The sequence below is a fragment of the Hypomesus transpacificus genome, chromosome 13, assembly GCF_021917145.1.
Source record: "Hypomesus transpacificus isolate Combined female chromosome 13, fHypTra1, whole genome shotgun sequence".
Taxonomy (NCBI): domain Eukaryota; kingdom Metazoa; phylum Chordata; class Actinopteri; order Osmeriformes; family Osmeridae; genus Hypomesus; species Hypomesus transpacificus.
In genome coordinates this window covers 5,488,897-5,560,985 of record NC_061072.1, presented here as the reverse complement: position 1 = coordinate 5,560,985, position 72,089 = coordinate 5,488,897, and the positions used below count along the sequence as shown (strand labels likewise).

General features: G+C 41.4%; 2 protein-coding genes across 3 annotated transcripts; both read right to left on the bottom strand.

The window, feature by feature from the left end:
• Nucleotides 1-20,583: 20,583 nt before the first annotated feature.
• Nucleotides 20,584-35,676, bottom strand: LOC124475812. The gene is made up of 4 exons (XM_047032647.1): nucleotides 35,052-35,676; nucleotides 25,293-25,446; nucleotides 23,091-23,202; nucleotides 20,584-21,088 (listed from the first exon to the last, which is right to left on the bottom strand). Exons 1-4 carry the CDS (start codon nucleotides 35,415-35,417, stop codon nucleotides 20,974-20,976), a joined length of 747 nt encoding a protein of 248 aa, XP_046888603.1. The 5' UTR covers nucleotides 35,418-35,676; the 3' UTR covers nucleotides 20,584-20,973.
• A 3,426-nt stretch (nucleotides 35,677-39,102) lies between these two features.
• Nucleotides 39,103-54,972, bottom strand: rnf157 (ring finger protein 157). Of its 2 annotated transcripts, XM_047032766.1 has the most exons (19): nucleotides 54,409-54,971; nucleotides 52,155-52,273; nucleotides 49,056-49,144; nucleotides 48,755-48,904; nucleotides 48,476-48,593; nucleotides 48,326-48,392; nucleotides 48,197-48,240; nucleotides 48,006-48,053; nucleotides 47,820-47,891; nucleotides 47,524-47,683; nucleotides 47,315-47,418; nucleotides 46,866-47,095; nucleotides 46,600-46,714; nucleotides 46,401-46,509; nucleotides 46,068-46,282; nucleotides 45,510-45,575; nucleotides 44,613-44,661; nucleotides 43,356-43,466; nucleotides 39,103-40,419 (listed from the first exon to the last, which is right to left on the bottom strand). In XM_047032766.1, the coding sequence occupies exons 1-19, from the start codon at nucleotides 54,494-54,496 to the stop codon at nucleotides 40,265-40,267; spliced, it is 2,109 nt and encodes a 702-aa protein (XP_046888722.1). In that variant the 5' UTR covers nucleotides 54,497-54,971; the 3' UTR covers nucleotides 39,103-40,264. The 2 variants fall into 2 exon arrangements, with proteins under 2 accessions (XP_046888722.1, XP_046888723.1); XM_047032767.1 differs by lacking the exons at nucleotides 39,103-40,419; nucleotides 43,356-43,466 and adding an exon at nucleotides 43,506-44,101 and having other exon boundaries at nucleotides 54,409-54,972.
• Nucleotides 54,973-72,089: the final 17,117 nt, after the last annotated feature.

The following is a 72,089-nucleotide window of genomic DNA, read 5'->3' as shown; positions in this document are numbered from 1 at the left end:
TAAACTGACTCGAAAGCCAAAGAATAAAAGAATGTGTTAAGACGAGACTTAAATGTCTCGGTGGTGGGTGGCTGATAAAAATTGGCAATAAAAGGGCATGATAAAGGGGCATGGAAGTGTGATACAGCATAAGAAGATCTGAGATATACAATAGAGCCAATCCATGTAAAGCTTTAAAAACAAGTAACATCACCTTAAAATCAATTCTATATTTGACTGGCAACCAGTGAAGAGAGGCCAATATCGGAGAGATATGGTCCTTCTTCCTGGTACCAGTTAACATTGTAGTGATCAGAATCACCTCCGTCCCTTTCCTGCCGGACCATTCAAATATGGGAAATAAAATTCCCATGGTTCCCGCCTTAATAACTTTGCCGTCCAATCACCGATTTTATTTCTGAACACTGCCAGATACTCATGACAACTTAAGCTCAAAGCACATATCATTGGTTAAGGGGTTAGTGGGAAGGGGAAATAAATGTATCGTCTGCAACGGCAGCCATTGTTTTCCGAGGCGGAGCCAGAGCGGAGACCATGGGAGATTGCCCACAGTGATAGATTTACAGCTTCGAATTGAAATCGGAGACGATATTATGAGTAAACACAAGTTCCTTAATATGTGTTGTCAATATTGTCAATTAAAAGTCTCAACTTTTTACTTACGAAGAATTTGTTCGTGGGAGTGACGCAAGTTTTCTCAGGAAAGAATGACGTGTCCGGCTTGGCCGTTTGTGACAGGCAGCTATGACGGTAGTAGCTCTGTTTAGCTTCGATTTGAGCAGATTTATAAAAAACTTGGAAAAACAACATTAACTAGCTAGAATATGTACACTGTAAGCTAAATGTACATGCCTTGTTTGGCCAATTTGGTCGATTGTGGAAGAAACTCGAACGTTTTTTTGTTATCAAGAGGATTATCCAGCCATAGCGCTAGCTACTTTTGGGACAGGATAATTCCGGTTTCCCCTATGTCTCCACTAGTCACTAGAATGGTCATAACTTTTAATCAAAATATGGTATTTCTAATCTGTCTTCTGTTCTACATTGCCCACAGACTTGTGGATATTCCACCTACTCAAAGTATTTCTCCATCTTGTAATTAAAGTGGTTAAAAATTCAGTTGTCTGATGAGGTATGGTGGATGGAGAAGTTTTTGTAAAAAATGGCTACCTGAAACCACTTTGATTAAATATGATTTGCCTTAAGTCATCATATATTTATTGACATGATAAAAATCCCCTAGTTCTCCTCTTCAAGATGGTATAAACAGTTAAGGTGTATGATTTAATATGAAAATTCATAAAATATGAATATTAATATGAATATCATATTTCAACAGCATATGGAATGTTCTGAATTTTGGCTCAGGCAGTAAAGGGTTGCAGAAAGTCATCCAGCACTTGATATCTTTAAGGTAATCAAAAACGGACATCAGAGTTGGTATCACCTGGTTTTAGTTTGATTAGAGCTAGCAACAATGAATTGCAGATTAAGGGGTCCCCTATTGTCCAGCTAGCTCTCAACGCTCAGCAAGAATTGCAGGCCCACTCATTAAAAACAAACTTGACCCTCTCACTGGACATATTGTATAATAAACTGTTTTATTGAATGCAATTGGTTGCCTTGAATATTCTGTTCTATTTACTCAACTCCTTGTCTTAAATTGAGCAGTTACTGGTGTGATTGCTATCTAGATTAGATTCAACTTGCATCAAGTAGGCCTACTACAAATATAAATGTTGGTAACGGAGTCAACTTTAAGTGGGCTGATGAATAAAAAAATGTGTTTAACTAGTCCCATTTCAGGGCTTGATATTAAGGCTTGTCCGCTTGTCCAGAACAAGTGGATTTTTTTTGTAGGGCAAGTGGAAGAGAAATGTACTTGTTCCACTCCGACAGGCCATTCCGGTGGCCTGTACTCTTTACGATTTACAAACACAAAGCTCCCATCCTGGTGGGATATGGCTTCCAAAAATGTGGCTTATTATCAAGAAAATACGGTAGGCTAGTTAGGCCAAACCGTCCTCTTGTCTTCAAGTCAGCCCTTTGTCATGAACATTGTTAACTATCTCGTGCTTTGAACATGTTTCATTGAAATCAGTCAAGATAGTAACAAGCACCAAACTGTGGCATACTGTCTCCCTTTAAGTAATTGATAGGCAGTGCATTATCTCTAAAACTTAGTTTCAACTAGTTTTTATTTATGTTAATGTGTGAAATCTGTCTGCTCTCTTAGGTGGATGCGTATGGATTTATTACTGAAGACCACAGTAAATACTCAAACTACTATTTTGAGAGACGTGAGAAAACCAGCATAATTTTCTTTTTGAATCATGACAACAACCTGGAGATGAAAACCTGGAAAAGACTCCATGACGCCAAAATAATCAGACTTTACCAAAGGAGAGAGGAATCTGGAAGAGGCACTGAAAAGTTAGTAACATAATTCTGATGCACTTATACTATGAGTTGGAGCTATTGAGGAAATATTGAAATGCAAATCTCCTTGCTTATCGGGTAAAGGGATTACCTTAATGGTCTGACTCAGACTTAACTTAACAAATTTAAATGTTCAATGTTTAATCAAATATAGTATTGAGAGATTGATATAAATTAAATGATCCCCGGTGGGAAACTAGTCTGAGTCACATCAGCATACAACCTTGGCATGAAAATGTCACTTTATGAGGTTATTGAAAATTTGTATATGATTTCCCCTAGCCTGGCTAGAAATGTTGATAGGTGTAAACCAAGCCCTGGGTATTCTTCTCTGCCTTCCGATCTGAAATTCTTCCCCTTATGTCGTCATAAGGGGAAAGGTTACCTCCCCTTTCTCTGCTTTGCCCGCACAGAGAATTTGGCCCACCAATGCAAAAATAAGCTACGGCCGTGCGAGCGCGACATTGGTTTTTCTTCAAGAGACATCATGGCTTGCAAATGACGGAAGCATTGCAGTTTGCCGGGGAGCAAGTGGTTGATGCTTGAACCGCTGTAATATATGCCATCAGGATAAAGGGTAAGTGGGTGTCCCAGTCCTTTTGGTGCTTTGAGTTGGCAATAGCCAGCTGCTGTGCTAAGGTTCGATGAAATCTCTCCACTAAGGGGAAAGGTTACCTCCCCTTTCTCTGCTTTGCCCGCACAGAGAATTTGGCCCACCAATGCGAAAATAAGCTACGGCCGTGCGAGCGCGACATTGGTTTTTCCTCAAGAGACATCATGGCTTGCAAATGACGGAAGCATTGCAGTTAGCCGGGGAGCAAGTGGTTGATGCTTGAACCGCTGTAATATATGCCATCAGGATAAAGGGTAAGTGGGTGTCCCAGTCCTTTTGGTGCTTTGAGTTGGCAATAGCCAGCTGCTGTGCTAAGGTTCGATGAAATCTCTCCACTAGTCCATTAGTTTGTGGGTGAAGGGGAGTAGTGCATGTTTTTTCAACCCCTAGCCGTCTACACAAGTCAAAGAACACACACAACTTAAAGTTTCTTCCCTGATCGGTGTGGATGGACTGTGGCACCCCAAACCGACTGACTATTCCCCCTATTTAAGCCTCCACTATTCTGCCTCCTGATCTGGGATAGCATAGGCCTCTGGCCACTTTGTAAAGTAGTCCATAGCAAGTCAGAATGAACCTGTTCCCCTTATCTGTGGTAGGGAACGGCCCCACTATATCCACCCCGAGTCTCTCCATGGGCTTCCCTACTGGGAACTGTTGTAAGAGACTGTGTGACCGGCCTGTGGGTCCTTTTTTATCAGCACACTTATCACACCTCCTACAAAAGTCCTCCACATCTCTGCTGTGCCTGGCACAATAGAAGCCTTGCCGAAGACGATTTAAAGTCTTGGAGACCCCAAAATGCCCGGCGCCTACCCCCCAATGTAGCTGCTGTAATACCTTCCCCTGCAGCCCTTTAGGCACCACTACTTGCCACGTCAATTCCCCGGTTGCTGGCTTTTTCCACCCCCTCTGAAGGACCCCCTCTGCTACTCTGAGGTTAGTACATTTTGCCCACAACCCTAAAGGTATCGGGGTCAAGCGACTTTTGTGGATGGACAAGTGAAACATAAATGTACTTGTCCAAAGGACAAGTGCCTCAAAAAGTTTATGTCAAGCCCTGCAATCCAGTGGCCAGAGATATATGATAACCTGATCGACACTCAAAGCAATTATACCTTGGAGAAGTTCGTCTTTTGCCATCGACATGCGCAGTTGATCCTGCTTGACAGTCGTGTGACAGGGTGAAAGTTGGTTTATAGTTCCAAACATTGTTTATTCCACCCTTCAACCCCATTAATTTTCAGTGTCTCCAAAACAAGTTAACTGGTAAATTTATGCAAATCCAGCTTTTTTTTGTATTTCTACCACCACATATCAATTGTTATTAGTAGTATTTTATATAGCCAGCTTTAGAAAAAGTTTATCATAAGATTATAACTCTTTAGATTCTAAATGCAGTTAGAGCTGTAGGTCTAGTATCTAACGTAAGCAACACTTTACTGAAGCTTGCTAGAGAGCACGTGTATCATAAAGTCAGTTGGTTTATAGTCTGTCAAATGAGTTCTAGTTATTGGTGTTTGTTGGCATACAAAGTTAGTCTTCTCTTATTAGCTTAGTACATCTGATTAGTCAAGTCAGTTTTATTTATAAAGCACATTTAAAAACAGCCAATGCCGACCAAAGTGCTTTACAAAATCATCAAATATGGCAGAACAACAATACATAAAAATAACAGACAAACATCACAATTACAGTGAGAACGAGTGACCCTAAACTGACTCGAAAGCCAAAGAATAAAAGAATGTGTTAAGACGAGACTTAAATGTCTCGGTGGTGGGTGGCTGATAAAAATTGGCAATAAAAGGGCATGATAAAGGGGCATGGAAGTGTGATACAGCATAAGAAGATCTGAGATATACAATAGAGCCAATCCATGTAAAGCTTTAAAAACAAGTAACATCACCTTAAAATCAATTCTATATTTGACTGGCAACCAGTGAAGAGAGGCCAATATCGGAGAGATATGGTCCTTCTTCCTGGTACCAGTTAACATTGTAGTGATCAGAATCACCTCCGTCCCTTTCCTGCCGGACCATTTAAATATGGGAAATAAAATTCCCATGGTTCCCGCCTTAATAACTTTGCCGTCCAATCACCGATTTTATTTCTGAAAACTGCCAGATACTCATGACAACTTAAGCTCAAAGCACATATCATTGGTTAAGGGGTTAGTGGGAAGGGGAAATAAATGTATCGTCTGCAACGGCAGCCATTGTTTTCCGAGGCGGAGCCAGAGCGGAGACCATGGGAGATTGCCCACAGTGATAGATTTACAGCTTCGAATTGAAATCGGAGACGATATTATGAGTAAACACAAGTTCCTTAATATGTGTTGTCAATATTGTCAATTAAAAGTCTCAACTTTTTACTTACGAAGAATTTGTTCGTGGGAGTGACGCAAGTTTTCTCAGGAAAGAATGACGTGTCCGGCTTGGCCGTTTGTGACAGGCAGCTATGACGGTAGTAGCTCTGTTTAGCTTCGATTTGAGCAGATTTATAAAAAACTTGGAAAAACAACATTAACTAGCTAGAATATGTACACTGTAAGCTAAATGTACATGCCTTGTTTGGCCAATTTGGTCGATTGTGGAAGAAACTCGAACGTTTTTTTGTTATCAAGAGGATTATCCAGCCATAGCGCTAGCTACTTTTGGGACAGGATAATTCCGGTTTCCCCTATGTCTCCACTAGTCACTAGAATGGTCATAACTTTTAATCAAAATATGGTATTTCTAATCTGTCTTCTGTTCTACATTGCCCACAGACTTGTGGATATTCCACCTACTCAAAGTATTTCTCCATCTTGTAATTAAAGTGGTTAAAAATTCAGTTGTCTGATGAGGTATGGTGGATGGAGAAGTTTTTGTAAAAAATGGCTGCCTGAAACCACTTTGATTAAATATGATTTGCCTTAAGTCATCATATATTTATTGACATGATAAAAATCCCCTAGTTCTCCTCTTCAAGATGGTATAAACAGTTAAGGTGTATGATTTAATATGAAAATTCATAAAATATGAATATTAATATGAATATCATATTTCAACAGCATATGGAATGTTCTGAATTTTGGCTCAGGCAGTAAAGGGTTGCAGAAAGTCATCCAGCACTTGATATCTTTAAGGTAATCAAAAACGGACATCAGAGTTGGTATCACCTGGTTTTAGTTTGATTAGAGCTAGCAACAATGAATTGCAGATTAAGGGGTCCCCTATTGTCCAGCTAGCTCTCAACGCTCAGCAAGAATTGCAGGCCCACTCATTAAAAACAAACTTGACCCTCTCACTGGACATATTGTATAATAAACTGTTTTATTGAATGCAATTGGTTGCCTTGAATATTCTGTTCTATTTACTCAACTCCTTGTCTTAAATTGAGCAGTTACTGGTGTGATTGCTATCTAGATTAGATTCAACTTGCATCAAGTAGGCCTACTACAAATATAAATGTTGGTAACGGAGTCAACTTTAAGTGGGCTGATGAATAAAAAAATGTGTTTAACTAGTCCCATTTCAGGGCTTGATATTAAGGCTTGTCCGCTTGTCCAGAACAAGTGGATTTTTTTTGTAGGGCAAGTGGAAGAGAAATGTACTTGTTCCACTCCGACAGGCCATTCCGGTGGCCTGTACTCTTTACGATTTACAAACACAAAGCTCCCATCCTGGTGGGATATGGCTTCCAAAAATGTGGCTTATTATCAAGAAAATACGGTAGGCTAGTTAGGCCAAACCGTCCTCTTGTCTTCAAGTCAGCCCTTTGTCATGAACATTGTTAACTATCTCGTGCTTTGAACATGTTTCATTGAAATCAGTCAAGATAGTAACAAGCACCAAACTGTGGCATACTGTCTCCCTTTAAGTAATTGATAGGCAGTGCATTATCTCTAAAACTTAGTTTCAACTAGTTTTTATTTATGTTAATGTGTGAAATCTGTCTGCTCTCTTAGGTGGATGCGTATGGATTTATTACTGAAGACCACAGTAAATACTCAAACTACTATTTTGAGAGACGTGAGAAAACCAGCATAATTTTCTTTTTGAATCATGACAACAACCTGGAGATGAAAACCTGGAAAAGACTCCATGACGCCAAAATAATCAGACTTTACCAAAGGAGAGAGGAATCTGGAAGAGGCACTGAAAAGTTAGTAACATAATTCTGATGCACTTATACTATGAGTTGGAGCTATTGAGGAAATATTGAAATGCAAATCTCCTTGCTTATCGGGTAAAGGGATTACCTTAATGGTCTGACTCAGACTTAACAAATTTAAATGTTCAATGTTTAATCAAATATAGTATTGAGAGATTGATATAAATTAAATGATCCCCTGTGGGAAACTAGTCTGAGTCACATCAGCATACAACCTTGGCATGAAAATGTCACTTTATGAGGTTATTGAAAATTTGTATATGATTTCCCCTAGCCTGGCTAGAAATGTTGATAGGTGTAAACCAAGCCCTGGGTATTCTTCTCTGCCTTCCGATCTGAAATTCTTCCCCTTATGTCGTCATAAGGGGAAAGGTTACCTCCCCTTTCTCTGCTTTGCCCGCACAGAGAATTTGGCCCACCAATGCAAAAATAAGCTACGGCCGTGCGAGCGCGACATTGGTTTTTCTTCAAGAGACATCATGGCTTGCAAATGACGGAAGCATTGCAGTTAGCCGGGGAGCAAGTGGTTGATGCTTGAACCGCTGTAATATATGCCATCAGGATAAAGGGTAAGTGGGTGTCCCAGTCCTTTTGGTGCTTTGAGTTGGCAATAGCCAGCTGCTGTGCTAAGGTTCGATGAAATCTCTCCACTAAGGGGAAAGGTTACCTCCCCTTTCTCTGCTTTGCCCGCACAGAGAATTTGGCCCACCAATGCGAAAATAAGCTACGGCCGTGCGAGCGCGACATTGGTTTTTCCTCAAGAGACATCATGGCTTGCAAATGACGGAAGCATTGCAGTTAGCCGGGGAGCAAGTGGTTGATGCTTGAACCGCTGTAATATATGCCATCAGGATAAAGGGTAAGTGGGTGTCCCAGTCCTTTTGGTGCTTTGAGTTGGCAATAGCCAGCTGCTGTGCTAAGGTTCGATGAAATCTCTCCACTAAGGGGAAAGGTTACCTCCCCTTTCTCTGCTTTGCCCGCACAGAGAATGTGGCCCACCAATGCGAAAATAAGCTACGGCCGTGCGAGCGCGACATTGGTTTTTCCTCAAGAGACATCATGGCTTGCAAATGACGGAAGCATTGCAGTTAGCCGGGGAGCAAGTGGTTGATGCTTGAACAACTGTAATATATGCCATCAGGATAAAGGGTAAGTGGGTGTCCCAGTCCTTTTGGTGCTTTGAGTTGGCAATAGCCAGCTGCTGTGCTAAGGTTCGATGAAATCTCTCCACTAGTCCATTAGTTTGTGGGTGAAGGGGAGTAGTGCATGTTTTTTCAACCCCTAGCCGTCTACACAAGTCAGAGAACACACACAACTTAAAGTTTCTTCCCTGATCGGTGTGGATGGACTGTGGCACCCCAAACCGACTGACTATTCCCCCTATTTAAGCCTCCACTATTCTGCCTCCTGATCTGGGATAGCATAGGCCTCTGGCCACTTTGTAAAGTAGTCCATAGCAAGTCAGAATGAACCTGTTCCCCTTATCTGTGGTAGGGAACGGCCCCACTATATCCACCCCGAGTCTCTCCATGGGCTTCCCTACTGGGAACTGTTGTAAGAGACTGTGTGACCGGCCTGTGGGTCCTTTTTTATCAGCACACTTATCACACCTCCTACAAAAGTCCTCCACATCTCTGCTGTGCCTGGCACAATAGAAGCCTTGCCGAAGACGATTTAAAGTCTTGGAGACCCCAAAATGCCCGGCGCCTACCCCCCAATGTAGCTGCTGTAATACCTTCCCCTGCAGCCCTTTAGGCACCACTACTTGCCACGTCAATTCCCCGGTTGCTGGCTTTTTCCACCCCCTCTGAAGGACCCCCTCTGCTACTCTGAGGTTAGTACATTTTGCCCACAACCCTTTGGTGACTGGTGAGAAAGGGGCCACCTTTCCCCACGGTGGTTGGTTTCCTTTTCCCACCCACTGTAGAATGGGGCGCTGATCAACGTTCTCCTCCTGGCGACATCTCCACTCCTGACGTCCAGTCTCAGGGCCCCAGCACTCTGCCACCACCAGCTGGCTCACCGTGGCAGTAACTCCTCCGTGCACAGCTCCCATTCCCACTTGACCCGTTTAGCATAGTACCCATGGCAGTCTTCAGCACACGGGTGACAAGACAAGGTGTCGGCATTACTGTGTCGACGGCCAGCTCTGTGATCTGGAAGTCGTAGGGCTGCAGCTCCTCTAGCCAGCTGGCAATTTCACCCTCTGGCTCCTTGAAGCGGAGAAGCCACTGCAGGGCAGAGTGATCTGTCCGGACCACGAACGGCAGTCCCCCCCGGTAATACTTGAAGTGGCGTACCGCTGCTACCACTGCCAACAGTTCCCTCCTGGTTACGCAATAGCATTTTTCAGCTTTTCAAAGGTTCTGCTGTAATACGCTACAAAGTGTTCCCCATCCGGCCCACGCTGGGCCAGCACAGCCCTCTACCCTTCAATGCTGGCGTCAGTGTCCATGATAAATGGGAGGTTTGGGTTAGGTGTGGCCAGGACAGGTGCCTCCGCCAGGCCGTGTTTGAGTGCTTCAAAAGACTGCTGGTGCTCCTCGGAAGCACTGGAAGACCGTATCCTTTTTGAGGAGGTGGTTTAGTGGAGCAGCTATTCCCGCAAACCCCTTCACAAACCTGCAGTAGTAACCCGCCAGCCCCAGAAAGCTTTTCACCTCTTTTTTTTGCCCCGGGGACTGGCCACCCCCTCACGGCCTCCACTTTGTTTGGCAGCGTGCTGACGCCCTCGCCCACAGTTGGTGACCCAGGAACGCCACCTCCCTTCGCATGAAGTTACACTTTTCTGGGTGTAGTTTTAGTCTTGCCCCCGAGATTCACACTAACACCCCCCTTAGTGCACCCAGGGCCTCCCCAAAAGAGGTGCCATGCACCAATACGTCATCCAGGTACACCACACACTTACATCTAGGAATCCCACCTAGCACACTGTCCATGAGTCTCTCAAAAGGTAGCAGGCGCGTTGCAGAGGCCGAAGCACCTTACACTGCCAATGCCCCCTATCTGCGGAGAAGGCAGCTTTTTCCAGTGACAACGGTAAGAGGGACACCTGCCAGTAGCCAGTCCAGCGTCTCGTCTACCCTTGGTATGGGGTAGGAGTCTTTGATGGTGACAGCATTTAACCCCCTGTAGTCGACACAGAACCTAAGTTTACCCCCTTTCTTAGGCACCATGACAACTGGTGCAGACCATGGGCTATCGGATAATTTGATGAAATCGTCCCGCAACATGTCAACGATGGCTTTGTCTGCTGTTTCCCTACGAGCCAGCGGGATACGACGGGGTCGTATTTTAATCGGTCGGGCATTCCCAGTGTCTATTTCGTGCCGAACCAAGTGTGTCTATCCCACCTCCTCCTCCCGCCATGCAAAGCTATCGCTAAACTCTAGTAGCAGCTGTTTCAACTGGCTCTGTTGGATCTTGTGTAGGCCCTGACAGTTTTTCAGCCACACAGCTTCGACAGCATTGATGGTTTCCTCTCCCCCGCTCCTGGTCAGCTGGGCTGAAGGGGCTTGTGTGTTTTGAGCCCCTAGGCTGCCCGTGCTTGTGCTGTTGTGAGGAGTGAAGGGCGTCGCCGCTGGAGACAGTGGCTGGAATGGCACGACCTCCCCAAGTTTGGAAGAAAACGGAGAGGCAGCCCTATCCCCTGTTAGCCCCTCTGACAGCAACATCCCCACTGTCAGCCCCCCTGACAGCCTTACAGTGCCTTCGGCTAAATCTAACTGAGCACCGCAGTTCTTCAAAAAATCCATCCCCAGTATACAGGGGTCCTGCACTGCCATCCAAACAAATGGATGAATGATAAATTTCTTAAATTAAATGAAAATAACTGTCTCCTACTATGAAGTCCTACAATGTGGCCCCAAATCCAAAAGAGAGATGCTTACTAAGAATCTAGGAGACTTAACACCCTGGTTTAACCTGGTGGTCAAAGTAAATTCCTTGTTTGTGCAAACATTCATGGCGAATAAAATCCCTTCTGATTCAGATTCTGGTTTAAACCAGAGGTGACGAGTCTCTGTGTAATCCTGGAAATTCAACTCTCAAATTAATAAAGTGACCAAAACAGCTTTATACAGTGCCCTCCAAAAGTATTGGAACAGTGAGGCCAATTCCTTTATTTTTGCTGTAGACTGAAAACATTTGGGCTTGACATCAAACGATGAATGTGAAACCAGAGATCAACGTTTCAGCTTTTATTTCCAGGTATTTACATCAGGATCTGATGCACAAATTAGAAAATATCACCTTTTTGTTCGAACCCACCCATTTGTCACGTGAGCAAAAGTATTGGAACATGTGACTGACAGGTGTGTTTTGTTGCCCAGGTGTGTCCTATTACATACATTATTCAATCAATAAATACCACTGAATGTCTACACTCAGGTTCAGATTGGGTAAGATAGGTTTTGTCTATGCAGACTGTATTCAGAGGTGAAAACAACATGAAAACCAGAGCGCTGTCTTTGGGTGAAAAACAAGCAATTGTGAGTCTTAGAGACGATGGAAAATCAATCAGAGCCATTGCAGAAACATTGGCCATAGCCAGTACAACCATTTGGAATGTCCTGAAGAAGAAGAAAACTACTGGTGTACTAAGTAACAGACGTCGAACAGGTAGACCAAGGAAAACATCAGCAGTTGATGACAGAAACATTGTGAGAGCTGTAAAGAAAGACCCTAAAACAACTGTTAGTGAGATCAGCAACAACCTCCAGATGGCAGGAGTGAAGGTATCACTATCTACTGTTCGCAGAAGACTTCATGAACAAAAGTACAAGGGCTACACCAGAAGATGCAAACCACTCATTAGCAAGAAGAATAGGAAGGCCAGGCTGGAATTTGCCAAAAAGTACAGAGATGAACCTCAAAAATTCTGGGACAAAGTTTTATGGACTGATGAGACAAAGATTAACTTTTACCAAAGTGATGGAAAGGCTAAAGTTTGGAGAAAGAAAGGAACTGCTCATGATCCCAAACACACAAGCTCATCTGTGAAACACGGTGGAGGTAATGTCATGGCTTGGGCTTGCATGGCTTCTTCTGGGACGGGCTCATTAATCTTCATTGAGGATGTAACACATGATGGCAGCAGCAAAATGAACTCGGAAGTCTACAGAAACATTTTGTCTGCCAATTTAAGGAAAGATGCAACCAAACTGATTGGCAGAGCCTTCATCATGCAGCAAGATAACGACCCAAAACACACTGCCAAAACAACAAAGGAGTTCATCAGGGGCAAGAAATGGAAGGTATTAGACTGGCCAAGTCAATCTCCAGACTTAAACCCTATAGAGCATGCATTTTACCTGCTTAAGAGGAGACTGAAGGGAGGAACCCCACAAAACAAACAACAACTGAAAGAGGCTGCAGTGAAAGCCTGGGAAAGCATCAAAAAGGAAGAATGCAAAAGTTTGGTGACGTCAATGGGTCACAGACTTGCTGCAGTTATTGAAAGCAAAGGATTTGCAACTAAATATTAAGTCTTATTCACTTAAATATGTTTTAAGTATATCTGTTCCAATACTTTTGATCACATGACAAATGGGTGGATTCAAACAAAATGTGATATTTTCTTAGTTGTGCAACAGATCCTGATGTAAATACCTGGAAATAAAAGCTGAAACGTTGATCTCTGGTCTCACGTTCATTATTTGATGTCAAGCCCAAATGTTTTCAGTCTACAGCAAAAATAAAGGAATTCGCCTCATTGTTCCAATACTTTTGGAGGGCACTGTATTTACATTTAGTCATTTAGCAGACGCTCTTATCCAGAGCGACTTACAGTAAGTACAGGGACATTCCCCCGAGGCAAGTAGGGTGAAGTGCCTTGCCCAAGGACACAATGTCATTTGGCACGACCGGAAATCGATACGGCAACCTTCTGATTACCAGCCCGATTCCCTAACCGCTCAGCCACCTGACTCCCAGCCGCAGCTTTCTTCCATCTGAGAAATATAGCAAAGGTACGACCATTCACAAACCAAAATAATGCAGAGAAGTTAATTCATGCTTTTATATCCAGCCGGCTGGACTACAGTAACACACTTTTCACTGGTCTTCCCAAGAAAACCACTGAAATACGGCAGCTAGATTATTAGCCAAATCTAAAATAAGAGAACACATTAGTCCTGTCCTAGCTACTTTACACTGGCTCCCTGTTATCTTCAGAATTGACTTTAAGGTCCTTTTCCTTACGTAAAAAGCTCTACACGGACCGGACAAGGATCTTGCTACATTGCTAACTCCCTTATATACTACACACCAGCTAGAACAATGTGATTGTAGGGCTGTTTTGGCAGCCCCTTTGTCGCTGGTCACCCAGACACTCGTCTGGGACGGTTGTTGATTTGCATGAATGCTAAAATGACAATCACACCTTAATAACACACCTCTGAAGAGGTGGTTTCAACAGTTGAAGAGGAAGGTGGACAGAGGAAGACTCTGAAATTATCATTAAAAGTTGTGTTCTTGAAAATAAGGTTCTGAACAGCTTTTAATGTCATGTTTGATATGCTTTTGTTTCTTATTTTAAGTATTACATGCTTGTAATAATTTTAATACTTTAACATGTACATGTACAGGGTTTACAGGGTTTGTTTCTGCAGCAGACCAACATGTGTTTAACATATTCCCTTGTCTTGCAAGGGCACCACTTGGTCTACTGCAGCCTTGATTAATGATCCAATTTGAATTTGTATGCGTTAGACAACTTTTCAGTCATGTGACCCCATTTTAGTCAGGTTTGGGTGTATATAATAAGAAGTTTTACCAATCACTTTGAGTTTTGTTTACGATACAGCTCCGGTGGTTAGGCGCCTAGTCTTCATTGTGAATACCTTTGTTAACCATTGCTCTGAAGGTATGTTTTGTATTTTGATGACATTTCATTATCATTGTATTGATTATCTTACTATTTAGATAATAAACTATTATTGTGCATTTTGACGTTACTTGTTCTCTTTGAAACGTATCTATCAAGCTACGGCGGTGAAAACTTAGATCTAGTCTGGTTGATGCGGCTAACTGATTATGAACATAGACTTTTGGAGTAGGTTTTAACTTAAGGCCTCTGAGTCACTTACAGTGGATCTCCACGCTCCGAAGGAATTTACCGGGGCCTCTGAGTGATCGATTACATATCCTACTAGGTCTACTATGGTTAAATCCATATTATAGTAGAGATAAACGACTGTTTAGTGAACACGCATACTTTAGGGCCGGTGCTCTGATCAAGCAGACGATTTTTACCTACGTCAGAGTTTTATGTCATTAACTGTTTAGCGCTCAAGGTTACAGGTAACGCACTTGTGTACGTGTCTTAAAATTGGAGACAGATATTAACGAGTCAATTATCTCCCTGAGAATCTAACCTAGAGTGAATTGTGGTTCCCAAGCCAGGGACGAACACTAAGCGTCTCTGGCCTTTCGATTCACCGTCTACATGATCATCAAATGCAGGCCTATTAGAGGTCACCAGAAGCAGTCAGAAGAAGATTGGTGATGCAGCCTTTGTCAATTACGCCCCAATACTATGGAACAAATTACCCATAAATATTAGGGAAGCAAACACGCTAGACATTTTTTAAAGACAGTTAAAACCTACCTTTTACCGAAGCATTTAAGTAATTTTGATCTCAGAAGGGTTTTACCACTTTTGTTATTACTTTTATCACTTGTATTATTGTTTTTATTGAGTCTGGGTTGTTATATGTTTTGGAAACTGCAAAGGCAGCTCGGGTCCAAGACGGGTACGAGAGACCGCAGATAGAGTGCGGCTAGTCTGGGTTGTTATATGTTTTGGAAACTGCAAAGGCAACTCGAGTCCAAGACAGGTTCGAGAGACCGCAGATAGATTGCGGCTAGTCCGGATTGTTATATGTTTTGGAAACTGCAAAGGCAGCTCGAGTCTCAGACGGACTCGAGACACCGCAAAGACTGCGGCTTGTATTTTGTCATGTCACATTTAACTTTTTATTTTTTATTACTTGTATCACTTGCATTATTGTTTTTATTATTATTGATTGAGAAAATCTGACAATATTAAATCAATAAAATACTTACTTAAATAATTACATTTACAAAGGAACCGGTAACAAGCTAAATGTAATGATTTGAGAATGAAATAAGGTAAGACTAATCACTATGAACTATACAGATGTGAGAGCTACTATACCTAAGCTATGCTGTTTACTGACGTTAGTTTACAACATAGCCCAGCAAGCATATCTTTGCATATTGTTACTTGCAAAATTTAATAATGAATTCAAAAGTAGTTTATTGCGCAGTTTTATTTTAAAAGTAGTACTATATACAAATGTTTGCAAACATTTGGTTTGCAAACATTTTAAACAAATAAGGTGCTTTTTAACAGCAGTCTTTCCTTTACACAGTCAATATTTATTGTAAATCTCAACGGATGAGTAATAACTTTCCTCAGACTGACATCTTCCACAATACTAATCGGCCTGCAGTTTGTAGCTATCCACTTTGCTATGGCATTTGTCAGCTTGTCTTGCTTTTGTTTATTTATAATCCTCCCACGCATTGCATCCAACGTAGTCTGCCGAAGCCTCCCTCCACAATTTTTTGGGGTGGGTGATTTGCTAGCATCAACGGTGTGGTCCCGCATTTTTTTATTTACAATAAAAATGTCCATGTAAGATTTCGGTACCTTTCTCCATTTTCCTGTCCCGCCAGTCCTCTTCTGGTTCATGTGCACACTGCAGCACCCCGAATGCTCTCATTTGTTGAGAAGTGTGATGGATCCCAGCCCAAGCCAGTACTTATCAACTTCCCATTTGTGTAATCATTTGTACTTATTTGTTCATCTTTTTGTATCACTGTGTTTTCTTTAACTTTTGGATGTTGTATGTGGTGTCATCGCTTGAATCTTTTGGATGTTTTAGCATTTAAAAAGCCAGTAAACATATTTGACTATAAAATCAAATAAACACAACTTTTAATATTGTTGTGATTGTTTACATTTGTTTTCGTGGCACTGGAATTATCAAACTAAATTGGTACAACTGAATAAGTAATTCTAGCTTCACGATGAGCTAAAACATTATGACCACCTGCCTATATGCTGTTAGTCTTCTGTGTGCTGCCAAAACAGCACCTACATGCCCAGGCAAGGCAACACCCCTGAAGGTGTCCTGAGGTACCTGGCACCACGATCAGCAGCAGAACCTTCAAGTCTTAGAAGTTGTGAGGTGGAGGCCTCTACAGCCCCATACACAGCAGGGTGTGATGAACTGTTGACATATTCCTCACATAACCATCATTAACATTTTCCCTGACTTAGTAAACCACAGTAGACCTTCTGTCAGTTTGGACCAGACAGCATAGCCTTCATTGCCCTCGTGCATCAATGTCAATGTCACAGGTTTGTAGTTTGTCCCTCCTCGGACCACACTTGGTAGATACTCAGGGCCTCATTTACTAACATTGCGACCACAGCTTAATCTGCGCCTTTTCCCAACCGCAAATAGCGCGCGGTGTATTTCCGCATTTTGCATGGTATTTATCAAACCAGATCCTCGTCGGGCAATCAGCGCCTTACTCCGCCCTTAGTGTTAATTAGCGCACTGTTAAAAGACGGAAAAAATTGCCTGCATGTTACTGCCACCATGGGTAATTCGAGGAAAATAAAAAAAAGGTGCAGCGAACAGGAGATAAAATATTGGTTCACGAAGTTACAACTAACATTAACATGTTACAAGGAAGAAATACTAGCCTGGCTGTGCCCTCCTACATACTTCCGCTCAATTTTCATTTTTCTTCTGTACTAGGTCTGGCCATGAGGTACTTAAGTCAGATTTGTCCGGTAAATTTTCTACCGGCCACTCAGCGAACAGAGGTAGTGGCTTTGAACGATGATGTTGATGTTGTGCGCTAGTTTGTGCTGTAGTTCCGTAATGGCAACGGAGAAAGATGCGAGCGAAGCCATTCGGTCCGATGTGGCAACGCTGCCGAATATCCATAAGCTAAAGCCGGAGCAAGAACAAGTTTTGCTGAGTTTTGTTAATGGCCATGATGTTGAGGCCCTCTTCATCACGGTGTTCAGGAACAGTTTGATTTTCTAGCTAAGGCAGCTAGCTCTCTTACAGTAGTGGTGAAGGAATTGGCTCAAGTAAGGCAAATGCTAGCGATTGGTTATGGCAGATCAGTAGGGCTGTCCCGACTAAGATTTTCTTTGGTCGACCAAGACTCGACTAAAACGTCTGAAAATCGACTAATCGAATTTTTTTTCAACAAAAGAAAACTTACAAACATTTTCGCAATCTGACTCAATGGCTGCTGGACATTGCATATTCAGCCGCTAATAGCCTACTAATAATAAGACTTGTATCACCAGTCCTGTTGTAACCGAATGCCGATGGTATTTAGTATCTCTTACTACAAATTAAAAATATTGTTTAACATGCAAATCATCAGAGCGCGCTTACCACTGCCTGAACTTGCAGCATGCGAACTTACGTAGAAGCTGAGTGGGGAACGGCGCAACAGAGAAAGATTTCGTTGTCTTGGCCGGAGAAGATAATGTCATTCGATTTGGATGTGATTCTTATAGTACGTATATTCAATTTTCAACCCAGCGCGTTAGCATGAGCGTAGAAGGGCTAGGCCAACTTATGTTTTTCAGGTGGTAGGCTACATCATATTCGACGTCGAACTATGAAAAATAAACCGTTGTTGGCAGAGTTTGCATTCAACGTTTTTCGAGTCACCCGGTACTTTGTAAATGTACTTTAATGAAATGCTGCCACACCACAGATTTGATGCCATTTTGACTAATAACACCGACAAAGGTCGGGTTTCCCAGATCCGTTAAGAAGCTCTTAACGCTAAGAGCTTCAGGAGTGTTCTAAGAACGCTCTAGAACGCTCTTAGAACGCTCCTAAGAAGCTCTTAGAAATCTATTACAAGGCAAACATGTTCCAAAATGAAGGTTAATAACTCTTACCTACACTACCATGATTATTGTAAATCAGAGAGAAGAAAGAGGTGAGCAAGGAGTAGGACAGTAGGACAAGGGAGAACTGAGGAGAAGGTCTCAAGATTAAGAACCCACAGAACAAAGCATTACAATTCCCTTTAGACACAAGACCAATCAATCAGACCAAATCTTGAATGGAGTGTGAGGGCCATCAAGTTGAGACCGTCCAGAAACTCCAGACTTTAGCATATGAGAGGTGGGGGCAGGTTGACACCCACCCTTACAGTACTAAACCTCTCCGTCCGTCCGTCATCTACCGCTTGTCCGGGGGTCGGGTCGCGGCCTAAAACCTCTAAATACACATAATACCATACTAACCTTATAAACCTATACCAACCTAAGACAAGTGAAGTACAATAGTGCAATATTGCTGATAGTGCATGTAACTACCAGAGTTTTTGTGTTTATTATTTTTAATTAACACATTTTCTTGGTTATTTTATGCATACTGTCGAGGTAATGTACATTTGCCCATCATTACTGTCACTATGTTATTACTGAATGCAAGTATAGGAATTGGAATTTGTTGCACTGGGGAATTGAATTAGTGACACACACTTGACCAAGCAGGTGGCAGCCACTCCTCTGTAGCATGCTCATACAGCATCAGCATCATTAGTGGTCATTGATAGTTTAAAGTTTAAGGTTAAAAGAAAGCTAAGAAAATGACAACAAGTTTCACCTACTCCCTTTGGTTGTGCGGCCAATGAGGTATGTGTATATGTCATTTCAATTTACATTACGTTTAGCTATATGTTTCTTTGTGTAGTGTGTAAATTCATATGTTTTATGTCTTTTTAGTTCTCACGGCAAAGCAAGACTTTATGTGTGTTGTACATACAATAAATTGCCAGTAAAAGGAATTCTCGAGTTGTCATTGAACCGGGGGGAGCTACAGTGCAACCAGTAGCTGAAATAACCTATACTAAGCTTATAAACCTATGCTAACCTAAGACAAGTGAAGTACAATAGTGCAATATTGCTGATAGTGCAACCAGTAGCTGAAAGTGACAGTGTGTAAAGTGACTAGTGAGAAGTCACTAGTCCTGACAAGTCCTGACACCATGATGTCGGGGCATCAACCTCCTCTCTGTAGAACTGACTCGTCACTGTCAGGGATGAGGCCCACAATGGTTGTATTGTCAGCAAACTTAACAAGGAGGTTGGAGCTGTGCGTTGCCGCACAGTCGTGAGTGAACAAGGAGAACAGGAGAGGGCTGAGCACACAGCCCTGGGGGGTGCCTGTGTTGGTGATCAGTGTGGATGAAGTGTGGTCACCAATTCTCACCACCTGTGGCCCCCCCGTCAGGAAGTGGAAGATCCACTTGTATAGGGAGGTGCTTAGTCCCAGGTCCACAATCTTGGAGACCAGTCTGGAGGGGATGATGGGGATGAATGCTGACTGAAAAAGTCAGTTGAAGACTTTATACACATATTAATAAGTGGTTTTGCTTTTCAAGTAACAAGAAGTTTCATTGACAAAAGTTGTACTATACAGTAATAGAAATACAGTACAATACATACCTGTGTAATAGATGTTCTTGACTGTCCCTCCAAATGTTCTCATGCTTTGTGATGAGGGTAGACTCAGAGGTCATCCAACCTGAAGCTCCGCCCCCTCACATTTATTGAATTTAGCAACTACAGCAACACTAGCTAAATCAATTGCAAATATCAGAACAGACCTACCTGCAGTCTCTGAGTGTTGTATGTGTTAATTACTTTGCATTGTACCAGCTGAGTAACAGAATGTAACCGTCTGTGATCTGACAAAGATAGGTGGCTGTGACGTAGATAGGTTGGGTTTTGCCCTGCCAATACAAAACCTGAGCTGAAAACGGATGAGAAACTGTTATACGGTCTAATTCCACATTTAAGTGCGACAAAGTTTTAGAGCTTTGCACATGCTTTCAGCAACTAATTTCACACGTGTGTAATGTACTGAGAAGCAAATCATGGAATTTGCTTTACAGCATCTTTAAGCATTGGCCAAAGAGACAGGAGAGATTGACACATTTTTCAAAGATGACCACTATCACATTATCTACTCTGAAGTTATTGGTCGCACTCAGTTGCCACACATAAAAATATATCTAACAGCAACAAACTATTTGTGTCTGTTGATATTTTATGGATCAGTTATTTTACATCTTGGGACCATTTTGTTTTCCTTAGTAAGGTTCAGTCTTCATACTAATGATGTTTGACTACTAACTGGTCTATGTTGCTTTAACAGGTAGACCATGCTTAAAAGCCTTGTTGCAGCCTGCTGTCAGATATGTAATTTTTATGGTCAGAGATATGAGTCTGCTAATATGCATAAAACAGGCAGTGTCTGCGCTGCACAAACCACAACTGACCAGAGCAATTATCAGATTACTAGCTTACATTTACTTTAATAAATAGAACTGTTTATTACATACATTCACCCACAAAACAAAATACATGATTACAATGATTTAATACAGTGCATACAGATAATCTTAGTGTAGCAACAGTAGGCTGTGGATTATATGTACAAGAGAGACAATCTGTGGAGAACCAAATGGTGGAGGATGATAAGGTCTTGTCTTTGTGTTTATATAAAGGTTAGAACAATTGTTCCCAAAAATATACTAAAGCATTTGACCAGGAAAACTAAACTCTGGTGGTCAGATAAGACTGAATCATGATCCCATATTTAGCTACAGTGGTTGGGTATAATGGATTTTCTTAACAGCTGGTGGAGTTGTTAGAAACCCTTTCTTGTAGTTGTAGTGTCTCAGATAGAGTAGAGTTTGAGCTGCTCCTGCATGTCTCCTTCCGACACCTCACCAAACGTTTCTTTGTTTTCTTTCAGCAGCTGGAAAATGGCTGCCAGCTGTTCCCGTTGCACCCTTGGACCAAGAGAAGAGGATGTTTATTTATGACTATTTTGTGATGACCCATACAGCAGCTCAGCATTAGAGATCACAGATTCAGTGGGCACCTGTGGTCCCAACAATAACTCCACAACAGAGATTTATTTAAGAGGTACCTACTAACAATAGCAATAAGGTTATTCCAAGTTAATACTGAAGCTCAATGTACAGCTCAACTCTGATGAGGAAACGCAAACAAGGCAAAACTAAACCATTATTAACATGTATTTTCACTACCACTGGTCCCACAATGAACGCTGCTGCCAACATTTTATATTTAAGGGCTATACACACTTTTCTAAAGATTCTTATATGTTTACTGTTTGCACCTAGCCTGGTCCTTACCAGACCCTCGTACATTTAATTTGTACAGAGGGTCTGGGATTGCTCCATTGATGAGCGTTAACTTCCTTGAAGGCGGGTACTCTGTTGAAGTTTAAAAACTATTGGATCTGCCCAGAGCCACTCTGATCTGCCATAACCAATCGCTAGCGTTTGCCTTAGCCAAATCCTTCACCACTACTGTAACGGAGCTAGCTGCCATAGCTGGAAAATCCAACTTTTCCCAAACCCCGTGGGGAGGTGGGCTACAACATCATGGCCACCAACAAAACTTAGCAAAGATTGTTCTTGCTCCGGCTTTAACCTTTGGATATTTGGCAGCGTTGCCACAACGGACCAAATGGCTTCGCTCGCGTCTTTCTCCGCTGCCATTACTGAACTACAACTCAAACTAGTGCACAACATCAACGTCATCGTTCTCAGCCACTCACGTTGTTCGCTGATTGGCCTACAAAAAATTAATTTGTGAAAACCGACTTATGTGCCGAATTCCCAGACCTAGTGCAGAAGCAAAATCTAAATTGAGCGGAAGTACGTAGGAGGGCAGAGCCAGGCCAGTTTGCACCTGCCCACCAAAGTAAATTCCTTGCTGTGTAAACTACTTTAGCAATTAATACTTATTCTGATGAAAAATTAGGTGTGCTAACCAATTGAAAAATATTTTATCAACTGTTGTTGTTAATAAGCTGAAGAAGTTCATTGAGTATTGCAAGTATTGTAGAACATCAGTGATTTTCAGAATACACTTCCTGCAAGAATATATAGATCTGAGCATTAGGAGTAACTCATTTTAATACCTAGTAACCATTATAGAAAGTAGCGATGATGAAAGGATCCATGTAAGAACCCAGTCGATTAGTGTGGCCAAGCTGAAGCAAATGCCTTTGTTATGAGGAGATTCAGACATAGTCAGCAAGCTGAAGCAAATGCCTTTGTTATGAGGAGATTCAGACACAGTCAGAAAATGAGAGGATAGACAGAGAAAATGAGGGGGATAGACAAAGACTGAGAGAGAGACCGAGAGAGAGGCAAGAATGACCTGATGAGCCACCAGGGAGCCTGGGTCCTTCATTCTTACTGAACTATGTAAGCGGAGTACACTTACACGTCTCTAAATCTGACCTTGAATGTGTTTTAGTGCCTAAAATTGAAAAAAATAAATAATAATATTTTGCTTTCCTAGCTATTCAAATGTGCTGGTGTTGTTTCGGCAACAGGGCCGGTTCTTAAGATCTATGACAGGGTGGGCAGTCAGACGTTTAGTTGGGAAACTACTGTACATTACTTTTTTGTTAAAATTGCTATGCAAAAGGCCTACTTGATTATACTGTACATTTATTTTATTTTTTACCACCCACACCCTCTTTTTCATTGCATTTAGCACTTAAGTACCACTTGTCATGTATACTCCTGATATCCCCTTTTTACAATCTGATTTACTCATGTAATTGTTCTTTTTATGTGAAAAAGTTGTAATTTGTGGCTCGACTACACTTGCTCTGGTCAAACATTTGAGTTAACAACTCAATTGTTTGTTATTTCACTATTTTTTGGAGAATCTGGAAAAAGAAGCAGGCAGAGAGGATGCAAAGAAATAAGGAGTATCTTGTATCTTGACATTTAGTTAAGCACTGACCTCTGCTCTTCCTCCAGCTCCTCTCTGGTCATCATCTTCTCCAGCGGACTGGTCCGCAGCGTTCCGGGGGCATATTTAAGGGATTGACTGCTTGGACCTACATCTTCCACATCTTCTTAGAAAGGGGAGAGGGAGAAAGCAAATCGTGGGAATTTACTTCCTCTTCGTGGAGACAAAGTGAAAATAAACCACATTTATTTTGTTGGTTCAGGTTTGGATCAGTTGTCATTAGGAAATCAATTAACACCCTATCAGCAATCTCCCTTGACGATAACTCCTGTAACTTGCTATTTTGAAACGCTGGTTCAAAATAGAAACAATGGAGAGTGATAGTAAGAAATCCAATATTTGCAACTGAAAGGTGGTATGATGTTGAGGATCTCTCCCCTTCAGTTGATGTTCCAGAGCCTTATCAGTTAGAGCTGTTGGCACCAGACTCAGCCAGCCTGTCGACTAAGACAGTGGTAACTGGGACTGGGACTGCATTTTCTTCCAAGTGCAAACATTGAATATGTCCTAATGCCACCTCTCCAGTTGCTAAAGCATTCCTCTGGGTTGTAGGACACAGATATGCCATACATTTTGACAGCCCCATCCAATTCGAGATAGCGGCGCGATTCTGTGGGAAACTACGTAGTCAGGACCTGGGGTCTCATTTATAAACGTGGCATACGCACAAAACGGGGCTGAAAATGTTTGTACGCCACTTCCCACGCAAAGGTTGTGATTTATAAAAAACAAACTTGATGGGAGAATGTGCGGACCTCCACGTGCAGGCCTACGCACATTTTGGAGACAGTGGGAATTGGCGTTGCAGATGACCGTACTGTAGTCAGACTGCAGAAAGTAAATGTGGGAAGAACTTGTAACATTTATATATATCACACAGGCTTTTTTCACTCCATATCATTATTATCATAAAGATTAAATCCAGCAGTGTTATTTGCACTTGTACTGAGTGATAATTGTTCCATAAACACCTTGTAAAATCCAACTCAAATCAAGGTTCAACTCTGTCTCACCATCACATTGTCCACTACGGGAGTGCAGGAGGAGAAGATGCCCCGACTGCATACAGGATAACATCACATATCCCACCTTTAGATAACTGCAGAACACAGTATATAACTAAATATATTTATTTAATACTGTGCATGTATCATCATATGTCAAAAACTGGAAATACAGCAGTTAAGCTCCGGCGCAATCCCTACACTCTACGTCCTCATTATCAGTCCAAACTTTAATACTGTTCAATCACAAAACCGGCAAGAAGAAACGTGTGTTTACCTATTACGCTTTTGTTTTCAAATTGTATCTCGACTCGGGGTATCACTGGCACAGTTGACGGCAGCAGCAATATGCTGCCACTCGCACAGTTTTTTTTTTGGTGATCCCGCTGCTGTGGCCACCAAATAATGTGTTTTTTCAGGCATCCACCTTGTATTTCAGTATTTCAATGTCTGTGTCTGAGAAGTTGCGCCTCTTTGTTCTTTTCCCACCTGTCGTCATGAAGAACAATCGCATTCCAGGGTCATTAATATACTGGATCAGCATTCATGAGGTGCTTTGCATTGACTATTTATGGTTAAAAAAGGGTGTGTTCAGGGCGGGATAAGATGCTGATTCACGTACGCACATTTGTGGATAATCTGTGATTTATAATGGGAACATTGCTTACAGGTGTGCGCGTACGCACGGTTTTATAAGTCTGAATTATTTTTGGCGTATGCCATTTTTGGCTTTTGGACGTATGTACACTTTTAGTATGAATCCTACGCACAGTTTTATAAATGAGACCCTAGCCAGGAATCATTAGCCATTTTTTATTTGTTTTCATGTAAGAAAGGATAAAGTAATTGGTAACTATAAACAAACACTGTAAACTAATTGACCACTGTAAAGACATTTCTAAAATTCTTCAACTTATCCTAGGGGTGGTACTAGCTAGCCCATCTCAGGAGAGTACTTCAGACAGCGGAAGTACGAAAAGGCACTTGTACGTAACATTTCTTTGAAGGATTTTATCCAGCAGGGGCAAAAAGAACTAAGATTTACCACCAAATAAAAAATCACCCGTTGGATCAGATGTTGGATCGGCACTGTCAGTCTGATCTCCGACAAGTGACGTTAGAATCGGCATCCGATACGATATTGGATCGGGATGGTCCCATTTCTAGACCAAAATTCTTCTTAACTTACCCCAGTCATCTAGGCCCTCTGTGGTTCCTGTTTGAGGGTAGCTGGGAGTGCTGAGCCGAGACACTGAGCTGGGGAACCCCATCATTCCATGTTCGCTTCCTGGACTTGGAGTCCGGTCATTCATCGCTTTAGTGACAGCTGTTCCCGAAACATCCTTGCAAAATAAGACCAAATTATGACAATGTATACATACACTCTTACAGACACCTAACAAATAGACGCATATCATACTCTACATGAAGCATATGTAACCGGTGTGAACTGGTGAAACTCACTCCTCAGGTGTGTAATGGACCAACCGCCTCAATGAATAGCTAGCTTTTCTTTGGCGTAGTTGATAGTGGTTGCGCTTGGAAGTCGAGAGGTGGCAGGTTCGACTATGTTTGTGTCCAAGCTAACCCCCATTTTACATGAAATCAACGATATGTGGAAAACAATACAAAATGGCTATGGGTAAGGTAAATGTTTAATAGACATGGTACAGTGGCAGTAAAAAAAAAATATATATCCCCTTTGCAGCAGTAAACATGCCTGCCATACTTGGAGCTTAAAATATATATATATATTAAAATATTTAATCGCGATTAATCGCATTAATGTCATAGTTAACTCGCGATTAATCTCAATTAATCGCACATTTGTATCTATTTTAAATGTCCCTTGATTTCTTTTTCATCCATTCTTTTTTCAAATTGTAATGCTCTTATCGACATGGAAAAGTGGTTCGGATTGCTTCGTGCAAATGTTTTTTTTTTATTGAAAACAACATTGCAATCGCCTGGCTTTGACGAACAGGCGGAGAATTCGCATCAGCTGTGTGCCATCAAAATTATATTTTCGACTCCACGACGTGCTGCGATGATAGCTCATTCCCTCCGGCTCAGTTCACAACGACAGAACACACTGATCACTTTGGTCTTATCAATGGAACCATTTGGCAACCTTTTAAAAGTAAACTTTCCATTCAGAATCTTATTGGCATCCATTTCGGCGTCTGGCGCTGGCAATCAACTCAAAACATAATGTTAGTCTACTACCAGAGAATGTCTAATATCCGTAAACGGGCTCTGCTATGACTGTTTAGCCGGCTCGCAAGCCCAAACAAGTGGGCGTGGCGTGCCTGTTGTTTTGTTTCCGGTCTAGCTAGATCCGGTGTGGTATTGTAGTTTTTCTAACGTCAGTGGTTGTTGCAACAGAATGTGAAAAAAAACTACAAAGTTTGCTAGGTCAAAAAGAGCGTTAATCGCGCGATAAAAAAATTGACGCCGTTAATTTGGGTTTGCGTTAACGCCGTTAATAACGCGTTAAACTGACAGCACAAAAAAAAAAAAAACATTTTAGCAAGTCTTAATCAATCGCCTGATCTTATACTCCCTGATAGGGTAATCAAGGCATGTTCAAGGCATATTCACTTTGCTCTGAGTGATGCCCCACCCAGGCATGCAAACTTCTTACCTTTAGGTGAGACTCACCTTTTATAAACCAAAATAGGTATTTTTTTTTGGGGGGGGGGGGGGGGGGGGGGGGGGGGGGGGTCATGGCCAACAGCATTTTACCCGTGCTTTGCAACTTTACAAGTGGCTCTGGAACCAATTGTCTCCTAAATTCTAAACCTCACAGCCAATCAGAGGCAGAGTGGGGAGATGTTTACAGACCCCTTTTAAATCATCTAGTAGAAACTATTTTAATACAATATCAAAAATGTGGTCTATTGGATGTGTGTTAGCTTTACAGTAAGTGATGCTTTTGACTTTACAAAATATTTCTATGGTTAAAAGAACATTACATTGTTTACAAGACCACAAATTTTACATAGATCTAGCCTCAACATTTTGCTCTCAAAATGCACCAGATTGATGCATTCAACTTTAAAATGTTATAAATGTTTTTCCCGGGGAGCATGCCACCAGACCCCCTAGAGGCATGGACGGATTAAGAAACCACGGGCCCCTGGGCCTGGACGTGTCAAGGCCCAGGGTTTTTTACGCCGTTCATTTTTTTTATCGCGAGATTAACGCAAGATTTTTTCTTCTTTTTTTCTATAAACTGTTAAAATATTTTTTTAAGCTCATGTAAGAAATCTCACTTGTCCTAGTTAAGGCCTACCAGTAAAACATATTTAAAGGATCATACAGTGTTATGATGTGTTATGATTGAGGGGCTCCATTCAGACAGATCAGGGGTGGATAACATCATAATGGGGTCTTCATGAAGAACAACTTTACAGAAATGCCACATAAACAGCGCATTTGTGTGTAGGTTGGGGGTGGGGGTGCTTAGACAGAGCTCTAATGCTATTCTTTTGCACTTGCTTTTTGGATTTCTCCCTACAGAGTTGAAGGGCCCATATTGCATGGAGTATTCAGCCCCTCTAAAGTCCTATAGATAAACTGAGGGGATAAACACTCACTTGAAAGGTATCATGATGGTTTCTTTCTTGTGACATCTTCAAAGTGAATGTTTAGGCTATTCTTTAGTTTTTCAGTAGGACTTTTGGGGCCCTGTTATTGACATGAATGACTTAAGCCTAGCATATACCGGCTATGGCACATCGTGTCATATCATCATAATAATACAAAGTTAATAAAAGGGACTTCACGCAGAGGCTCTGGCTTAGGGGCCCCCTGAGCTCTAACCCTGGTGCCGGTAGGCTCGTTCGATAATCCATCCCTGAGTAGGACTATTGGGGCCCTGTTACTGGCATGAATGACTTAAGTCTAGCGTATACCGGCTACGGTGCATCGTGTCATATCAATACAAAGTTAATAACAGAGACTTCACGCAAAGGATCTGGCTTAGGGGCCCCCTGAGCTCATGGGCCCCTGGTGCCGGTAGGCTCGTTCGGTAATCCATCCCTATTGGGCCCTGTTACTGACATGAATGAATTAAGTCTAGCATATACCGGCTACGGCGCATCGTGTCATATCATCATATTCATATCAATACAATGTTAATAACAGCGACGTCATGCGCGGAGGCTCTGGCTTAGGGGCCCCCTGAGCTCATGGGCCCCTGGGCCTGGGCCCGGTAGGCCCGTTCGTTAATCCATCCCTGCCTAGAGGGTCAGGGGTTCGCCGTATTCTTCTCACCTTTTTTACCCCTGACCTGCCTGTTTGCATGCCTGATATAAACTCCATAACTTAGTCTGAAGTCACATTGGAGACTTTTTTATTCATCCTGGAAAGCCCAACCTACCCCATACCAAGTTTCACATGAGTGATTGACCTTTATTAAGTAATTTATAGTAAGAACAGTGTTGTCACTATAAGTATTGCCATGCATGGTAGTTAATGTAAGCTTAATGTAAAGTGTTTTTGGGCTACATTTTCAATATATGTATATTCTTTGCACAGAATATACATATATTAGCCTTATATAATTATTTATTAAGCGGGTGACTGGACTGCACACTGAGGTCAGTCAGAGCTAGGGTGTTGCCTCTACAGAAAGCCTCACAGGCAACAGCTATACCAGTCAAAATACATCCATTGATTATATTGAGCACAAATTCTACATTAGAAGATCTAAATAAGTGTGATTCAATGGGCTGGTTAGGCTGAAAATTGAATAGCCTGCAGTGGCCTAAGATTTGTGCTGAAGTAAAAATTACGTTAAAGGTCACATGACATGAAAAATAATTGTGATGTCACAAGGAGGAGGGTTACCTCCCCTCTCTCTAATTTGCCCGCCCAGATAATCTGGCCCGCCCATGAGAAACTGAGCTATGATCGTGCAAAGGCAAGTGGAATATCGTTTTTTCCTGGAGAGACATCATTGCTAGCAAATGAACGAAGCATAATAGTTGCTCTGTGTTTGGATGTTTTTGTTCCTTCATCCGAGCCTCTGCACAACCAGTATCTTAATGTTATTTTCGCTGGAAATTCGCCGACACAACTTCCCAAAGTTTTGTATGTCTGCGCCAAACATTTCAGCCACTGTTTCCTCAACTTGAGCCAATACAAAGCTGGCCTTGCTGAAATTAAATTCTGGATCATTACTAACTCTCCTTGGTCAAGCTACAAACCTTGGACAAGTAAGTTAACTAACGCTATTTCATTTTGTTGCTTCACTGTATATGGGTTACCTAGGTTGTTACCCTTAGAATGTGGCTGCAACATTAGCTCTGCAGCTAACAGCTGAATTACTGTTGCTAATATAAAGGTAGATAGCATCAAGTATGTGTGAATACACATGCTGTCACGCAAGTGTTGTAAACTTCTTTGTTATTTGGATAACCGTTCTGCTGTTGGTGTTATGGCACGCGCGATATCCGAGATGAGAATGGCTAAATTCCAGGCATCTTACAGCAACGGGGGCTACGAGCCATTGCGATACATCCATTTTAAACATTAGCGCTTGTTGCCGCCCTTCTCCTCCTCCTTAGCATTTAAAGCTACAGACACAGAAACAGAGCGTTTTGAGGAAAGCTGATTGTGGGACTGCTGGTAGTGGCTGTAATTATGCACCGAGGCTGAATTTCGAGAAAGATACTTCAGATACAGTAATAGGGAACCACTAAGGCCTATATAAAAGCATCCAAAAACAGCATGTCATGTGACCTTTAATTTAAAAAAATGTTGTCGCTTTTTTAGAATGTATTCAACAAATACATTACAAAAACACATTGAAAGATTAGGATTTCATAGGACATGCCGATTGAGCGCAAAGCCTACATCGGAAGAATATACATAACTTGTATTTTGTCAGGGGCGGCTGGGGGTCAGGGGGTAGAGAATGTCATCTGTTTCGCAGGGTTAGCGGCAGGGCCGGCCCGACCCAATAAACAAACTAAACATTCCCTAACAGTTCCTACGACTTCAGCACAACCAATGTTACGAAGAGCAGCGATACAAGGACTCAAGGACACTTTGTTTGGTTGTTTTTTTTGGGCGGGGGGGGCAAACCAATCGCAGGGCCCTAAACAAATGTTTAGTTTGTTTATTGGGTCGGGTCGGCCCTGCCGCTAACCCTGCGAAACAGATGACAATCTCTACCCCCTGAGCTACAGCCGCCCCGTGGCCTGAATACTGTTGTTCCAAGGCTTCCGCAGCCTCTCGGAGGATACAGACGTTGTCATCACGCAATGACCGCAAAAGTCAGGCTTGGGTAGGTTGCTTAAGGTGTTCACGCAACAGAAAAATTTGATGTTTTAACCGAAGACCCGCCTTGAGAGGACTGACGGAATTTTGTCCCTAAAAGAGCGTGATTGAAAATGGAAATGCACTTGACAGGGGGCTCTGCTGAGCTTATTGCATTTGTATAAAATCCTCTATGGGCTTCCATATAAATGGGAAACATTATTAATATTGTGATGATTTATTACATGAGGCCATTACATCTTTGTGGGCCCCCCGCACCGGGGCGTGTCACAAGCCTCTGTCAAAGTGGGACAGTCAAAACAACCCTAAGACAAGGATGGCCTAGACATGGCCTCTACAACTGTCCTGAGTACAGCCAATGGCCTCCACTGATAAACGTCATTGTGGACACCACTACTGTTAGTGCTATGCCGTCTCTCTTGGCATGCACTACACTAGCTGGCACAGCACCAGTCCTTGTACCTTAAACAATGGCAGCTTTAGCCCTAGTCAGAAGGCCTGGGCAGGATGTGAGAGACAGGTTCGCTATTGCGGACCAGTAATCCCCCTGCCGCAGAGCGCAAGTCTACTGGTACCACATCCATCAAGACTGTAAAGGTCCGTAACAATACAGTGTAAGAACATGGTGTTGGGGTAGCCTTGTGTGTCTTGATGCCATGATAGTGTGCTTGTGTGACGACTCTGTGCTCCAGGTGTCACGTCTGTGTGTTGGAGGTGGGGTGCTCAGTACAGGACTCTCACGGTGGGCAGTTTGTCCCTGGTTCCAGGAGTCGTTATGGCCTTATTTCCCAAACATAACGTGTCAATTATGTGTTTCGACGTTTCCCTTTAAATGCATCCCTAAATATAATTTCTGAAATGGATTAGGACCTGCCTGTGTAGCCTGTTTAAGATCTTCTTTCATTAGGAAACACCTACGGGCTAAAAACACGTACACTATGCCTATTGCCTAACATCACATAGCAGGTGCCATTTGAGTGGCACATTATAATTCAAATCAAATGTATTTGTATAGCCCTTTTTACACGCAAGCATGTCACAGAGGGCTTCACATGCGCCCATAGAACTGCCCCTCAACCAACCTGAACCCTCAAGGATTCTACCCATTATATTAAATTATGGACTGTATTTTAATCGTCAGCGCATACAATGGGAGATTGCCTACAGTGTTAGATTTACAGCTTCGAATTGAAATCGGATACGATATTATGAGTAAAGACAAGTTTCTTAATATGTGTTGTCAATATTGTCAATTAAAAGTCTAAACTTTATAATTACGAAGAATTTGTTTGTGGGAGTGACGTGAGTTTTTTCAGGAAAGAATTGGCCCGGCTTGGCAGCTATGACGGTAGTAGCACTGTAGTGGATGGAAATAAGAGGAACAATCGTTCATTTTGTGATAGAAGCATGAAATTTGGCATCAAACATTCTTCTGGGTCACCTCTTTAACTTTAGAATGGGGGCCATCCAAAAATCCAATATGGCGGTCATTCTTCAAGATGGCCGCCAAATCATCAAGTCATAACTATATTTCTTGCATATTTGGGGAAATATTTCACCTATTGTGATATAGATATATATTTTTTTGTTATTTAGATTTTTGTTGTTGTCATTTTGTTATTTTTTCTTTTATTTGTCATTTATGTAGTTTTTTAATTGATTTTTACAAGCGATTACTTAGCTAGAATAAGTCTGAAAATACAATTGTTTCAGTGTCAAGTCAAAAGAACTTAATTGGGCCTCAAACGTCAAACGCGTGAGCATTTTGCCAATTCCTGGCAACTTGCAGCAATTGGTGGAAGTGTTGTCCAGCTCACCAACCACCTTTGTCCTTGCAGTTTCCATCCCCATTCTGCAGGACTTGGTAAAACTGGTTGAGTGACAGTTGCTTGGCCCCAGACACCTCCTGATTGGTAGGCTGCACGTTTAATGTGTTCCTTGAGGGCTGCACTTGTTGGTGGTATGGCATCATATGGCCTTTGCTTGCGGGCGAACAGATGCAGTCGTGCATCATTCACAGATGTGGCTGCACTTGATCGGTCATACATTATGACCAGAAATCTCTCCAGCATTTGGAGGTCATCATTATCAACGATTGTGGGCCAGTGACTGAGCTTGGTAAATGTCCCTGACACTTCATCACACACATTCCATGTTTGCCATACAGATTTCTTAGCCTTGCCACGGAATGCAGACACAACGTCACACCCACTAAATGCATGGAAAAATGGTAGGCCACTGGATCTTTCTGGCCCAATTGTTGAAACAATGTCATGGATTGGAATCCATCGTAAATGGGCTCCCTGACCAAAAGCAATCCACAGCTTCTCTAGACCTATTGCTTTGAAGGATTGGAAGCAGGATATTGCTATAATAACAACATCAGTGTTGTTTGCTTTGATCGTCACTGTGCTACTTCCATTTGCTGTTGCATGTCACATATGGACGAATATTCTTGTATCTGCCTCTTCTTGGGAGCATGGGGCAAGGTCTAAAGATTCTGTGATTTCACTCTTGTTGCTGACTTTCTCACAAAGAAAGCATTCTATTGCCTTTTGATTGTGACTTTTTCTGGGAAGCTTGTTTGTGCAGCAGCCCTCTTCTGGATAAGAGGAGAGTTCTGAGCGAGTGGAAGTTCTCTTTTGAGCTCTTTGTAAATTTGTGTTGTTGAATAACAGCTTACAGCTTTTATGATACTGTGCGTCATTTTTTCGTAGAGTTTCCTCAATACCATCACCATCATCTAAGCTGGCTGGATCTAAACCAAGTGGCATTGCATTGAGGGAATATAATATGGGAATATTTTTCGCTAAATTGCTATATCCAGCATCTGTTTTATTAAGTTTTCTTTTTGGTAACACCAAATTTTCCTGTTTCTTGCTGACAAAGACAACACTTTGTCCCGTTTGTCTTCCGTTTGGCATCGATTGAGTTTAGTTTAACTAAAGACATCCTCTACACATAGCTTGAAGGTCGGTTTGTATATGGAATGAGAACAGAGGGTAGTGCTACTCCTTATATAGTACCAGACAGACAATCAAATTGTTCATTCATTCTAGTCTTTTTCGATGTCTGAAAAAGCGACTAGCTAACAAATCTAGCGACTATTGAGGTTTGGGTTTGAAATGTTGCATGCCACAGTGCAAAAAAAAGCAACTAGCCACAAATCTAGCTACTATTTTTACTATTCACCTATACTATATATCCCCCAAATACCTCTATCCCTCTTATTAAGCCTAAACTTCACATAGTTTTGCCCATGACCTATAACACAGTTAGCCTATGAAATGTTTTATAAATGTTTCAGATGGTTATAACTGGTAACTACTGTTTGAAAATGTTCAAAAACATACTATGGGAGTCCGATATTATTTACATCAACAAAGTAGTATTGACAAACTACAAAGTATACGCAAAGATTATGCTGAAATGCAAAATCAGTCTAACCATGGTGGCCATCTTGAAATAAATGGCGGACATTTTGGATTTTCGAGTGGCCCCAATTCCTAAATCGAAGAGTGACCTTCAAAGATGATTTGTACCAAATTTCATGCTTGTATCACCATTTGAACGATTCCCCCAAAATATTGCTGTTGTTTCCTCCACTATGTTCAGCCTCGATTTTAGCAGATTTCTGTGAAACTCTATGTATACTTTAAGCTAAATGTACATGCCTTGTTTGGCCAATTCGGTCGATTGTGGAAGAATGTCAAACATTTTTTAGTTACGGAGAGGAGGATCCAACCATAGCGCTAGCTACTTTTGGGGGAGAGGAATTCCGGTTTCCCCCATGTTTCCACTATTCCTTATAATGGTCATAACTTTTAATCAAAATATGATTTTCTAATCTGTCTTCTGTTCTATATTGCCCACAGATTTTTGTTGATATTCCACCTACTCAAAGTATTCCTCCATCTTGTAATGAAAGTGGTTACAAATTAAGTTGTCTGATGAGGTATGGTGGATGGAGAAGATTTTTTTTATTTATTGCTTCCTTAAATCACCTTGAAAAAGGATGATTTGTTTAAGTAATCATATATTTACTCACATCATAAAAATCCCCTAGTTTTCCTCTTCAATATGGTATAAACAGTTAAGGTGTATGATTTAATATTAAGATTAATAAAATATTAATATGAATATTATATTTTAACAGCATATGGAATGTTCAGATTTTTGGTTTAGGCAGGAAAGGGCTAGCTAGAGCAGAGGTTCTTAACTCTGGTCCTCATGGTACCCCCATGTGAGGCATAGGATCCTGCATGTTTTAGATGTTTCCCTGCTATAATACACCTGATTCAAATGAATGGCCATTATAACGGAAATAAATGTGTCCGCTTCTGCTGAGCTAGATTGTTACGACCCATTCATCGAAATCAGGTTTAACACTGAGTGTGTTTTAATTACATAGTTACAATTATATAGTACATAATCCTATATCCAGGCAAAGAAACGCCGATTGTCAAGAGGGCTACAGTGTTTCGGTCATAAAAGGTCAGATAAAAGATCAGAACAATTCAACACTTGAAGCCTTTTTTTTTTTTTGCGATTTAAGATGGACCCGGCCATTCACCCAGCTAAGAATAAGAAACCAACTTTAACCTCAGTGAACTAATCGCCTACTGTAATGCAGTAGGTTATGTGGGCGCAGGGCTCCTACCGTAAAACCCGATGACACACTCTTTTCTTTTCTTTCAACTTCAACTCCGGTGGCGGTACGCTTTTTCTCCGCAACTGCACCAATATCCGCAGCAACATCACAACTCTTTATCCTTTCAGTGATTTCATGTTCCATGCATTTAGTTTGATTGGCATCTGCTAACCCTTTGTTTGTCTTAACCAGTTTTTCTGTCACATTTAGCAACCGTCCCGATACCTCTAATCCAGCTTTAACCTCTCCTTTTACCAACTGTGCTTTATCCGCTTTGGGTTCAGTCGATGAGCTGTTGTTACAAAATAACTTTGAAGCCAAAATAATTGCGAGAAGCGTGAACAGAATGGCTGGCAATAGAAAAGTTAGATCCATGATTGTGGATAGTGATAACTCAAGACTAATTATGTTGTCCTCGACCTTCGTTTTTCTGTCGCAGGCTAAGAACGGGAATCATTTAATATAGCATAATTGAAGAAAAACTGAAGCTAATAATGATCCACGTTTACGATTACTGGTACGAGTTAAAACATGCATCAGTGCATCATTTACACTCTGATCTGTGAAAAATCGCATATCGTTTTCCTCGACGCTGACCAGAAACTCAATCAACCTTAAGTCACGCCTCAAAACGGATGCGTCACTTCCTACTCTAAAGTCTCCGTTAACTCTTGCGCTTTGTCAGAGAGGCAGGTGGCTAAAGGGTAAATAAACGCGTAGTAGCGTGTATTTGCATAAGCAATACAGTACACATCTTGTTGACTGGATGTTTGCAGTTCGGTCTAATATTTTGAGTAAAGCGAATGCCAAAGCAGTAGTCTAATGTACTAAATAAGTGCCATGCAAGTGTAGTAAGGCAATGGTAATCAACCCCTCATTAGACGGGTTACATCAACTATGATTTTTTAATTGTATAAAATACAGGAGCAAGAAATGTATTGTTTCTACCGCTCCGTAATTTTAACCTCAATTTAACACGAATCAGGATTCAATTAAAATCTTCTTTGATCTTTTTCTAGTTACCAACCAACTTAGATTTACTTGAATCATGTTGCTCTTATATTTAATAAAAATGTAATCTTCAATTTGGTTCATATGCAGTGGTTTAAGTTAGTAAGCTTGGCAACATTTTGGGGTCGGCATCCCCTTAACTGGTGGTGGACCTGTGTTACTATACCACTGGATGCACTGATGCTACTAGATGAGGCGAACTTCTAGATGAGGTGATGGTATCTAGGGTGATAGCAAGCCTGAATAAGTTGACGTATTTAATAAATTCCCCAAAATAAGGGAAACCTCAGCTGGTTTCTAAAGGAGCAGCATTTTCTGAAGTTTTGTTAGCAACTCAATGCACACACATTTACATTCAGAACCCTGGTGTATCTAATGAAAAACAACGTTGCATGGTATTTTTCTATCCCATTTCCTTACTAACTGTGCAAGTTGTGTGTGATGACAAAAAACATATCCCAAATATATTGGCGGGATGGCCAGAATCTATACATGACTGCAACAAGTTGACAACTGCCAGCTAGGAGCTCCGTCTGAGAGTAGCACAGAAGGCCACCTGCTGGGAGAGCACACACATCCCAGTCATGCCTTCTGAAAACTCCACTCTTCAAAGAGAAGGGATGATGCTTTTCTAAAGGACTACAAATGCACCATTCTAGTGGTTAGTGCCAAGGAGTAGTGCATACTAATCTAATTAGGATCTTAACAATATTGCATATAATGAATGGATTATGTAATTCCGCAACTACAGCATCATATTTCAAGTACATGGCGTGACAATCCCAGAGTGACGAGTCCTCCCGGGTGCTTTCAGCACCAAGGACAGCTGTCCCAGCCGCCTCACGGCCAGGGTTTAAAGGAGAAGCAACGCCTCAAGCAACAGAATGGGTGTGGGACAATTTCCAGCACCAGTACTGTGAGCACGGGTGGCGCTAATGAGGGGCTAGCAGGTGCCTCAGCATCTCCAAGAAAGACCAAAGCACCCGATAGCACCCCTAAAAATAATTTCTGTAATATGTGATCGCGGTGGTGGGTGTAGGACGACCTTCAGCACCCGATAGCACCCCTAAAAATAATTTCTGTAATATGTGATCGCGGTGGTGGGTGTAGGACGACCTTCAGCACCAGTCCTGTGAGGTGGGTGTGGGACGATCTCCAACACCAGTACTGTGAGGTAGGTGAGATGATCTCCAGCACCAGTACTGTGAGGTGGGTGGGACGATCTCCAGCACCAGTACTGTGAGGTAGGTGAGATGATCTCCAGCACCAGTACTGTGAGGTGGGTGAGATGATCTCCAGCACCAGTACTGTGAGGTAGGCGAGATGATCTCCAGCACCAGTACTGTGAGGTAGGCGAGATGATCTCCAGCACCAGTACTGTGAGGTGGGTGAGATGATCTCCAGCACCAGTACTGTGAGGTAGGCGAGATGATCTCCAGCACCAGTACTGTGAGGTGGGTGAGATGATCTCCAGCACCAGTACTGTGAGGTAGGCGAGATGATCTCCAGCACCAGTACTGTGAGGTGGGTGAGATGATCTCCAGCACCAGTACTGTGAGGTAGGCGAGATGATCTCCAGCACCAGTACTGTGAGGTGGGTGAGATGATCTCCAGCACCAGTACTGTGAGGTGGGTGAGATAATCTCCAGCACCAGTACTGTGAGGTGGGTGTGTAAGGAATGTAAGGAAAACAGGGAAAATCAGTTTCGTTATTTTGAAGCAAATTTGCTATTACAACTGAAATTCAGCTGCATTCAAAGGGGCTGGCTAGCTAACAGAACGACAATATGAAGTTAATATACTTTCAGTATGAATGTAGAGTACCACAGAATTGGTCATTTGACTAGAATAGAAGTGGAGGTTGAACAAGTACTTCAGAAATGACAGAGAATGTCAATTGTGATCTGAGAAATATAGGTACCAAAACCACTGAGAAGAACTGTCATCACCGGCTGCATCATGGGCACTGCGTGTGACACCAACACCATTGCAGGCACTGTGCCCTATCTATAGTTCAAGGAATCTGTATTTGTGTGTTTCACTGACATCTTAATCACTGACTGCATCATGGGCACTGGCAGTAGTGTAACTACATAGCAATCCCTCTAGTATGCTAAAATTGTAGGTACATAACCTCTGTTGTGTGATCCCTTTTTAAAACTAATGTATTCATTGTCGCATATGACCATACGTAGGTGCAGTGATGTTTGTGCATTGCCTGTGATTGTATTTTGTGTCTTAATGTGTGTGTTTTAATTATTCGCTATTGTGCAGAACTTTGGCTAACAGCTGTTATTTTTCAAATAACATAATATGATAGCTTTATAAATAAATCACTAATGAAATAGTATTAAGTGTTAGCTCTGTAGGTTTTGCAAAAGTGTAATAGCCAAGTATGGGGAGGGGTGTAAGAGGAGAGTGGATGTTGAAAAAGGCAGTTGAAGGCTGTATTACCAAAACAAGATCAATGTTAATATTTACTTAACCCTGAAAAGCCCACCTCTCCCATACCAAGTATCACTTGTATAATAACTTGTTGCTCTGGGCCGTAATAAAGTGAAACTACATAGTAGTTCTTTTGTAACTATAATGTTGTTACTATGTTGTAAAGTATTGCTACATATGATGTGTTCATTTAGCAGTTCATCTAACTTCATACCAAAACTATTGATATGTTTGACTGCAGGCAAATAAGGATTTAATATTAATAATTTAGTGCAACTGCTTGAGGGGCTGACAAAAATGGCCGTTATAATGTTGATACTTGTCATAAACTGGAAATGTGTGGACTTACTCTGTAGTAATCTAGAAACGGGCAGTTGTCTCAGACGTTGCAGTTTATGCTCCACTTAAAGACGAGGAAGATAGACGACAGCTGAGTGTACAACTAAATATGTGAAGCTTTAACAAACAATCAGACATGATGTATAGTGTGCAGGAGAGATGTGAGAAATCAGACTAACCATCAAAAACACTGGAATGTCCCTTTTAGTGTGTAGAAGTGCATGTGTGAATGTGCGTATTCATCAAAATTCATTTATAATTTATTTTTAATTTAACAAAATCCACAGAACAACACAGAAAAGTATCTACGTGTGAACTAAGCACTAAAATAATACAAAATAAATGTTTCACATAGGATGTGGGTCGCCTTGTCTTTTAGACAGCAGAAGTGTATTTAAAATAAAAAGTATTGTAGACAGGAGTGCTGTTCTTTAAAAGTGCAGTTCAACAACTGTAGATGTCTTTTTTGTAAGTAGCCAATAAACAGTGAATGGATGCAACATGGGTTTGTTGTGTGGCATCTCAGTCCAGCTATAATAATACTGATGTAATAGGACTGATATTGGAGGATAGTGGGTGGATAGGGTCAACGGTTCAAATGTCATGGGTGTATGTTTAGACTACAACTGATTAACACATTGTTGTATTCCCCCTTTGGACTCAAAGGCATACTTAAAGGCATACCCTCCATGATCCATTATTACATTAGGAGAGACTTGGCTCCTTGTCCCCATTTCAGTAAAGTATCACTAATTGTTATGGAACAGGTCAGCCATTTCATGATATCTAGTTTATTACTATAGCCAAAGTCAGATACAAAGCAGGTTTTAACAGGACACATCGCTGCTGAGAACAATACGAAGTAGAAACCTCAAGAGTACTGCATGCTTAACCAGGACCAGACTCACCGGGTCTATAGAGATGTCTGGTCTAGTCTCATCCAGTGAATGTAGGCTTAAATTGGTCACTTGTTTTCAGTGTTTAAACAGGTATTAAACACAGAACAGAGACACCCTAATTTAAACTACATGGCAGCTCACAGTAGTCCCTGATTGGTTGGTTGATTGGTTCTTGCTTACGAAGAAGGAGAGCAGCTTGCGAAAAGTTATAATGTCAGGTAGTTGGACAGAGTCATGTGATAAATTATTCCCAAGAAAACAAAAGCACAAAGAGATGCTGGAATAATATGGTATTGGGCAGATAAATATATCAAACAAGGAATTTGAAAAGGGTCAAATAACCATTGGGAAGTGGTGTGGTTTTGGTACACTTCTAATAGATCCTACCAGTTGGGGCCGAGTATGGATGGGCGAGTGTGAGTGGGTGTGTTACATAATGAGTGGTCCACAAAGGGCTCAATTCTTGGGATTGAGGCTGAGCACCCATCAGCCAGACACTACAACTCACTGTGTGTGCGCTAGTGTGTGTTACACAATGAGTGGTCCGCGACAGGATGCTTTTTTGGGGGGACTATGGCTGTCCCCCGCCTCTGCCTCCTGCTCCTCAAGGTTGATATTACTGGTTGAAGCATGGTGGGGGAGGGGCTCCAAAACAGGCCTGTAACCCCCGAGATACATCCGACCTGAGAGAGAGACAACGAGAGGGGGAGAGACGGAGGTAGTATTAAATCATAACATATCGTGTGTTCTACATCAGCACTGGTGTGAACACTAATCCATCCAGTATATAGGAGATGAAGGAGAGAAAAATAACACTTAAATTGTAGTCCAGGGTACTTCATCAAGTGACCATCATTAGAATCTCACTTTTATCAGTCACCAGAGTTGGGTTTCATGATCGGGCAACACTTTACATTAAGGTTTCACTAGCCACCATGTGTTGGTGGTGTAGGTGTAGATCAAGAGGTTGCAGGTTCAAATCCCCACACTGTCCTAAATATGTACTGTACATTACACATAGCAATCCCTCAAGTTTATTCCTTCACAACTTCAAACCCCAGTCCAGGAACCAGACCTGTTTCTCACACCCTCAGAAGCCAGATGTGGTCCCCTCTGCTGCAATGTCACACAGGAGCAGCACCCTCTGGGCATGTGGAACGAGCGCTTGTTGGTGTTTACATAAGAGTGCACACTTCCAAAAAACAGTGCCCCCTTGCCCATAACCACATTGCACAGTTATGGAAATCAGTGCAAGCATGCACACCCACATGTTCATCTGTGGTAATAGCATGACCAAGCACAATGAAACCACTGATGCTTTTAAATGGAGACTAATGTAGTCTTATTTTCTGATGAATTAACACATTTTGCCATAATTCTACACTTTATTTATGTAAATTATAGGCAGTGGATGCCATAATACATAGTAGATGGTACTATCTACATTTGGCTGAACTATGCTGTGAAGTTTGAGAGGTTGTATGGCGTTATTGTGAAGAAAGTCCCAACATATCAGAAACCCTCTCCAGAATGTAGGTGTGTATCTCTGCCTACAGGCAGTAAATCAGAGGGACGACAAATAACAGCAAAGTTAGAGGATGTTTACAAATTACATCTGAGAGCCAGGAGAGTATTGCAACGATGGATTGATAAAGATATACCACGCTCTGGATAAGAGTGTCTGCTAAATGATGTAAAGATGAACAAAAGACAAAAATTGACAAATACCAGGGAGATCGATTGAAAAAGGTTTGACGAAAAAAGGAAATCTCCACGAGCATGGTACCTTCTGTGACACGGTGGAGGTGCAGTCAAGCAGTCTTACTTCTGCTGTTTCTCACTTTAGTTTTTATTGATAATGCGAGTGCTGACATATCAGGAAAACTGTGACTCCTGTGATCTGTACAAGACTACCCCACTCCTGAAACACCTTGTGTATGACATATCTTGTATCGTGTATTTCACAATAATTGTTTGGTATTTATTTGATGAAACACAATGTTCCCAGTTTCAGGGAAATGTATGGACACTTTGTTACACTAATATTATAAATCAAGAGTGTTAATCTGGCCTAATAGAAACTAGGAAACTCTAGTAGCCTCTTGGGCTACATCTTGGCATTGTATGATACCGTATGGCATTTATCAAATGTTGTTTCTGTGTCATTCCATGAGTTACAAATAAAATGTTTTCATAACTCATATATATGGTAGTGTTATTATTAAAGAAACCTTTTTACAATGATAAAAAAAGTATATTTTCTGCGTGATTTATATAATTCTATTAAGTCCAGAACAAGGCTGCCATTCGATCACATTTCACAGACATGTATTATTATAAATACTCTGCTATGACCATTCAGTACTATATCTGATCTCCAGTACCAGTCAACTTGAGTCATACCTATTTCTCAATGTGCACAGGGCATGAATCCTCCTCTGTCCATCCAAAAGAGAGCAGAGGAAGCAAGAAAAAGAATAGAGAAAGGAGGAGAACATTCAGAGGAGACAGACAATGAAACTCAATGGTGGGAAAAGGAGATAGACACAGAAAGATAGCAGAACACAGTTACGGCTCACACCAATATAATCCTTTAGAACATCCACAGTGATGGTTGGGATTAAAGGAGAGACAGTTAGTCATGGAAAGAAAGTTAGTCTTGGTGCTTCTGGGATTTTTTTGTCCGATGGATTTGACAATTGAGTTCTGTCACTTTTTTCTCTAAGTAAGCACTAATAATGTTATATTCTATTATTTACGTTGTTGAACGCAACAATAGGGGAATTGATTAGCTAACAGATAAGAAGCCAACCAAGTTTACATTTAGCAGATGCTCTTCTCCAGAGCGACTTACAGTAAGTACAGGGACATTCCCCCCGAGGCAAGTAGGGTGAAGTGCCTTGCCCAAGGACACAGCGTCATTTGGCTCGGCCAGGAATCGAACTGGCGACCTTCAGATTACCAGCCTGGCTGAACGGTGATTCCCTCACCGTTCAGCCACCTGACTCTTGAAGTTTGATAAGTAAAGCCTATAATCTCATCACATTAACCCAACCGACCTTTCAGATAAACACATCTTTCACGCAGGAGAAGAGGAAAAGCTGAAATGTAATGAGAGGAAGAGGGGTGTAGTCGCAGATGTGAGGCGAAGCAGCCTGGAGCTGGCAGACACTGAACATGAACCCTGAACAGACACACTCAGACCCACCGCACAAACAGTGGCATGCCAAGACATACTCATCAAATCATTTTCACATACTCTAACATACAGATATGGAGGAAGAGTCCACAGCTGGACACCCTTGACAAAACAGACACGAAAAAGGGGTAGAGATGAAAAGAAAGATGTCTGATCTGTTGAACCTGTTCAACCTGGGAGATGTGTAAGAGTGGAGGTGATACTAGTGTTCTCAAACTAACCAGCAACCATGCTGTCCTTCTAGTCCACCAATATCTTCCGATAAACCTTACCTTTACTATAAATAAAAACGGTGTTCTGCCCCTCCTTCTCCTCTCTCCCTCCTATCCCCCTTCAGCCAACCCTGCCCCCCCCGCCCTCCTTTGGCCCATGCCCAGTTCTCAGCTCTCATTGGTCCATGTTCTGTGGGTTGCCACTCACCGGCGAAATGGCTGTCGGGAGCGTGTTCATTATCCAGCCCCAAAGAGGCCGTGTCACAGAGGGCGACGCCCTGATTGTTATTGGTGAACTCTGGACACCTGCTCCGCCCACCTGTAAGCGAGGGCAAAAGTCAAACAAGAGCAGCCAGGCCCAGCATGGTTGAAGTCAGCAGTCACTGACTGGCAATGCTAGAATGGAGTACTATATCACAGGACCCATTCATTACCACATTACGGGTAAGGCTAGGTTACGGAAAGGGCTTTAAATGGGTTTATTTGTTTAAATTGCTTAAGTCATAAGCAGTTTTCACAATTGTGCCATTTCTAGCATGTCCAGGTTATGACCAGAAGTGCATGCATTGTTGTGTGTACGTATATGTATGGTGATCTAAAATGAATCAATGAGAGCAGCTCAGCAGGTATACACAGTGCATGTGGAAGCTGGCAAGCCGACCTGAAGCAGACACACTCCTGTGCATACAAGCTTAGAGTGTATCGTACATAAACACTGTATGACACCTTACTTTGCAACAAGCTTTACATTTCATCATCAATTGTTGCTGTAGGTTTACTGACATTTATTCATAATTTCAGTTTGCTTGAAAGGATCTGTGTACAACTTCAGCAATTCTCATATATGTGCACACACAATTCCCATACTATCGTACATATGTAACACAACCCTTGTGGACATAGACAACTCTTATGGAGAGGCATCATGTCAGCATCCACACCAGTCTATCTGACCTTGAAAAAAGGAGAGCAGGAGAGAAAAGAGATGAAGAAAAGAGATGTGACACACACTCCCCTTACCCACAGACTTACGGAAGCACTTCATCCAGAGTGTAATGTGTGGATGGTGTACATATTGTAAAATCAGGCTGCAGTAGGCAATGAAGCATCCCATACAGAACATTGCAAGCAAAAACACAGCATGAGAAAACCGCAATTCATCTACAAGCATCCAGAAACACACTCATACTAAGAGACATACAGTATCAAAAGAGCCAAGCAATCAGGCACACTCAGATGACAAGGTACAGTATGGAAAGAGATGTATGAATACAATTATAGTAAATTGAGGTGGCGGTATTGTTTTCAGCTAGCCTTTCAGTAGCTATACAATGTGGTACATTCTCTGGAGGGCCTTGTCTGATATGCCTTCACTAATACCACAGGACTGGTTTGTTAGGGTGGTCACTGACTGGTTGTGTTAAAAGCAAAGAAGTGATCCAGTGATATTTTTGTGCATAGTTACCATGCTCATGAGGCGGGGAAGGACAATCTTCCTCTGTCACATCATTTCCCTGAGAGACAGAAAGATACATAGCAATTTGTTCAATGTGTGGAAATAAATTCACAAATCTGGGGATTTAAACTAAACTCATTATGTATTTACCACTGTATTTACGATCCTACCCCTACAGACACTTCTTGAAACCATGCTCTACCTGCTCTGGGCTTTCAGTGTAAGCAGGACCGTTAGAGCGTTAGGGTCGAGTGGTGAAATCAGGGTGTGTTCACACTTGGCAGGTTTGGTTCAATTTAACTAACTCAGGCTCAACTGCTCTGTTAGTGCGGTTCATCTTAAAATGCCAGTGTGAACGCTAAACAAACATTGACTAAATGTAACATTTTCTATTCTGGTCCGGACCAAGTCAACCGAACTAAGTGTGAACACAACCTTGATTAAAATTAATTTAAAAAGAAAACAACCTGTCATCTTTTCTGTGGTGCAGCCACACAGTGCAATTACTTTCTGTGATAGATTTACAAATGTATTCAAGGATGTGAACCCCATTCTTAAATCCGATTTTTTAAATGTATGTAATGGAAACGGTCCAAAACTTAGCTGGCTTCTCAATGGTTTCATGGTTTATGGTTGTAAATTAAAACTGACAGGACTTTAATATTTTCAGAAAAATCTTAATTTTGGAAATGGGGAATGACACCTTCTCCAAAGCATTTATTTCCACCAATTAGATAAGCAACCCCAATTTCTTTTGTGCATTTTATACCCATAAAAACAATGTCAACAATTAAGAAAAAAAAATATTTCTTTGCCTAAAACATTTGCCTTTTGCCATCGTGAAATCGTGTTAGTAAATTCCACTGGCAGATATTGGCTGGCCTAATGAAATATGTGTATAGTAACCTCAGAGTCTCTCTCTTCCGACACAGCCACCACAAGGTTCTGTTCCTTCGGTTCATTAGGAATCTCCTGAGATGAAGGGAGATACAAAGAGAGATTACTGTAAATTACCTGTTTGTCTGACATTAAATATTAACATTTTAATAGGCAGTTATTTTACTGGTATTTACTGGTTACTTGGTATACAAAGGGGCGGTATCAGTAAATGACGGCTGCTCTGCTACAGATCTTTCCAAAATGCAACTCAGAGCTTTAGGGTGCATTCACCCATACACTTTTTATTATAATTTTCCCACATTTATATTCTACAATTGATTAAAAAAAGACAATCAATCTACACACTGACCACACATTTAAGACATTCCACAATGAGTGCCTAATAGATGGAGCCCTCGGAAAAAGGTTTCCATATCCTATATTGTGTTGTAATATATGTATACTATATTATGTATTGTTTGATTTTGCTGTCCCAAACTCTTTAGTGCAGGTTAGGGTTAAACTCAAGGTACAATCTCGGTCAAAGACGTTCAACTAGATAGCCCTCCTTTCTTGTGCACTCACCCCGTCCTGCTGTGAGGGCCCCCGGCTCTCCATGGGGGTATCCTGGTTCTCCTCCCCCTCTGCCTCTCCCCCCTCTGGCCCCTCCTGCTCCCCCTCCACCCCGGCCAGGTAGGATCCAGACATGGAGGACATGGTGTCGGTGCTGATGTGGGAGTGCTGAGAGTGAGAGGAGGCCATGGACATGACTGACTGGGCCAAGCTGCTGCTCGCTGGCTCTGGGAGAGAGGGCAACAGAGACAGCAGCAGGTACTAAGGCTGAGGCTTGGAAATATTCAGATGCTTATTTTGGTGCAGGATCTCTTCAGAGTTCAGACAGGTTTAACTAGTGTGTACCTTCAGGGGACGTGATGGTGGAGGAGAGGGGGGTACCAGTACAGGACGACTGATCAATGGCTCCAGACGAGGACAGAGTCAAGTTCTCACTCTCTGGAGTAACACCATACTAAAACACAGAAGAAGAGTGAGACACACACACACACACTGTACACACACATACTGTACACACACACATACTGCACGCACACACACACACCTCCTGCTGTTCCACAGCTAGTTTTCGGCGGCTGGCTCTGGCTTGAACCTCTGATTCACTACATGATTTCTCATCTTCTTCCTCTGGGAGCACAGAGGAGTTCTGAGAGAGTGACCTGGTGGAACACAATGCTGCGCTGTGAGAGACTACACCTTCTCTACAAATACTCCAAGAAAAGAATGCTCATGTGCATGTGCGTATGCATGGCTTAATGTTTGTAAAGTGTGGATCAAGAGTTTGTGTGCCACTATGCACCTCCAACTTACTTAGAGCCACTTTTCTTGAGTTTAAGTTGGCTGGAGTTGTAGTGGTCTGGCGGGGAGAGAGAGCGTGCTGGGGGTAGGTTAGCCTCACTGCTGTAGGGGGGCAGGGGCCCAGACACATGAGCCCCAGACAGGGTCTGCAGGGGGGGCACCGAGGGAGACGTGCTCAGGGGGCCGTTCAGAGCCTCCAAGAGAGACACTGCTTCATACCCCGGGGGGATGTGCTCCGACGCCTGAGGGAGACAGATAAGAAGGAGATGTAGAAGAAATACACGCTGTTTTACATCACCGTGATGATTTACTCTGACCTCCCAAACACAAAGACATGTCTTTGGTGTGCACCCTTACACAGTAGACTTAGAAAACTGTAATGTCCTCTGAGAGGCAATGTGTTGGACAGCACAGAACAGTAGGTAACTGTGTATGTAGATGTGTTGTGTGTGAGGTCTTACCTCCTCTGAGTCGGAGGTCTGAGAAGTGATGACAGGGTTCATCCCGGCCGGAGACAGACTCAGACGCTTCCTCATGGCCCGGATCTGCAGAAGAGCTCTGAAGGCTGGAGAAACGCATGGACAGTGCAGGAAAAGTCACTTAACAACAATAAATCAATGTGTAAGATGACTTTGGCATGCTTTTGCACATACAAGCTGTTGTGACTCACGCAGTCTGCAGATGGGGCAACAGTTGGCCTGGTAACGGAGTGTGTCAGCACAGGCATTGCAGAGACAGAGGTGTCGACAAGGCAGGATGAGAGTGTCCCTCACATCAGACAAACAAACTACACATTCTGCACTGTTGTCGCTAATTTCATCATCTGCCACCTGCGAAACACCGAATGTATGTTTGGATCAGGCACATCTCATATGCATTCAGATGGAGTATTAACAGTTTTTTCCTGTCAACCATAGTTGTGACTTCCTGTGAAGTGTAAATTTAGCAGTAAAACCACTGGATCACCTTGGACTCTTGGCTGTTGTATTTGTTCTCGATGCCATAGATCTCTTGCAGGAGATAGCTCACTCCATCAACCTGAGGTAAGAAATGGCTCAGAGAATGATAAAGATTTTCTTCTGGTCTGCAGAGCAAGAGGTAGAATAATATCACCTGTAAGGCAGGTAGATACATCGGTAGGTAGGTACTCACCACTTGTTTCTGCTTTAGAGGTTTGATACAGAAGCTCCCATCCATGTGCTGTAACAATGGACTCTTTTAAACTCACTTCACATAACCAAGATTTACTGAACATCCATTACTGGAATAATGCAATTTAGACTCACAGAACTAGACAGATGCAATGTCTGGAAATAAAGTTAAAAAGAAATACTTTTCCTTACCTTCTCAAAAGTAGCTAAGAGTACATGTGAGTGGCCCAAGTGATCTACAAAGGGGATTATGAATTAATTAATGTGTTTTTATTAAGGACTTTGGTCAGACTAGAGGTAACAGATGTTTGTATGACTCACCTTCCCCTTCATCTACTACTGCCTGCACCACCATAGGAAAGATCTCCCTGTCCATGTCGAACAGCAGCTACAGAGGAGGCAGGCAGGGGAAAGGGAGGTTAGTCGTGGGTTAACTGACACAGAAACAGCTGCAGACACACTCTACTATACCTCCTCCTCAGCCCACTCTGACAGGTTGACGGAGTGTGACGGCAGACAGAACTGCTGGCTCACGCCCCTCTTAAAGTGCACCGTCTCTGACTGCAGAGCGCTGTCCTGGGGGAGGTAACTAGACGGACCGGGAGAATTACATCAGAATACACACACACACACAAGACCACACTGACGACACCTCTAAAACTTTGGCAGTGCTTCCCTCAGTCATTTATTCCCCAGAACTGGGGCTCATGGTTGTGTTCAAGAACATGCATTTGTCAGTCCCAGACATACACTGGCACTCCGCTGTGGAACTCCTCTATGGCCTGGTAGAAGATGGTGATGGCCACCTGTGTGTCTGCATCAAACGTGAACTCAATGTTGTAGCAGGCTCTGTTCTTTTCCACCATCTCCTCACCAGGTAGCTTTACATCTTCATTGCACCTGTGTGTGTGTGTGAGAGAGAGACAGACAGACTTTAGTGGAACATATAAAGCCTGATAATTATATATTATGCTACAATGCATTAGCAAAGTAGTGTAAATACATTACATTTTATTGGCAGTAAGATATTTCTATGAAGCAAAATACTAACCTTACAAGTCGCAGTGTGTCTTTGCGGATATTTATGAGGCTTCGGAGCGTCTTCACTGGTTCTTGAGGGGGTGGAGCAGCATAGGGGAACTGCAAAAGTAAGAGTTGGTACTGTAGGTTTACTGTTGCTCAAGCGGTGGTACAAGTACCCCAGGGTTGTGCAGAACATTTTTCAACTTTACAGAGGGCCTTTTCTTTTCCCTTAGTTTTAGGCCTGGTTGGTTGTTGAACGTGTGTGTGAGCAGATGCAGGGTGAATCGACAGTGTGTGGGAGGGTGTGGTTCCCCCATACCTCCACAGTACTAGCTCTCATCTGGACCTGGACCGGGGAATATAGCATAAGTGTGTGTGTGTGTGTGTATACATGTGTTTTAGAAAATGGAGCAGTATTCAAAGATCTGGGCTTTTACTGTAAACCACAAACCCACAAGAAGATGCTTAAGAGCTGCTTCCAGTAGGAACAATGTCTCATATCTTATAAGACAATGTAGCAAACATGATTAGCTGATCTGTTGAGTCCAATGCCAACCCTTTGTGATATATTTAATAATTATTTAGATACAGTATAATTCCACAAAATCAGTTCTGGGTTGATGAGAAGGTAATGTTTAAACTATTTCACCTTTCGTTCTTTGAGTTTGTCTACAGTGAAAAAAACACCAGAGCTGTTTCTCCAAGAGCAAACCCCCCCCCCCCCCAGACAAAGACTACAGTTTGGACACACTGTTTTTAAGAAACCAACCAGACGAGTGCATAATGTGGGCCAGGAATGAGAATTGCACTCACTCACTCCCCACTCCCTTGCAGATACAATATGCCTCTGTAATTCCAGTGGTCAGCCACTGTATCAATACGCAGCATTGCTGGTCAATACACTTATCAAGACACCAAAGTTGAGACAAAGGTGACTGTAGACACAAACACACCAAAAACATTGAAGCAGCTTTGGTATAATCGGTTTCATTCAATTTCATCTTTCTGAAACTGAAATGGTACTATAGTTGCCTATAGTTTAAAGTATTGCCCCAAACAGAATAGCCTGACAGACAGAAAAATTATTGTAGGGTCCATCGGTTGAGGTCAGTGAGGTTAGTATAACCACTTCTTAGGCCGACAGAGGAGCCATCAAACTCACCTTTCAGTTCTGTACTGTTCACCAGTGTCAGTTATCATCTAGATATATTGAATCATGCACCAATTTTGACCCGGACTGGGTCAAAGTAATGCCCCTAGCTCAGTTGAAGCTTTTAGCTTCATATATGATCTTTACATTTTACATTTAGTCATTTAGCAGACGCTCTTATCCAGAGCGACTTACAGTAAGTACAGGGACATTCCCCAGAGGCAAGTAGGGTGAAGTGCCTTGCCAAAGGACAATGTCATTTAGCGTAGCCGGGAATAAATTTTTGCATGTTCCAATCATTTTTGCTATGGCAAAAAGCACGTCTGAATATTAGAAAAATAACAATAATATATGTAAACTGAAAGAAAACTAAGATGTTTCCCCACAACAAAATAAAATGTATGCAAAGACACACAAGCAAGCCAGTAGGACGTGGTATCTGCCCATATATATGGAAAACCAGAAATTGTGTAATATGGTAAATGTAGAAATTTAAATTCCTATTAAATTTTACATTTTTTGTTATGAAATAATGACAAATGACAACATTTATCAAGCATGTAATAAAAGTACACACAGTGCACACATGGGCTAATCTCTTATGGAAAGCTATCAGAGAGAAAGCAAGATTTGTGGTTGGTCTGTGACTTGGCACTACCATCTGCTTAGTCTGACATGAATTACATAATGGTGGGGGATAATAATACAGCCTCACAGACACACATCAGAGCTTTCTGGTTACCGTGGAAGGTTACAAAAACCTTCACATTCAGCCCACTTCATCTCAGTGTCAACAGCAATAAGAGACATGATTTAAAAGTGGTTGTTTATGGGACAAGACGCCCTCAGCATGATTCTGCTTTAGCACAAAAGCTGACTACACTACTACAAGCCCTTAACAGCGGTTACCTACCCTTCCTCAATGAATTTAAACATAACTCCACTCACGTGAGAAACATTTTCAGGTGTATCATTAGTTACTTTTAAAAAAAGAATACAATGAAATGCAAGTAGTCTACAAACAAGCTTAAATTCAGTTGATGTTATGTTAAATTCTCATAAAATAAGAAGACAATAAGAAGAACATATATACTGGTAAACCAAAGCAAACTTGGTTCTAACTAGATTATCTAGCTAACTAGCTAGGTAGTAGTGCATGTTAGCTGGCTGGTTGACTGGACCACAGCCACCTATATTACCCATGGAGAGTCCTTCAATGTCATACTGTACCAATCCAAGTTACTGATTTAGTAGTTGTGTGTAACTTACTTCCCCACAGATGTACTGTATGTAATAGTTTGTATGTGGCAGGATATTTACAGAGTGAGTATCAAAGGGCCATACTTTTTAGATTTAAAGGGAGGAGTTGGTCATAACAACTAAAAAAATAACGGTAGTAATAATAATTGCTAAAAAAACATTATTTTTAAGCTTTAATTGACTTAGTATATGCATTTTGTGTTGTTGCTTTGGATAAAAGTGTCTGCTGAGTGAATATTTGTATATCTAGTTTACATTCTTTTGTTTTATTTCCCCTCTGCTCTCTCCGGGACGGGTCACTTTTGATATGTGATTATTCTGCCAATGTAACGGGGGTGTAACAGACGTGGTCTTGCTCCGTCCTGGTGGCTTTATGGACCATTTGTTCATCCCTGCCTGGTCTCGAACATGCCACCTCTGACTGCCAAGTGCAACCACTACCAGCTACGCCAAAGAAAAGCTAGCTTTTCATTGATGCGGGTGGCCTGTTATATACCGGAGGAGTGAGTTTCACCGTAACACAGGTTACACCAACACACACAAACACCTGTCCAATCAACTTAAGTCAGATCATAATTGACCAGATCAGCCACCTAGAAAACTTGCGAGTTAATTAATTACACCCTGATGAATGAGGGTTATGGGTTAGGGAAGGTATTTATATTGTTTCACTCAAAGCCTGTTGTAGCTGTTCTATTCCAGCCTGAGAATACCTACTGCCACTGGTCGAGTCCCCAGGAAGTTGAGGTCTGTATTCTCCCCAAAGAGGTAACCCTCAGGGTGAGTGGAGTCAAACTTCTCTCCACCCATGATGAAATGGCTAGCAAAGTAACTTCCTGTGGAGATAAGAACAGAAACTGTTTATCAGGACATTCCAACAATACTAATCACAAAATCAGATCCACTGGCTCAAGACTAGCTAATGATGCTTGTTGACCTGGGTAAGGGTCTAAACAAAGACCCACATCTGAGCCAATTTCAATGAATCTACAACTGCAACTGAGGACAAGCAAAACTATTCTCTACTAGGCTGATTTGGATGCTTCATATACTTATTTTACTCTCACTGTATTACTTTTTAAACATCCTAAGATTTTGATACAGATGGAAATTCTCTACAATTATTGAGCAGTTTTTCTTAGTACCTATGACATACAGAATAATTAAAATACATTAAGCTAATACATATAATTTATGAGCCTAATATGAACACTAATAAATAAATAAAAATAAGCAGTTACAAAGACCACATACATAAAGGTGCTGAGTAACGCTAAGGAAAGTGTCAAACGAGTGGCTGGCTCGTCATCAGCCCACTATGACACCAGATCCCAGGAGGCCTGAGACCTCTGACTGCTTCAGAGGCCATGAAACAAACTAGTTTTACTTCATTCACTCTCTAATATGGCCATGAGTTAACAATGGCTGATTAGTGGCAGCTGCAAGCACATACGGTTAACAAAGATAAAACACATGCCAGCTTTTGCGTGACCATCTAAACCAAGCAAGCACACTGAAGACTTCACACAGCACAAATAAACAAGGAGTATGGAGGATTGTGAAATTAGATCATTCAATTCAGACTTTCTGTGATGACAAAATGCAACACAATTGTATGATGGATGGGTACAGTATGAACATTCAGTACCACAATGGGTTTTTAACCAGGGTCCTCTTACTCAAGCAAGCAACAACAACCTTTCATTGACACCACTTGAGCCAGCTACACTGCCGCAAAGTTAGCAAGCTGATGGTATGGGGTGGGTCTGATGAGTGAAGTTTTGCAATTCAACTCAGTTATACGTTAGGTATGAATAGGTCTGACACTAGTTGACTAGCTGTAAATATACTGGGTATCCCAAAATTCATTTTTGTGACCACTGTGACAACTAAAATCTAATATTTTTACTAAAATACAATATCTGTAAATGAGGTTATATTTCGAGAGAATAGTATCTAACCTCTAATATATTCCTTGGCAACACGGTCCAACAGCTACACCACCTATAAAGAAGACTCCAAGGAAGGCAGAGTTGCCTCTGCCATCCCTAAAGCCTGCTACCTTCTTTTGGTAGGCCACTAGTCAACAATGCATGGATACGGCCATGACAATGGTAATGGCAACATTCCTATTGAATGTCACATTAGAGGAGACTGAGCCTCCGAATCACTGTGATTGACTGATACCCTGTATCACAATGATGTGTTCCTGTATCTACTTCAGGTCCAAAAATATAACTGGATTATTAATAGTCACCCCTTTCAAACTGTATTTTGAATTATTGTTCCTTGTCTCGCTCTTGTCGAACAACTGTTCATTTGCAAAGCACACCTTTACACACAGGCTATAGTGTATAGTGTGTAATCACACCCCAAAAACAAAAGGCTTTCTTTTTCTGTGGCCATCTGGTGTGGGTAGAAACCTAACAGAAACTTTTGTCTAAGTGATTTTTATCTAGACATACTGAAATACATTCAATATTTAAATGGCACACATTAATACTCTTTATGTGATTTTCATATGCATAGATTTTTTATTTGAGGAAGAAACCCCCCAACAGGTCTAGCTCTCTGTCTTTAATTTCACCTAGGCCACAACACACTCCACTGATCTACGAAAATGTATTCCCTTACTTATTTGTTGCAGAGACCTAGCTTCCAGCAACACTACTAAACCGAAATGCACCACTGATTTAGAAAGTAAACATTTGTGTAGGCCACACTGGTGCCACTGGCCTGGTACAATAAATACCTCTAAAGCCATTGCTGAACCGTCTGATCGAGTCAATATGTTGTAGTCTTTTGCCACAGCCTGTTCAAGACAGCTTATTTTTCCCAATAGGTTTGCGTCTCCATTTACGTTGCGTTTCGGCGTATGCGTATTTAGTCCTTTTCACAAATCTATAATTTTCGTCCTGGTGCCAGATGTAGCCTAATGATTTACTGATAGGATACAGTTACCAGCACTTACCAGTTTTCGGTGGATAACGGTATACCGAATTGGACGGAATATCCACCTCCTCCACGCCTGCATTTTGTCTACTTGTCAATGCTCCCATTTCCAGTCAAAGAACTAATCATATACATAACACTACACATTCGCAATGCTATTTAAACGCTCTATTCCCTAAGAGTTCGTCCTGTTGTTTCCATTATTTGTGTCTTAATCCTTAGTTCTGCTTGTGTCGATCGTGTGTTGTGCACGTCCCAAGGATTAGTTGTTGTTCTTGTTGCTTATCCAAAGCCCCGGACTGACTTCGATTGCTTATTTAGAAGCATGAAAGAAAAGTCCCGTTAAAAACAAAGATTTCTCATTTTAGCGACGCAGCTATCACTCCAATTATGTGCGTTTCGGTGGCTTTAATCTAATTTTGAAAGGGTCTTCCTAAGAGTATGACGTGTCGGTGTACTGATATCTTTCGCTACCTCTCCAATTCGACAACAGCACAGTGGATGCTGAGAGCTATCGGTTTTTCCTCTAACTCTGTGCCCTGTCAAAGAACGATTCTAATGGCGACCCATGACGTCAGGCACAAATCCGGACTACAGGTTTTGCGCAGTAGAGGCTACTATCCATAGACTCTCTACAGCAGCTCGTAGCTCGCTACAACGTGACCTTCCCCTAGTGTGGGGACAGTTCACTGCATTGCAGTGCAGCATCAACCAGATAATGTTTTACCGAATAATAACGCTTATTGAAAATACCCATATGTCTCTAATCAGAACACATTCTTTGCCCATAATCTAACAGTGACACCATTCTGGTATTCGAATGTAGATTGAGCCACAGGCACTTCATAATAAACATTTGACTTACTGGCATACACCAATGCATGACTTTATAAAGTAGCCTATTGCTTTAGTCTAGAATAGCCTACTCATACAGCCAGGGGCGCTGCCAGGAATTTTGGGCCCCATGAAAAAGAACATATACATTTATATTATTTGATCATTTCTATTAGTTTTTCTATTTTTTTGGGCCCCTGTCAGTCAGGGGCCCTTAGAATCGTCCTACCTTTTCCTCCCTATACGGCTCCCCTGCATACAGCTACAAATCAAATGCCAGACTTACACAGTTAATAACTAAATGATACTAAAGTGTAGTAGGTAAACAGACTCGGAACAGTTCAAGTTCAAGTTCAAGTCTTTTATTTGTCAGGTGCACAGAGCAACACAAGGTTAGACTGGGCACTGAAATTCTTAAGACAAGACAACGCAAGTACTTGGCATAACATAACATATAAGTACACAGAACAAATTTACATCTATGCTGAGCTTAGATAAGTGAACTTCCTAAATATACAGATAGCAATAAATAAACGACTATACTAACCCTAACACTAAAACTTCCTAAATTACAGATAACAATAAATAGTACGCTATACTAACCCTAATACACAAAAAAAAAAAAAAAAAAAAAAAAAACCTGTTACAACCCTATAAACTAATCTAACCTAAATGGAGTACAGTGCAGTAGTGCAAATTTACAGATCAGTGACTTTGTCAATGACCAAACAGGAGCCTGGTGGCGAGGTACAGTAGTGCAATGTTACTGAAAGAGCAACCAGTAGCTGAAAGTGACAGTGTATAAGTGACTAGTGTGCAGTAAAAATGTCCATATCAGTGTCCATTGAGAAGCCTGATGACCCTTGGGTAGAAACTGTTGTCCAGTCTGCGTGTGCGCGACCGGATGCTGCGGTAACGCCTGCCAGAAGGCAACGGGGTAAAGAGACTGAAGGATGGGTGGGAACAGTCTCTTAGAATCCTGCTGGCTTTCCTAAGGCAACGTGTGTGGTAGGTGTCCTGTAGGGCTGGGAGCTTCCTGCCGATGATGAACTCAGCAGAACGGACCACACTTCGTAGCAGCAAAATGGAGTTTGTATCTTTATTACACCTTCCACATAACATCCACCTGTCATCATCTCTCCATCTCCTCTTCTATCCACCTGTTTAGAAACCCTTATCTATACTGCCTTCTACTGGCAGTATACAATGCAATATACTTTTTACAAGGTAAATACTAAAACTATAACAGCAGAAACGGTTGAAAGAGAAAGCAAAAGGAGTTGGCACAGCCCGGACCCACAAGTAATGCTGGTTCTACTAAAGTTATTCACCTCCGGTAATGCTGGTTCTACTGAGTAGACAGAACCTCAGGCAATGTTGGTTCTACTAGAGAAGTATAAAGCCAGGAGGGCTTTGGTCAGCTAGTCTCTGGTCAGCTAGTCTAAGAACTTACAATATCTCACTTTGCCTGTCAACAATGCCAGATTGTGCCAAGATTGTTTTTCGAAGTTGGGAATAGCACAGCCTGAGGACCTCTGTGGTTGATTACAGATTGAGCAATTGGGTGCAAAAATGTCTGTTGTGTATAATCATCTGCGTCAGGTGGATTTCATATAGATTAACGGTCAGATATGAATGATTAAAGCAATAAACCTTGAGAGGATGAGGTATATCGTCAAACAACCCATGGATGCATTCATTTGCACGAGGTGCAGCACAGAACAGCTGGCAACCAATACGATTTTGAGGTAGAAACTACCCGTTGTTTACTACAGTGTTATCAGGGCCGGCCCTAGCACATTTGCCCCCCCCCCCCCTAAGATTGTTGGCAAACAACAATCTTAGAAGGTCTGAGTCACTTGTGGCACATATTATTCACTCATTTTAAGCAATCAATCTACCTGAACAAAATTAGACAAAACGGAATAAAACGGAATTCACCAAAATGTGAAACGGAACATTCAGTTGGTGCCAGATATTTTACAAGTGAATCAAAAATAATATAACAAAGGAAGTGTTTTCATTATTTGTTCAATGTAGCTATTATGTAGTTATAAGCATTTTGCTGTATTTGGACAGCCTGACATAATTTTTTTATTCCAAGATGCATATCTTGCTATAGCTCACACCAAAATCATGTCTAAATAAACTGGCTAGCTCGCTCCACCAAAACTTACGTTGTTATGATTACTCAAATGTTTATTTCATGACACATCGAAAATGACGCAAATTGCAGTAGGGCCTACAGCTGAATTTGAACTGATGTTTCAACTGAATGGCAATAACAAGTCACTGGCTAGCTAGCGTTAGCTAACTAGCTAGCAAGATTGCATACAATCCATTTCCTAAAGTTGACAATACAACACTTGGATTTATACCAGTATTCCTCACTTGTTGACAAATTGCCGTGTTTGTCTTCCTTAATGGGTGTGCTATGCAACAAGTAAGATATTTGTAGTGTTGTTGCACTGGCTATTGGCTTTATATAAGCTCCCCTATTTTAATCATGTCTTTATTGTATAATGTAGAATAAATGGACATATCATTTTTGATATACCCACCTCTGTAAAATTCTTAAAGAACTATGTGACAGGGAGTAGGAAAACTTTCAATGATAAGGTACATCTTTTCTAATTTACTCCACTAAAGTGCCCGGGGCAATTCAAGCATTCATGAACGTTTTCTTAACTGGAATTCATTCTAGGCTAAGAACAGAATTTAAGGATTTACATTTCGCCTTTGCACGTTTCTCTTCTTCCTTTCTTTTCTTCTTAAATTCCGCTCCGGATGAAAAAAAAGGTAGGAAAGACCGCCCCTGAGTGTATATGTTATATCTATGAATGAAAGGGTGCTTTTGCCCCGAAACTGCGTACCTTTTGCCTGCACTTGCACTTGAGGTTCATGCTGTTTAATTTGTAATTTGGTTTAACTACATGCTCTTATGTTTCTTCCCATTGGCACTTATTTGCTTATCACAATGTATGCTCATGTTTTGTCTACCGGCAATGTTTTTGGGGCTATCTCTTTGTTTATGATCATAATGATCAATGATTGACCTATGCACTTTTTGTAAAGCTCTCTCTTGGAAGTCGCTTTGTATAAAAGCATCTGCTGAATGAATAAATGTAAATTTAATGTAACTACACCCAGTGATTACAGCTACCCGGACTTATGTGTTGCAAAACGCCAGTTTCTGCTGTAAAGAATGCCTTTTGTTTACTTATTGCACTTGAATATAGTGGTGTCAGTGGTGCTGGGTAGCATTTATGTTTATGTCTCAACCTGCACGTAAATCCACTCTTCCAGGCACATCCAGAATGAGCTGCAAGAAACTCTGATCTGATAAGTTTCATCCCTATCCCTTCATTCAAGCACTTGATTAATTTGTATTTTTTTCATTTGAATTTGGAATAGACCTTGGATTTTTTTCTTCTTCTTTCTTATATATATATATATTTATATATTTAAAAAAAAGAAAACCGTTTACACTGATTAATATGCATAAGTATCCATCCATCCATCATCTGCCGCTTTTCCGGGGATCGGGTCGTGGGGGCAGCAACCTAAGCAGGGAGGACCAGACTTCCCTCTTCCCGGCCACTTCCACCAGCTTTTCCTGGGGGACCCCGAGGCGTTCCCAGGCCAGCTGAGAGACATAGTCCCTCCAGCGTGTCCTGGGTCTTCCCTGGGGCCTCTTCCCAGTGGGACGTGCCAGAACACCTCGCCAGGGAGGCATCCAGGAGGCATCCTTATCAGATGCCCGAGCCACCTCAACTGACCCCTTTTGACGCGGAGGAGCAGCGGTTTTACTCTGAGCCCCTTCCGGATGACCGAGCTTCTCACCCTATCTCTACTCTGAGCCCCTTCACGGATGACCGAGCTTCTCACCCTATCTCTAAGGGAGAGCCCGGACACCCTGCGGAGAAAACTCATTGTGTATTCGCGATCTCGTTCTTTAGGTCACTACCCACAGTTTGTGACCATAGGTGAGGGTAGGAACGTAGATCGACTGGTAAATAGAGAGCTTCGCTTTTCGACTCAGGACCGATGCAGAGCCCGCATCACTGCGAACGCCGCACCGATGCGCCTGTCGATCTCGCGCTCCATTCTTCCCTCACTCGTGAACAAGACCCCGAGATACTTGAACTCCTCCGCTTGGGTCAAGATCTCCTCCCCGACCCAGAGATTGCACTCCACCCTTTTCTGGTCGATAACCATGGGCTCAGATCTGGAGGTGCTGATTCCCATCCCAGCCGCTTCGCATTCGGTTGGGAACCGCTCCAGTGAGAGCTGAAGGTCACGGCCCGATGAAGCCATCAGGACCACAACATCCGCAAAAAGCAGCGACCCGATCCTAAGGTCACCAAACTGGACCCCCTCAACGCCCTGATGCACTTTGACATTCTGTCCATATAAGTTATGAACAGAATCGGTGCATAAGTAAGTAAATGTTTTTATTTCCATAGCAATGAATATGAAAAAAAGGTAATTACGATAGTAATAATGCTCTTATAATAGGCTACATATCCCTTGATGTGTACAGATGTACGGTGCATAACACATTAATAAACTAATCTAGCATAAAATACATTTAAAATCATAATAAAATCTCCACAATAATACTGGTAGTCACTCCGGCCCATGTGATTTTCTGTTACAGACCGACCCAACCCCACATTAAAGAAAGGAAAAATTATCTGGCCCTCGCAGAAAAAAGTTTGACCCAAAACATTCCAATTGTGGATGATACGTATGTTTTTGGTTGAGGAACCTTTTTGTTGACCCTGCTGGGTGTCAGCCAATCAGATCTGGTCCTGCATGTTTTTGTGTGGGAGCAGGAGTCAAGCCTTCATCCGTGGAACATGGTTTAGAAGACTTTGTAGGGATCTTGAAATATGCATTTATGTGTAGTGGTCAGTGGTTTATGTTCAAACACCACAAGTACAGGTGGGGGGTGGCGTTGTGCCGGAGAAGCTCTTATTAGGGTTCCTTCGGTAAGAGGAAACCCTATTGTTTCTGTTAGTTTTATTATTATTAGGGTTCCTCCGGTAGGAAGGAACCTATTGTTTTTGTTAGTATTCTTATTAGGGGTTCCTCCGGTAGGAGGGAACCTATTGTTTTTGTTAGTATTCTTATTATTATGGTTCCTCCAGTAGGAGGGAACCTATTTTCAAAGTGATGGCATTTCCACCCCATTGCTCCAATTCTTCTGAAACTTGGTGTGCATGCCTCATTACTCATGAGGGACAAAAAAGCCTCAAGGATGCATAAGGTCCACCATGATGGATTTTCCTGTTCAGTGATAATTTGGGAAAACCTTCAAAATTCCTCTTCTTTTGAACCAAAGGTCTAATTGACTTGAAATTATGTAAAAAGATTATTTATTCTGACAAAACGGTTTTCTAGTCTTCCAATCAATCCTCAGGTTGTAAAACATTGCAATGCGTGCTTATTTGAGACCACACTCCGATCATCTGTTTAGCGAGACTGTGTTAACCAATGCAAAACAAGCCAGGTTCACCAGAGTAGCTAGCTACTTGTTGTCTACGCATGGTAGCGATAAATCTAATGGTTATCTCTAATGAAGTAAATTGTTTGTCCAGGTGGATCCCTTGCCTGTTGCACAAATTCATTTCAATAACCTAAGCCAGGACACATCCCTACTGATGCTAGGCATGATTTGAAATGACCTTCCATGACAAGTTATGGCACTCCAAACAACCTTTTTTTTAATAATGATTAAGTTAGTCTTTACAGCAGCAACCCAGTCATCCCATTGGCCCGTTTTCATAGGAAATGTACAAGCAGTTTCAACTTTGGCTGAATCTAACAATGCTTACTACAGTAGAAACAGCTTACTTTTATTCAACACTGAGAATAGCTCAATGGGCTGGGATGGTGACCAGTAAAGTATTAGGTCCAGTGTTTCCCACACATAGACAAATTTGTGGCGGTGCGCTACAGAATCAACACTGGCCGCCACATATTGCGTTTCGTTATTCTTTAAAAAAATTTTTTACGCTATTTAAAACACTTCGTATTCGTTTAGCAGCATTTCCTTTCCCTGCTCTCCCTCCGTCTCTCAGTCACTCACGCATCTCTTTCACATACAGACACACAGTCACAACGTCAGCACATGTTAGCAACGACGCATAGATACGCCGTTCTAGACAGACAGCAATATCTGCTAGCCTTCAGCATTAGTACCATAGCTAAAAGTCTAGGTCCTAGGAAAGTTGAGGTTACTTTTCGCGAGGTACCTATGAACATCTTAATCTGCTAGACAAGTGGGTTCCTCTTCGTTCTTTTGGTGAGCAATCTTACGTGCCCTACTGACCGGCATCATGGAGCCAACCAGCTACATAGTTAATTAGCACTAGCGTTGCTACCTGCATAGGCCTACAACTACAGCTGGCAGCTCAGTTTTTCTCCTAAATTCAGACCTAGCCCTGGTAAATTGTAGAGCTGGCTAACTACTACACTTATGTAGTAGTGCTAACTACTACACCCCACAATTTCACCAGAAACAGGCAGGTAAGAAAGCAGGTGTCAGGATAAGGGAACTCATTTCTATTCTTCTGTTTCTGGCAGATAGGACTTGAATGGGGTGTGAATTGGTATAGGGTGTTAAATGTATGTATTTTGAGTTGGGTGTGTGATTCATTTTTTATTAATATTTATTATAATACAGTTCTGTGTAACAAATTATTAACATAGGAATTATTTTCAACCCCCCAACCTCACACCCCCGGTCTGACATGGAACAACCCCCCCCCTCCCCCCCTCCAGGCCCGGGGTCCCCATCACCACAAATTGCTTTCTAATCTGTGGGAAACACTGAGATCGTAGGTTGGAATCCAGCCATAATATTTTGGCCTGTCATAATTCTGATTATCTGTTTAGTTCAACAGGATGACATCATTCTGAAGTACCATAAACAATTTCACCTTGGTATATCAAATTATGATTGAATTAGAGCAGTTTCAACGTTGGCTGAATCTAACAATGCTTACCACAGGAGAACCAGCTTACTTTTTTATACAGGAACTGGACATGACAATATTCAACACTGAGAATAGCTCAATGGGCTGGGATGGTGACCTGTTAAGTGTAAGGTAGTAGGTTGGAATCCAGCCATTAATCTTTTGGCCTGTAATTATTTTGATTATCTGTTGAGTTAAACAGGATGACATCATTCAGAAATATGCGCAATTTCATGCAATTTCACCTTGAAATGTTAACCGTTTCTTAACCTTTGTCCCAAAGCTGTCCAAAAACTAATAGACCAAATTTTCTTTTGTAAACATTCGGGATGCGCGCGCAATGTGGTTGCAGAAAACCGGGAAAGGATAGCATTTAAAACGGCAAAAGGACCACACGGATCATACAAAGTTAGATTTAAAAAGGCCAAAAAGGTAGAGGAGGACAGCCTTGAAGAGAGAAAGCAATTCCCCAGTGATCTGTCACCTCAGAATTTTGATTTGGATCACGAATTTGAGTGAGAATGTCGCCCGGTAGACCGCATAGTCGGGCGGCAGCAATGTCTTCACGTCATGTCACAAAGTTCATAATTGTACAGTTTTACAGTCAATTCTACATCTAAAATGTCGCGCAGGGCAGCTTTCAACAGATATGGGAATTCTGCTTTCAGCCAGCTGGTCCGATTATTTTTGTGATTTGTTTAAAACTGGAAATCTGACTGAGACTGCGTCCCCGTTTTGACGTTAGCATCAGTCAGACTCGGGTTGCTCACTGGCAGTGTGCACAATGTTGTATTTCACTCCATTTTACACCAGAAACGTCTGGGAGGACTGCCTATTGTAGATACAAGCCTGCTAGCCAGCATCTCGGATTTCTTTAACCAAACCTGTTTCATTCATAATTTGCCTGAGAATGCGACCTTGTTAGCCAGGCTAGTTTTGCCCGAGCCAGTCTAGTTTTGCCCGTTCACTCCATTCTACCCCAAAAACGTCAGGGAGGACTGCCTGTTGTAGATACGAGCCTGCTGAATATAGCCAGCATCTCGGATTTCTTTGACACAGCCTGTTTAATTCGTCATTTGCCGGAGAAAGCGACCTCCGTTAGCCAGGCTAGTTTTGCCCGATCACTTGGTCAGGCTATTTAAAGGTATCGGGGTCAAGTGACTTTTGTGCATAGACAAGTGAAACGTAAATGTACTTGTTCAAAGGACAAGTGCCTCAATAAGTGCTGTTAAGCATTCTCACTATTGTTTTCCTGTTTCTCTTTATTGTGAGAATGCTCACAATTGTTTTTCAACTTCTGAGTTCTTCTGACGTTTTTTGGCCTTTAACTAGTCCTGCATACTTTCACAGATTCCTACAATTTTTTGTATTAAAACGTTCTGCTCCTTCAGGAGATGTTGGCTATGACTTTTGGTATTTCTCACTTATATACGTTTTAAAGAATTATGGTTTTTGTGCAAATTATTCTCCCATTAAAAGTAATGGTAAATCCTTTCACATCATTAAAAAGATTCCTCCTCTTTCAAACTTGACTACTTTAGTATACTTTCAGCTAGAGACACCAGTCAACCTTTAAAATGTTCACAAGACATTCAGCTATTTCCAAATGATTCAACTTTTTCAAATATTCAGCCAATTTGGAATCGTGACAGTTTTAAATACATGAAAAATGTAACTCCTTTGTGGAGTAAAAAAAAAAGTGTGCCAGCAGAGTGGCACACTTTTTCTGATATTCAACTAAATTGTCAAACAAATTCCTCTGACGTTCATATAGTTTAACTTACAGAAAAAAGTTATACCTTAAAATGTAGGAAAACTTGTCCTCTTTCAGCCAATGTAACTACTAAATAGCTCACATTTACAGATTTTCAGCTTTGAGCCTTGAAGCGAGAGAAGCCTTTCAAATTCTCTCACTAACTTCAATGGAGAGGTGGGTAAAATTCGTCAGAGAAGGCTGAAAGGAAGACGATTTTTAAAACTGCCGGTAGAGTCATATTTCTGACCGCACAGACATATAAAGGACATCTCTGGTTTCGGCAGTCTTGGGTCTCGGAAAATATCCTCATTTTTTGGATTGGACGTATAGTTTTGCGTCTAGGTTAACTTGTTTGAGGTGTGGATTCCAGCTAAATTTGTTATTCTCTCTGCCCAGCTCGTTAGCGATCACAGCTGCGCCATCACCGTGGCAACCAAACAGACACGCACCATGAAAGCAGAATTGGGTAACGTTTTGGAAACTGCCAAAAGAGTTGTATTTCTGACCGCACAGACACATAAAGGATATCAATGGTTTCGGCAGAGTCTTGGATCTCGGAAAATATCCGTATTTTTTGGATTGGACGTATAGTTTTGCGTCTAGGTTAACTTGTATGAGGTGTGGATTCCAGCTAAATTTGTTATTCTCTCTGCCCAGCTCATTAGCGATCACAGCTGCGCCATCACCGTGGCAGCCAAACAGACACGCACCATGAAAGCAGAATTGGGTAACGTTTTGGAAACTGCCAAAAGAGTTGTAGTTCTGACCGCACAGACACATAAAGGATATCAATGGTTTCGGCAAAGTCTTGGGTCTCGGAAAATATCCGTATTTTTGGGGATTGGACGTACAGTTTTGCGTCTAGGTTAACTTGTTTGAGGTGTGGATTCTAGCTACATTTCTCATAATCGAGCTAGCGTGATGGCTCTCCATAACTAAAAGTGGTTCGACTTTTTTTCCACAATTGACCAAATTGGCCAAACAAGGTATGTACATTGAGCTTAAAGTGTACATAATCTAAAATAGATATTTTAGCAGGTTTTACAGAAATCTTCAAAAATCGAGGCTCGACTGTCATAGCTGACCGTCACGAACAGCCAAACCAGGGCTGGGGTAAGTGTTTGCTGCAGCTGGCGTTAATCCTACGAACAAACGCTTCGTAACTGGAAAGTTTGTACTTTTAATTGACGATATTGAACACAGATGCAAAGTAACTTGTCTTTACTCTTCTCCGTTTTCAATTTGAAGTAGTAGATCTACTTATGTAGAAAATCTACCATTGCATCCTCTCTCTAGCTTCACGCCTTCGGTTATTTTTCAAGCCTACGGTGTTAATACATACCACTTATACACACTTGCAAGAAATGATCCGCTGGTTAGATGTAGCATGATCTTGTTATTCACAGTCACAGACTATTCTCGCAATGAGCTAAATATAAGCGCTGCCCTAGCCCAGTTGCCCCCATTACTATTATTAGTTGTGCATTGACTGAGAGTCTGGAAAGAGATCAATTCAAGAAGAGTTTCAATATCCTATAAAAAGTTAATACTCAGCCCTTCCTAATTATACAGTCTCAGCAATTGGTGTATAGCAGAGAGGCTAGAGAGACTGACTTGTTACCTTATTCTCATGAGTTCAAATCCCCGTTTAGCCTATTGTTGATGGCCAAACGTGAAGTCGTTTTGCTCTCTTGTTGTCCAAGTCTCGATCTTCTACAGTGTACATGTTTATAATATTTTGCCATTTTGCGGAGGAACCCGCATCGCTGCTTGCAGCTATATTTATTGTTTATTTTCGCACCCATAAGGATCCCTCAATATTTGGACTACATACACAACGTCGGAGTCAAAAGGTTCGTCTTGGTAGCGATTGCGTTGGTTGTATTTTTATTTACGTTCCATTGCATGGCTTAAGTAGAAATTGCGTTTTTGTTGTGAAAAGTGAAGCTAACGGTGGCTAATTTGCTAGCCACAATCACTGATGTTACTAACGTCACCAACGTCCCTATCGTCACGAAAACACGCAGGTGACTACCTGTAGCAGAATATTTGTTTCGCATCTCGTTAACTTCTGGGAGATAGCCAGGCTTTACTACAAGGCAGCTGCAAAAAAAGCCACAAGCAAAGAGGCCAGGGTGATAACTATTTACTCATTTTACTTTGTGATATGAAACACAATTGTGAAATGTAATGTACAATATTTGCTGATATTATTAAGGAAGTACATATACTTTCGGAAACAGTAGTCTACTATTTCACTGAAGCATTAGCATCATGACATTAGCCTCTGTTGACAGGGCAACACATACTACAGCGGTGTTTGATGCATCGGTTTTCAATCGTTAAAATAAACATTCCTCACAAATACATTTTCGTTGTAGGATTCATTATGACATTAGATTACAAGCAAACGATTTGTGGGTGAAATGATCATTACCTGTTTTTTTAAACCAGTGTACCTCACTGCAACGCTGTAGCCTACGCAAGACACAGTAGTAGATAGCAAACTTAATTGAAACTACTTTGAATCCACATTCTACTGTCAACGCTAATTTAATTGACCCAATGTCAGACTCAGACAGATGTTGATTCATCATCATTGTGCACCCTTATTCGTATTGAAACAACGGTGAAATCACAACCCAAAATCAACACGATATTAATGGTATTCCCACCAATATTACTAATGAAACAACGTTGTAATCATAACCTAACTAAAGATCATCATGACTTCAATGGTATTTCAATCGATATTAAACCACAGAAAACGTATAATAAGTGAAAATGTCCTGCTTACAGCCAGGATAAATGTTATGAAGGCTATCCTACACATGAGGCTAATGTGATATGTAATGAAAAAATACCATTTATATTAGTTTAAAAAAATATTTGTTTAAAAAACAAACATTCACTCCTGCTCTGTTTGGTGTCCACCCCTACCCATACTGTCTGGGGCATAGCGAAGTCATTTTTGTGCGGCCTGGGCAAATGCAAATTCTGAGATTCCTGTCCCCATTTGCTGAGTTAGGGCATCTAAAACAGAAAACAAACAAACAAACACAAAGTTATAACTTTCATTTGTGAATTTTTATGCTGATGAATATGGTCTCATTGTAAGCAAGTCTGCAGTCAAACTTTCCAACGTTCCACCCCTAAGTCGGTCACGACTGTTTCTTACGCTCATTTGTTAATGATTTGCCACAGCAACCAAGAAAGGTAGCCAAACACTATCTCAAACTAACAACGTGTAGCTTATCATAATTGTCTTGTGCTGCGCCAAAATAATTCTACTGAAAGTGGCTGGGCTGTCGATAACGCCGGTAGACTAGCCTAGCTCTACGCGTTAGCACAGTCTGGCTCTACCAAATTGACAAAAAGACAACATATAACATTTAACCATTGGGTTTTGAAGAATGTTTTGAGCTTGGTATGTATCTACCTATTAAAATACAATGTTTTGTCATAACGGGGTTTTTTATATACACATTTCTGACGAGGGACTAGAAATAGCTCTAGCCGTTAGCACTAGCTAGCTACAGTACAGTTGGTGAATTGGCTATACTCAATGACTTCGATCATATTTCCCGGTTAACTATAACTTAATGACCTTTCGATCATATTTCCCGGTCAACTATAATTCAATGCCTTTTTAATCATTGTTCAGTCATTAGTCCCGGTCAACTATAATTCAATTCCTTTTCATTTCCCGGTCAACTAGCTCTATAATCATCTTTTCATTTCCCAGTCAAATATAATTCAATGACTTTTTAACATCGTTGCTGTTTACCCGGTCAACTACAAATCAATGTTTAATCAATTAATCAGGACAACTATAAATCAATGTTATTCCTATTTAGGCTTACCCTATGTTTCATCGATATTGCAATAGTGATTCAACGTTTATTTAGCATCGAGATTTCAATCTCAACCATTCTGATGATTTAGATGGAAAATCAATATTAATTTAATGTCGTCTTGTTATCTGGGTAAATGCCTGAAAATATCACCAGAAGGTCAAAACTTATAATGACGTTTAAGTCATACAGATTCGATTGGGTACATTTTTACACCGGTCTGCCAAATGTGTTCGTTTTGATTCAACTATGAGTTTGCTGATTGGTGATCACCATTCCTTCTTGCAGGGGAAATGAGAAGACTACTATTTCATGCTACTATTCACTCTTAGTATTTTGAGTTGTAAATGAGCAGTAAAAATGGTGCTTTTAAATCTATGTAATCTTTATAAATACTAGAAAAGGCTGTTCCTGCGAAACAGCAGTGAGAATGCTGAAAACCTGAATGGGGATACCTGACCATGCTAAAAAAGCTGAAAATTGTGAAAATGTTTAGACAGTTAAAAGCGGAAGCTTCAAAGCGACCGAAATATATTTTAAATAGGGGCTGGAGCTTGACAAAGGCATAGAACTACAGAAAAGAGAAGAAAAATGCAAAACAAAGTGAAAAAAATCTGAAAGAAGAGAAACGATGCATTTTTTTACATTTACATTTAGTCATTTAGCAGACACTCTTATCCAGAGCGACTTACAGTAAGTACAGGGACATTCTCCCCGAGGCAAGTGGGGTGAAGTGCCTTTCCCAAGGACACACCATCATGTGCACCGGCCGGGAATCGAACTGGCAACCTTCAGATTACTAGCCCGATGCTAGTTTTTGAAAGGACCTGGAGCAAGATGAAGGCAGAAAACAGAAGAAGAAAAATGCTAAACAAAAAGGGGAACATTTCAGAAAGATGAGCTGCAGGGAAATGTGAAAACTTAGCAGAAAACCAGTTGCCTAAGTCTGGGTTGTACGAATTTGAAGGTAGGAGGACAACACTGGAATTACTTAAACTTACTGGAAAAATGTAGCAACCGTTGGTCATTGGCAACAGACTGGCAACATTTCAAATGTCCTGTTAAGACACCTAATGACATCAAGATGACATCAAAATAATAATTCATAGTGCAGGGTTACCGATGTTGTCGTTGTCCCTGTTGAGTTTTTTATACGTAAATAACAAGATCATACTACATCTAACCAGCGGATCATTTCTTTCAAGTGTGTCAAAGTGGTATGCATTAACACCGAAGGCTTGAATAATAACCGAAGGCGTGAAGCTAGAGAGGATGCAATGGAAGATTTCATACATTAGCTAGATATTAGTGCTGTCAGTTTAACGCGTTATTAACGGCGTTAACGCAAACCCAAATTAACGGCGTAAATTTTTTTATCGCGCGATTAACGCTCTTTTTGACCTAGCAAACTTAGTAGTTTTTTTTCACATTCTGTTGCAACAACCACTGACGTTAGAAAAACTACAATACCACACCGGATACCACACCCACTTGTTTGGGCTTGCGAGCCGGCTAAACAGTCGTAGCAGAGCCCGTTTACGGATATTAGACATTCTCTGGTAGTAGGCTAACGTTATGTTTTGAGTTGATTGCCAGCGCCAGACGCCGAAATGGATGCCAATAAGATTCTGAATGGAAAGTTTACTTTTAAAAGGTTGCCAAATGGTTCCATTGACAAGACCAAAGTGATCAGTGTGTTCTGTCGTTGTGAACTGAGCCGGAGGGAATGAGTTATCATCGCAGCACGTCGTGGAGTCGAAAATATAATTTTGATGGCACACAGCCAAGCACACAGTTGATGCGAATTCTCCGCCTGCTCGTCAAAGCCAGGCGATTGCAATGTTGTTTTCAATAAAAAAAAAAACATTTGCACGAAGCAATCCGAACCACTTTTCCATGTCGATAAGAGCATTACAATTTGAAAAAAGAATGGATGAAAAAGAAATCAAGGGACATTTAAAATAGATACAAATGTGCGATTAATTGAGATTGCGTTCAGCTATGACAGTCGCACCTCGATTTTTGCAGATTTCTCTAAAACTTGCTAAAATAAAAACGATCTAGATAGATTATGTACACTTTAAGCTCAATGTACATACCTTGTTTGGGCAATTTGGTCGATTGTGGAAAAAAAGTCGAACCGTTATTAGTTATGGAGAGCCATCACGCTAGCTCGATTATGAGAAATGTAGCTAGAATCCACACCTCAAACAAGTTAACCTAGACGCAAAACTGTACGTCCAATCCAAAAAATAAGGATATTCTCCGAGACCCAAGACTCTGCCGAAACCATTGATATCCTTTAAGTGTCTGTGGGGTCAGAAATACAACTCTTTTAGCCGTTTCCAAAACGTCACCCAACTCTGCTTTCATGGTGCGTGTCTGTTTGGTTGCCACGGTGATGGCGCAGCTGTGATCGCTAACGAACTGGGCAGAGAGAATCACAAATTTAGCTGGAATCCACACCTCAAACAAGTGAACCTAGACGCAAAACTATACATCCAATCCAAAAAATGAGGATATTTTCCGACACCCAAGACTCTGCCAAAACCAGAGATGTCCTTTATATGTCTATGCGGTCAGAAATACGACTCTACCAGCAGTTTAAAAACACGTCTACTTTCGAAATTCTCTGACGAATTTTACCCACCTCTCCATTGAAGTTAGTGAGAGAATTTGAAAGGCTGCTCTCGCTTCAAGGCTCAAAGCTGAAAATCTGTAAATGTGAGCTCTTTAATAGTTACATTGGCTGAAAGAGGACACATTTTCCTACATTTTAAGGTAAAACCTCTGTCTGTAAGTTAAACTAGGCAGAGGAATTTGTTTGACAATTTAGTTGAATATCAGAAAAAGAGCAGCCTCTGCTAGCTGCTCAATCATAAAAATCAAGAAGGAGCTAAATGTTTCATGTATTTAAAACTGTCATAATTCAAAATTGGCTGAATATATTTGAAAAAGCTGAATCATTTGGGAATAGCTGAATGTCTTGTGAACAATTTAAAGGCTGAATGGTGTCTCTAGCTGAAAGTATGCTGAAGTAGTTAAGTTTGAAAGAGGAGGAAGCTTTTTAATGATTTGAAAGGATTTACCTTTACTTTCAATGGGAGAATAATTTGCACAAAAACCTTAATTCTTTAAAAAGTATAAAAGTCAAAAATACCAGAAGTCATAGCCATCATCTCCTGAAGGAGCTGACCGTTTTGATACAAAAATTGTAGGAATCAGTGAAAGTATGCAGGACTAGTTAAAGGCCAAAAAACAGTGGAAGAACTGAGAAATTGAAAAGCAATAGTATAAGTAGGCTATGTATTTTTATTAGGGCTGTAACGCGTTAACGCAATCTCACTTTGACGCGACAAAAAAAAACGCAGGTTTCTTTTTGACCCTGGGACCTGTTTTCACATGAGTTCGACTACCGACCGTAGCTGAATGACAGAGAGCTTTTAGATGGAAAGTTATATTTCAAGAAGTTGCGAGACGGCTCGGTTGACAAAACTAAGGCGATGTGTACTGATTGTCAGGCTGAGATTAGTTATCACCGGAGTACTTCCAGCCTTAACTATTGGATGTAAGAAAGCACACAGCTAGCAGCAGCAGTGTTAGCACTGTAGCAGTAGCAGCAGCAGCGTTCGCTCCTATAACAAATGGCAAACAACACTCGCAAAAGAAGCGAGCAGCTGACTGGGTTCAACAAAATACAAACTGTCTTGTTCAATATTAAGGTCAATCTGTGTTTGCTTAAGTATCTGAAGTATGTTTGAGTGAGATTTGAATATTATGAAGCAGGATATTGTGGTACATTTACATTTATTTATTTAGCAGACGCTTTAATCCAAAGGCTATGAGACAACATGTCTTAAATGTGTTGTGTTTTCCAGAAGTCTAATTTTGTGAATGTTTATTAAAGCTACAGCAGTATAGTTTGTGAGTGAATAAAACTCCTTCACAATTTAAGTTGTGTTACATCTGAACTTGTTATATGGACATTATCATCCCGTTAGGCCTATTTGAAGTTTTAAAGTACACCCTTTCAATGTTTTTTTATTTATTTATCATTTATTGGGGTAAAATTCCAACAGATTAAATAGTTTGTGAATAATTGCGATTAATCGCGAATAATCATGTGAAATAATGCAATTAATTGCGATTACATATTTTAATAGCTTGACAGCCTTAGTTTTTATATCTAATCATTTGTGTTGAAATATTGTTTTTGAGGACAGAAAAAACACTATGTGAGACTGGTCTCCTGTTGACACACCAAAAGTCATGA

What these genes read in the sequence shown, in the direction of transcription:
- LOC124475812 (XM_047032647.1), bottom strand. Translation starts at nt 35,417, where the DNA reads ATGGATCTAACTTTTCTATTGCCAGCCATTCTGTTCACGCTTCTCGCA. An exon ending in AGAGGGCCTAGATGACTGGG is followed by an intron (nt 23,203 to 25,292) that starts GTAAGTTAAGAA and finishes CTTTCTAAGAAG; the next exon opens with ATGTGGAAGATGTAGGTCCA. An exon ending in GAGCTGGAGGAAGAGCAGAG is followed by an intron (nt 21,089 to 23,090) that starts GTCAGTGCTTAA and finishes TCTTGGTCCAAG; the next exon opens with GGTGCAACGGGAACAGCTGG.
- rnf157 (XM_047032766.1), bottom strand. Translation starts at nt 54,496, where the DNA reads ATGGGAGCATTGACAAGTAGACAAAATGCAGGCGTGGAGGAGGTGGAT. An exon ending in CTCAAGAAAAGTGGCTCTAA is followed by an intron (nt 46,715 to 46,865) that starts GTAAGTTGGAGG and finishes GTGTTCCACCAG; the next exon opens with GTCACTCTCTCAGAACTCCT. An exon ending in CGGAAGAGAGAGACTCTGAG is followed by an intron (nt 44,662 to 45,509) that starts GTTACTATACAC and finishes TCTGTCTCTCAG; the next exon opens with GGAAATGATGTGACAGAGGA.